Genomic DNA, 72089 nt, shown 5'->3' with positions numbered 1-72089 from the left:
GGCACGGTGATCTAGGCATAGCCTTTGATGAAATTTCTTTAATATCCTATATGTGCTAGGGTAGTGCGCAACTGTTTCACAGTCCTCGGTGCTTCCAAGTTTAGTATCATTGCGATCTTCGCGAGATCTACCATCAGTCACTGTCTGCAAACCACATGACCCAGCAGGGTCCCAAAAGGAGCACAAAGCAGGCACTTCTTCTGATTGAGTGCGATTTGGTATCTTCGACAAGTATCTAGCATCAGACATAAACTGGTGACATGGTGTTTCACCAGCCCAAAAGCAGTCCAGTCATCAAATTATACTTCCAGGAACTTATGAATAAACTCCTTGAGTGTCGCAACGACTACGTGCGAGAAAATCGCAGGCGCATTCTTTAATCCGAATGGAATTATAGTGTACTGAAAACACCCCCACTCAGTCGTGATGGTCGTCTTGCTCCTATCCTCCGGTGTGATTTTGATCTGATGGTACCCAGAGAACCCATCAGTGAAGGAATATGCTTCCTGGCCACCTACATTGTCCAACACTTCATCGGTGAACTACGTCAGGAAGGGATCATGTATGCAAGCGTCATTCAAATTTCTGAGATCCACACATATCCTTATTTCATCTTTCTGCTTCTTTTCCTGTATGACTATTTGGCTTACCCAATCAGATTCTTCCACAGGCTCAATGATTCCTGCCACGAGAATCTTGTCTAGCTCTAAGCGGACCTTCTCCTTATACTTCGGATTGAGACAGTAAGGTCTTTGCTTAATTGGCTTCGCGTCGGGCTTCAACGTGATCTTCATAACACCTAGGTCCTCGATTATCCATTTTAGAACCGTAAACTTGGTAGGGAATAAATCCTCGTATTCGCAAAGCAATTCAACGACCTTATCCATCATCGCGTCGTCCCAGTGATCTCCAATATTTGCGAATTTGGGCTTTGCCTTCGTACCAATGTTTACTTGTTTTGTTTTTAGTGGCATATTATATCCGGATTCTCAATTTGTAGTCCCTCAACCTCGCGGTGACCTTCTGTTTCAGGGATGTTAATCTTTCGCGGTTACGTTATAACATTCCAGTGCATGACTCAGCTGAGTAGCCCAATCAAGTTGAATCAGATCCAAAGGATCATGCGGTATCCTAAATATTATTGCTTTTACTTCTTGTAGTGCCTCGTCGATATAGTCAAACCCATATTCGAAGCTGAATGTCATTATGAATCCTTCGCGCAGAATATCCCATTCACCTGTACCATGGAGGAGCTATGTTTCTACGTACCAGTTCATCGGGACGACATCTAGGGTGTGACAGAACAAGTGCACCCATTCAGGTTGGGGCTTCTCTCCATAAGCCTAAGCCCATTTGGCCAAGTGCACGCGCTGATCATCCTACCCATCAAATTTGTCTGTTATTCATACATTCAGCTTCCTAAAGCGTGTTCTAATCATCCTCCTACATTCGCGCCAATCATCAAAGCTTCCCTTGTGTGTACCCCACCATCTTGCCGGTGTAGCGCGCAATGCCCAGTCCAACGCTTAGAAGCACTGCTTTTCTGGTACCTCCCTCTCAAATTCATACAAAATGATATCTACATCATTCGGGCCATCATAAGTGGGAATATTTCTTACCTCCGATGACACACAGTGCAACGTCTGGGTCATCATGTTACAGTTCAGTGTAGTTACTTCATGTAACCGATTCTGCCAATGCTCTAATTCTTCATCAGAGTCCGAGGTGTAGGAACTCTCGCGATCCCATGTAATTTGTCCATCCGCTGTTGGATTCACCCAATCTTGGTCTCGCGCTGTTATCTTATAGATACAGTCCAGATCGTCATCACTCTCATAATCGCGGACTGGTTCAGTATAGCACAATCCTTCAGCAGGATCTAGGGGTACTATTACGCGAAGCGATTTCTTCTCAAATATAATCTTTCGCTTCTTTAGATTGATTACCCCATTCATATCAGTAGCCCAATCAATGCCAAGGAGCGTAGGGTAGGGATTGCTATCATCCACAATTTCTATTACTTCAAAGTCAGCTAGTGCGCTTGTGCCTTCAAAATCTACAGTCACCCCTTACAGCTACCCCATGAGGATGATCTTTTGCTGATTCGCCATCCTTAGCTGAATTAGAGACCACTGCAAGGCATGTCTCTCCATCCACTCCCAAGCCTGCTTCGGTAGGACGTTCGTGTCTGACCCCAAGTCCAAAATAACCTGATCCATTTCATACTCTCCTATCTGCGCAGTTAGTCTCATCTCTTGTCATGTCCTTGTTTTATGCTTACCAATCTTTCGTACCATGTGCAACTCACCTGGAGTGTTTCCGACGCATCTATTTATGAGTTCTTGTGACCCCTTCACAACCTTACTATCGTGCAGTAACTTCATACATGTCTCCAAGAAAGCTGTAAGCATAGAAGGGTCCATCTCCTGCTCAGGTTTATCCTTGCTCCTTGAGGTGGAGGCCTCAGTAAAGCTCTTCTTCGCCTCCATGAATGTTTCACGTGCATGCTCCAAATCGAATTCACCCTTCTTCGCCGAAGCTTTGCGAACCCATGTATTGTCTTCGGGCTATTTCCCCTTGTCATATCCTGTTGTGACTCCACTTCAGAGCACTATATTCACGTTCGGATCCTCTTTGCATGGCTCAGACCTCATCATTTGCAGGTTCTGAGTAGGGTGAGGTGGTAGCGCCCCTTTCTCGCGTGTCCTTGCTATCAGCGCATGACAGTCCTCTGTTTCATGATCAAACAAGGTGCAATATTTTCACGATGGTCGTGTTGGGTTAATGCAATCATGGGCATAGTGTCCTAGTCCTCCGCAATTATAGCAGATTAGCTCTCCTCGACCTCTGCGAGGTCCTCCTCCACCTCGGCCTCATCTGCGCCGCTGAAAGCCTGTTCACGCCACCCCCATGGTCTGGTCAGGGGGTCGCATTTCTACCTGAACCCTATAGGCAAGAGTTATATCCATCATCAACTCATAGTTTTTGCAGTTGCGCTCATCATGCCCTACCGACCTATAGAAGTTGCAGAATATTTGTTGCGGTGTCTGTACAAACTTCTGTAGCAAATGACAATTATTCGTGGCATGTTTTCCTGCTACTTGACATATAGCACACCACAATGTAGGCCCCGTGCTTGGTCTTGGCTGAGCTTCCGGTCTTAAAGGCTTTGGTCCTCATCCAGGCAATGGTATTTGTCATGCCCCTGACCCTTGCATTTCAGGCACCATACCTCTTCGCACACCTCTCGTCGAACTATTATATCCTGCTTCAAACTTTGCATCTCCAGGAAAAGATTTTTCAACTATGCAGGGATCTGTTAAACCCCCCGATTTGGATCTTGCATCGATGTTTCATACAGTCTCATTGCAATCTCTAAGGCCTCTGCCTAAGTCGTTATCTTCTGTTGCGAAAACGCAACCCTTAGGTGTGGCAGGAGCGAAGCAATGGACCACTCGCAATGCTGGCCATCTGTTAGGTTCGTATTAGCTTCACGGATTTTGCACTTCAATCTCTGATCTAATTCCCAAGGTGTCTCGCTTGGCTGCATCACAATTTCCTTGAACCCCACAATTGGCTGTGCTTCAGATTTAGGCCTAATGAATTCTTTAGTCAATGTGGTATGGATGTCTTCCACTCCAACATTTGGGTTATCATTAGAGTACTTGTTGTACCAGGTTAGCACGCGATCCTGCAAAGCACTAACCAATGTTTCCTTCTTCATGTGATCATCTGTAACACCCTGAGCTTCCCATACAGCTTTCACGATGAACCAAAATTGGTCTAGGTCCTCATTTCCCAAGCCTTTGAACAAAGGCATCTTCACTGAATTTGCCATACTGAATTGCAGTGGAGGTGGTACGAGTGAAGTCCTAGGTGATGGTGGTGAAGTTGGGGGTGGTGTGGGTGGAGGTAGTAGTTGCAAGAATCCTTGTCTCATTAACTGAATAACACTTCGTGGAGAAATTTTTATTATTCCCTCTTCGTCACCTCGTGGAGATGAAATCAATGGACTATATTCAAGACCCTTCTTTCCTTCGTTCCTGTAAGTTTTTCCGCTTCGTGTAGCTCCGAACATCAAGGTAGCTGCATAACTCGCTTTTCGCACAATAACATTTTAATCCAAGTATTCAAAGATTTCAAGTACTCACCTCATGGTCCTTTGAAAAAGCGTCGTTCCCCTCATTGTAGCAGACTAAGGTATCAACCACGAATTCAGTTACAAATCCTCCTATGATGCGATCAAGCCAATGGTTGACAACTCGGGCGATCTTATCCTCAGATGCTTCCAACCTTTGTATTAGCTCCAGGGTCCAAATAATAGGACCGTCAAGTCTCCACCTTCTGTTTCTATCTGCTAGCTTCACGATCCACTCATATAGCTCAACCAGAAAGGAGCAGAAGAAGATCTCATGGATCTCTGTATATAGGTACCTGTCCAACCACTGTTCCTTTGTCAGTCGCAGGTTTCTATTCTCTTGCGCCGCGAATTCGCGGATCTTCCTATCCAACTAGTCTCTGATATCTTTCTTAGTTGGATTCCAGTGATACGACATCACACATCTATTATGCATATTTTGGTCCCAGCAACTGAACCATTTGTTGGCTTGTTGGGGCCTGACTTAGGTTCAACATTAGTTAGCCAAACAAATCCCTACACTATTTTTCCTTTCAACATCAGCCCATGGAGCGCAGATTGAAGTCTCACCCGAAGCAGTATGGTGGGATACTGGAATGAAGTTTCTTCACCCTGAGATGGTTGTGATGTCTATTTATTCATTCTATTCTTGCTTTCATGCAGGTCATTCAATTTTAGGGCTTTCCAGACTAGCCCTTTATTCTGGCCTTCAATACCTCCGTGAAAAGGTACGATTGACCTTCACGTAACCCTAACCTGTGGCTTAGGTACTTTCGTGCTACTAAGGAAACATACCGTACAGATTCCCAACCCAGTTTAAGTATCTTACTTATCTCATTAAACAATCATAGTTAGCATCGCGTAAACAGATTTTCTTACTTGCGTTCACTTAACCAACGTAATTACATACATTCAAACATCATATAAGCATTATAAATGAAATTCATACAGAACATGTCAAGATGCAGTGACAAGAAACAAAGACACAGGATTGGTAGAATGCTTCTCTTTATTGATATCTTCAGATGATTACATACTTTATCCGCCCTGTGCACACAGCTGCAGGGGTCCACGCACTTAGCTGCGGACTTCCAACCCAAGCCTCTGCTCACTCAACTATAGAGCCTCTACCTATGCTATGACCCGAAACTTAGAATTCTTACTTTAGAGCTATGATTATCTGACTCCAAATCATGACTCTAAAAACTACTTAAAGCTTACTTACTTAGCTCTTTTTATACAATCCCGTGGTCTGCGGACCATGGGTAGATCTTTACAACCGACTTTGCTTTATGAAAATAAGGGCGAACAACTCTTTATGGCTTATGACACCTTCATGCTCTGCGACCATAAAATGCGGAGACTTTATAAGTTTATTACAAAATACGACCCAAAACTTGGGCTTTTAGCCCCAAAACTGTCCTTGGGGGATCCTGTTCCCAACAAATTGTCTGCACCTTTCGAACATTATTCTTAATAGGTTGATGTGTTTTTTCAATAGACTATCTACCATCTAGTAATCCATGTAAACTTCTAGAAACTTGTGAATATAATCTCGGAATGCAGCTATGACGATCCTTGAGAAGACTATTGGTGCATTCTTTAGTCCGAATGACATCACATTGTATGCATATGATCCCCACTCTGTAGTGAATGTTTTTTTCCTTTTATCTTCTTCAACTATTTTGACTTGGTGGTATCCTGAAAACCCATCCGTGAACAAATATGCTTCGTTCCTCACAACATTGTCTAGGACCTCATCACTAAAGGGCATGGGAAACAGGTCATGCGCGCAAGCGTTGTTTAGGCTTCTGTAGTCGACACATACTCTGATTTTGGTTACATCCTTCTTGTTTTGAATAACTATCAGGCTTATCCATTCAGCTTCATCCACTGGAAAAATGATTCCTGCCTCCAACATTTTGTCAATTTCCTTCTTAACTTTCTCTTTCACCTTTGGGTTCAGTGTGTATGGCCTATGCTTTACCGGTCGGGCATCCATTTTCAAAACAATTTTCATTTCCCTAATATTTCCTTTTATTCCCTTTAGTTTTGCCACTGAAGCTGGGAATAGGTCCTGATATTCGTGAAATATGTCAAAAAGTTCTTTGGTGGCTTGCTCGTCCCAATAGTCTCCCACCGATGCTATCTTGGGCTTATCTTCTGACCCAACATTTTGCTTTCTCAGCTTCATCGGTAGAAGGTGGGCACCTTCTGTTAGGGGGCTCTCCCGGATGTCCCTCTGCCCTTCTATTTCCCCAAAGGTTAGGTGTCTTAGTCCCATCAACCCGTCGTCATCTGATCCTGCATCTACCCTTTCTTAGGCTGCATATCTTTGCAACTCTATTTCATACAGATACTGCAGTAAATTTTTGTCGGGCTCTCCCTCAACCAATGGCTCTGGTGTAAAAAAAAATCCTTTTGTTGCTTAGAGTTCATCTGTCATTTGTGCCTCGTCGCCTCTGAATGAGAAGTTGCTAGCAAACTGTACCTCCACGGTATTCCAATCTGCTGTCTGCTGACGGAGCTCCTCTTGGACATACTAAGCTTGAGGGACAGTTCCGAGCGTTTATATAAATTCATGTACCAATGGATCCTTCGACATTCCTTTACTTTTCCAATTCATTATGCAATCCTTGATGTTCTTCTCGGGACTCAAATGCCCCCTGTATCTTTCCTTATCCTGTGGCTGATCTTCATCCCGGGAAAATATTTCCTTCATGGCTTGTTTGACACTCACCCAGTCTCTTAGTGTATTGCAATGCGTTTTCCACCATCTTTTCGGAGTTGCCATGAGGCCGATACTTAGAAAGGAGATCCTTTGATCCTGTGTCATTTCCTGATCTACTCTGTCTAAGAAGGTGCCCACTAGTTCAAGGCCATGATACCTTGGATAGTCATTTATCTCCATTTCTCCCCGTTTACTCGGCTTATCATCATACACCATCTAGTGCTCAGTTCGTATCCCCCTTACTGCCATGCATCCCATGCAACTTCTAAACCGGTCTCTGAGCTTTGGATACTTCACCAACTTACTGATCCTCCGGCCGTGGGGTTGATGTAGTCCTCCCTCTTTCCTACTGTGAGCGTGTATAGTTGGTCTAACCCTCCTGGCTCATCCCTATCATCTGCTGGTTCTGTAACGGTTGGATCACCCTTAGCCTATCTGCTTCGAAAATCATCATTTCCTTCTTTAGGTCTATGACCGCATAGTTCTCATATGCCGAATCAATCCCCAAGAGTGCCAGGTATGGTTCCTTATCCCCCATGATGTCAATCACCTTGAATTCAGTGTGCATCTTCACCCCTGCCACATCAACCTCTACATTCTCCAATCTCCCAATTGGTAGTATGCAATACTGATTTTCCATTCTTAGTTGAATTGGCGAGTATTTTAGTTGAGGCTTCCCCATTGCCTCCCAAGTTTTCCTAGGTAGGATGTTTACATCTGACCCTAATTCTAGCATGGTGTCCCTTATCTGGAATCTTGCCACTTGCGCCTTGATTTAGAACTCCTTGCCGCTTCTTCTCTTGTTCTGTTTCACTCTTCTGGAAGCCTTCTTTGGCGACCCTATGCATGGTCATTCCACTTCCTATTCTTCCATGGATACCGCAACCTTTAGATTTTTTCTCAACTCCTTCAGCATGCCTTCATCCTCAACAATTTTCAAGAACAATTTAAACCATTCTCGAATCGGCTGGGTGTGATTAGGCATACAATCTCATGGTCTTTTATTATCTTTCTCCGTGGTCCCAAGGTTCAGCATTCACCAAGTTGACCCCTCTCTGTCTGGTCCTTTCTTCCCACTTTCCAATGAGTTCTGGATAGTCCTCCATTGCGTGGGTATTAATTTTTCATTGTGAGCACCATGGTCTCCTCGGAAGCGGACATTCTCTGGAAACATTCCCTTCCTGGTCACAGTTGTAACATCTCACGGGCCCTCTTCCTCCTGTTCTTCCTCCTCACCCTGATTCATTAATTCTGAACGTGGATCTGTCTAACCTTTCTGCTAGAGTGTCCAGCGCTCGGCACTGATCGGTGTGATGCTCAAAAATCACAGCAGTTTTTATTGGGGACGTTAGAGCACTTTTGCAAAATAGGGCACATCCGTGGCAGGTGTCCATATTCCCTATAGATCTCACAAAAGTCTTCATTATTCCTCCCTGGGAAGGCCCCTTGCACTCTGACCGCCACAAATCCTATGGTTGGTGGGGCTCTTGATGACCCCGCAACCCCACCTGGATGTTTAATCCCCTGCAACCTCGGGCATTTTGTCGCAACGTGCCCCTCCACCATGCAGTGGGTGCACCAAACATTGTGTCTGGCTAGACACACTGGCTGAAGATCTTTCAGTTTCTCCGTTAAAGTCGCGATCTGGTTATGGAGGCCTAAAATCAACGGGTCTTGCAGGCTCATCCCTCCCCTGTACTTATGCAGGTAGTCCGCCATAGCTTCTATGTGTGATGCTTGTTCCAACAGATCCTGGAAGGTTCCTATCTTCTGTTGTGTTAGTGGCATTTTGGTCAAAGGAAAGAGTGCCTTAATGAACCAGTCCCGCTGGTGGTTTGGGTCAAGAGTGTAACTCAACTTGGCAATGGCATCCTTAAATATTTTCATGAGATCCCAAGCTGTCTCTCCCTCCTTTTGCTTAATTTCCCACAGTTCTGATAGCCCTTGCTGATCCGTTTGTGGTACCTTGAATTCCTGCACAAACCCTCTCTTAGTATCATCTATTGTGGGGTTCTGATTCTGCTCTGCCCACTATATAAACCAGCACAAAGCCCTTTCCCTTAGTGTGGTTTGGAATTCTAATGCCCTAACATTATCTAGAGTCTAACGGGCCCTCCAAATAGCTTTATAGAGATACCAATGCTGCTCTACATCCTCATTTCCTCTCCCCACAAATTTAGGATATCTGGTAAAAGATCCTACCATATTGATCTGGGTAGGAGCTATCAGCACGAACCCTTTGCTCCCCGGTTGCTGGTGTCATGCGAAAAGAGTCGTTAGTGCGGACACAACCGACCTTCCTAGAAAGCCTAAGACTCTCTAATGACAAACAAGACAAATAAGAGCAATCCTTCCCTAAATATGCTTTTACAATATGAGAAATCAAGTGTTTAGATCCTACCTGTAATCCAACGCTGTTGTAGTAGTCCAGCTTCGTTGATCCGGATGAGCTCCTCCTTCCCTTCGAAACCTGCATTCACCAACAATCAAACGATTAAATAGCACCTGAATATCACATAAAATAAAACATATTTAACATGTAGACCAAGGAGTACATGAAACAACTCATTAATAACAAATTGTTGAGAAGAATGGACTAATTTGTATTAAAAGGTAACAAAAGGAACCATTACAACCTGAGCCTTGGTGTTGTGCAAGCTCCTCCCAGGGTCCACAAGAGTTCTCCCTTACTCTGATCAGCTCACCCACCTCCCAATGGAAACAAGTAAAGATGGTAATCTCTCCTCACAAGATTCTACAAGGAAGTCCTAATTCCAGCAGCATCTACCCTTAGGAATGTTCAGCTTTCAACCTCCCCTCCCTTTGGCCCAATGCCTGTATTTATAGTGCTCTAGAGGAAGTTATTCAGGTCCACCATCAATGGGATAAGTCCCTCTTTGGATGGGATAGCTCCCCTATTGATGGGATAAGTTCCTATTTGGTAGGGATATATGAACCATCTGGAGGCACTTCATACACGTCAAACATACTTCTAGAAGACTCTAGAAATGACCACAAGTAACTTTTTTGGAGTGAAACTTGCGCCTTTTGACCTTTACAGGAGTACGCACCCATCCCTTTACATACAGAGCGTACAAGTACGCAGGTTTTGTGAACTTGGGTTGCGTACCCGCAGGTAAGGCTAAGAGAAACTGCGTACCAGAGATAATTGACTTTAAATGACTTTTCTCTCTTTCTTGAAGTTTGACATGGAGAGCAGAGGCATGAGACTTGCCAAGGAGGATAGTATGACAGTGGATGGAGCCATACTAACTGCAAATAGTCATGGTGACATTTTTTTGTGTAACAGATTTCCCCCTAAAGTGCGAAGCCTGTAGTAGATTAGGGTTTTTATGATCTAGGAAGGGTGAAGTACTTTATCATTTCAAGGAGTATCTTGTGGAGGACCCGGTCAGAACCTGCAAATATTCAACACAAAATACATATATAAGATGATATCATTGCTGAGGTAGGCATTCCCATACTCAGATTGAAAACTTTAACTAATGATCTAACTACTGCTCTGATACAAGAATGATTTTGCAGTACATCACAATCATAGACTTTTGTAGACACAGTATGGACGCAGCCATCTGTTTATGATTAGTCTACTGTATAATGAATACAAAACTCCTCGCAGCCTGGATGGTGGGTGAGATGATCAGAGTAAGGGAGAACTCTTGTGGACCCTGGGAGGAGCTTGCACAACACCAAGGCTCAGGTAAAGATGGTAATCTCTCCTCACAAGCTTCTACAAGGAAGTCCTAATTCCAGCAACATCTACCCTTAGGAATGTTCAGCTTTTAACCTCCCCTCCCTTTGGCCCAATGCCTGTATTTATAGTGCTCTAGAGGAAGTTATTCAGGTCCACCATCAATGGGATAAGTCCCTCTTTGGATGGGATAGCTCCCCTATTGATGGGATAAGTTCCTCTTTGGTAGGGATACATGAACCATCTGGAGGCGCTTCATACACGTCAAACATACTTCTAGAAGACTCTAGAAATGACCACAAGTAACTTTTTTGGAGTGAAACTTGTGCCTTTTTACCTTTACAGGAGTACACACCCATCCCTTTACATACAGAGCGTACAAGTACGCAGGTTTTGTGAACTTGGGTTGCGTACCCGCAGGTAAGGCTAAGAGAAACTGCGTACCAGAGATAATTGACTTTAAATGACTTTTCTCTCTTTCTTGAAGTTTGACATGGAGAGCAGAGGCATGAGACTTGCCAAGGAGGATAGTATGACAGTGGATGGAGCCATACTAACTGCAAATAGTCATGGTGACATTTTTTTGTGTAACAACTGGGATCCCTGTAATCCTAAATTACTAATACTACTAGTTCTTGTGCTGCTCCTGATATTGAACTTGATTCGGTATTTCTCCCGCGCACTATATACCCGCACTGCCTTGGCTAAGCTAATAATAAATTCCTCCGGATTGCAATAAGTACCAGGGGAAGATTAAGGGAAATGCTACCTATGTCTGGGGGTTATTGCTTCCGACTCTTAATGGATGCTTCTTCTTAGTTGAATAATCTCCTCATCAATTCGCCCATATCCTCTTTGCTTCCTTCTTCATGCCCATGCAACTTCTTCTCTTGCGATTCCCCTATCGGAACATGTACTTGCGATTCGTCTTCCCCAACCTACAGGGAAGGTCTGTCCTCATTTCCTCGGCTCCTCCATCTTCCTTCACCGCTCTTGCTTTGCCCAACACCTTCTTCTCCTTCCTCTTTGACTCAGGGTTTTCCCTTCACCACTCCTACTTGGTGGGGCCCCATCCTTTTCTTCCCCAGAGTCTGAATCACTCTCGCCTGCCACTTATTTGCTAGCAGTGCCCTTATTTGCGCCCTGCCATCTCTTGCTTTCTTCAGTTCTTCGACATCCATCCCTTCAGCAACATCTCTATCCCTTAATTGGCAACATTCCCCTCTCTACGTTCTTCCCCCTGTATTGGGGTTTTACTCTGCCATCCCCACGGTGGGTGAAGGAAACAGTCCTTCTTCCACCATAAACATCTTAATCCACATCGGTACTTCCCTCATCAACCCACCTCTCAGTCCCTAGATAAACACAACTTCTGGCTTTGATAAAGATTGATAACTCTTCGTGGAAAACTCAACTATGTATCCTTCCACCGTAGTCTTTACCCAAAAGTTGACTTCTCTAGTCAGATCATTATCCAGTCGTTGCAGCAGGGCAATATCCAATGGAGTCCAGCTGCGGTGAGTTGTTACCAATCCACCTGGCTGAGTCTATCCCTTCAGCCTTCTTAACCAATTGTATATGTCCTCTAGGAACTTACACCAGAAAATTTCATACATATCATTAGTACCGTCAACATATAAAATTTCCTCACTTACCTTGTTGATTGGTTGACTTCTATAGGTAGCCTACTCCGCTACAAAATAATCCATTTTATGATTCCACCAATCCCTGATCTCTCTCTTAAAAATCATTGACACCATAGTCTGAACCAGTTCTCGTATCTTCAGGTCCGACAACAGAACCATTTTTTGGCTCGAAAGAGTCATTAGGGGGAAGACCCTGGGTTCGGGCACAGGAGGCCAACAATAGTACACTGTAGTCTAGGATAGTGCTGACATTTTCACCTTACCCCAAAGGGCAAGGAGTCTCACCCGAGGCGCGCTGCAACCAAAAGGAAGAAGGGTTCAACATGGAGTTGAGAAAGTATTAACTGGGTTGCATTCGATCACATATATGGACACATTATATATAACACAAGGATAACAACATACTTGTGATAATTTAAGGACTACTGATTACATGCAATTGATAAGGCATTAAAAAATTTAAAGATTCATCATACACAAGGCCCAGATACATCATAAGCCACAACCAATCTTAGCAGGTCTTTATATTAACCTTAACAACTAACATTACAATATAACTCGGTTTCCACCGCAAACAACTACATGAAATAATCAGCTCAGTTCCATGGGTTCAGTTCAGCTTCAAGGAGCATGTCTTCCAGGGTCCTGCAACCTTCCCTCCATCTGTCGCAACTGGGGATCCTTTCAGCTTCTCTTACAGCTCTACTGCTCCTCTCCTTAACCTCTCTAAATCTAACCTTGCTCCTTTCCTCATCTTCTCCTTTTGTATCCTTCTCTGTTACCTAGACTGCTAGTTCTTACTCGACTGTTCTTCCCCTCGGCTGCTTCTGTACCTTCCCGCCCCCTTGGCTTCCTTTGCCTTCCACTGCCACCTTGCTGCAACTGTTTGTTCCACCAACCATCCGTTGCTGCCACCCGTTTCCTTGTCCCTTGGTCAACCAAAATTGGTCAAAACCTTTTCAAAATTTAAACGAAGGCCCCAACATAGAGATTACAATAATATCGTGAAAAACTAACTCTATTAATAATTGAAATAACATAATATTGTAGAACACAAATTGGCTAGAATAGTGGTAACTACCTTTGAATAGAGAGAAATGGTGGTTACGTACATTAGCAAAATCTATTACAAGAGGTGGAAAGAATGACCTTTTAACATAAATAAAGAACCATACAGGTCCAAAAACCTAACCGTAGAAGATGAAACATCAAAAGGTTTGTGGGCTCCTTAGGTGGTTAGTTGGTACATCAACTTCTTGGGGGTGAAAACTTTGATACAATATCTAGTTGGGGTGTGAGATAGCTCGTTGGAAAGAACTATTCAAGGACTGCAAATTTTTATTAGGGAAAGAATGACATGGCAAACCCTAGCTCCCCAAATTTCCAAAAGACATTTTTTAATGCCTAAAAAAAACCTCAAAATTTTGGGACCCAAAAACATTAGAAAAGCTACCAAGCAAATAGAGAACTGTTGAGATAATGGAAGAGGTGGATGGCCACCAATATCCACGTGGATCTAGTGTTGCCCACAATTGTTGCCAAAATGGGAAGAAAGTAAGGGCCAATTAAATATGGTAATTTCAAATCCATGTGAAGGTTAAAATTTAAAGGAGTTCACACATGTAAATTGTAACCCGAGGTGGTATAATTGTTGGGCCTCATAATTGTTATAATTTCTTTATCCCATTTCTTAGTTTTCATATTAATTTCATGAGTTTTTGTTTTATTTAGGATATGGTAGTTAATGTAATATGGATTCTAGAAGTATTCAATGTATTTACATTATTTTATTTCTTTGATGAACTATTTTGATCACAAAAGCATTATTTTTCTCACGATTGTATCCTTATTTTGAACATGGGTTTAGCGGTAAGCTAGCACTTGATGTTGTTTCTTGGACTGATCGTGAAAGATCAGATATCGTGATGTTGTTTTAACCAATTATGTTTAAGTAAGCAAAGCCGATTCCTATTTAAAGCAAATTGGTTAAGTACAAGGCCTCAAAATTGTTATTTGGACAATATTAAGACCTTTTGTAACTTCAAATGAGCATACTGAGAATATTCAGATTCTCAAGATTGCTCATTATCAAAAAATGGATTAACTATTTTTATCTTCCAAAGCCATGGTATAAGTATTAGGAATTGAGCCTCGAAAGGGGATGTCAAGTTGTAATATTTTTGACATAAGTGGCGGACTTGCAAGGACATTGATTGTAATCAATCTTTTGTAATTCAATGAAAGATTTTGTTACCCAGAGTTAATTTTTGGTTCTGATTTCTTTCACGAGACAGTTCGATTCCAGTGGTTTGGCCTAATCCTAGATGAAACATTGTCTTAATTTGTACCTTTAAATTTGCATTCTGTTCCTCACTTTAGTTACTTATTTATTTGATTGTTTTAAATTTACAATTGTTTGTTAGTTAAATTAATTGTAATTCGTGTGCTTCGTTTTAAATAGAAATCATAGTTGGTTGTTGAAGCATTGGATTTACTTTAGACAAATTATTTGGGATTGTTGTTACATCATTGTTTCTTGTCGATTATCATAGGATCATTGATACTTTTAACTTTGTATTTCTTTATGTAGATAATTCCTTTCATTAATATAGTTCCTTATTGTTGTTTCTTTCATTTTGTAGTTGTTGTTCCCTAGGTAACAACTCAGTACTCGATAAGTTTCTCTTAGTTGTTTTGTGAAAAAAAAATATCTAGAGTTTGATGCTTTGAATGATTTAGTTTATTTATAAGTAGATTTTTTAGTCATGTTATGAATTAATTCTTTTATCATTGCAGTTTCGATTACTATTAGAATAATAGTGATTAGTGATATTGACATTGTCTCTTGCATATACCTTGCGGACAACCTTGAAATAACCAGGTGAGACCTCAGGTTTATAGTCTAATGTGTGGTAGTTAGTTGATTCTTTAGGAATAATTAATTGTCTCAAAATTTTGGAGTTGTTATCGGGGAGGTTGTCAAAGAGAGTGCTAACTATATCCCTTAGGATTGGATATTAAAGATGGAAGGTAAGAATCTGGGCACACACCCTGGTAAAAAGAGACTTGTGGTGGTGTCTTCCCTCGGCTGGTATATTTAGGTTACTTAGTGTGCAAGGCTAGAAAGAAACCTAGAACTAGGAATCAGGTAGAGATAGATCAAAAATCCATCCCGAAAAATACTAAAAGCCAAGGTGAAGTTGGCCTTGGAAGAACGACCTTCATAGACGAAATCATTCAAAGGTAAGAATATCAAGCGTTGGTAGGTCCCAAAATAGTATCTGGGAAGGTATCAATTGTTATTGCCCCTCGAGTAGTAGAGTCATCTGCTACAACTAACACTGAGATTCATGAAAAAACTTTAGGATCTAAGCAGAGCTTTCAAGACACACTCAATGGGCATCTCAGTCCTTTTAGCAAAGGGTGAGGGGCACTCTTGCAACCTAAGGGAAGGAGGAGGTGAGACAAGTGAACCATATCCTCAAAATTCTTAACAAGAATCTCTTGCGACACCCATTGTGAGGGAAGAAACCAAAATTTCTGACTTGAGTAGTGTTGTAAGACCCAGTCAAGGCCTGAAACCCCATCATCATACCAACCTTCTCCAGTTAGTACCTCCTAATTACGAGATTCCTAAAATTTACAGCGTATCTTTGATCAAATGGCAACCCAGGTATCAGGGATGCAAACCTTGACCATAAAATATCCCATTATCGATCCACTGGTCAATGCACATATGAAGGCTATCCCACTTCAAAATCTCCCAAATTTTCATGGGATGGCCTCTGAAGATCCCAATGAATTTTTGTTTGAATTTGATGTTTTATGTCGAGGATATGATTATACTAATGACCCCAAGAAATTAAAGTTGTTTCCCTCTACTTTAAAGGGAGAAACATTATGATGGTTTATGGGATTAGGGGGTGGTACTATTAATTCATGGGACCAAATGAAACAAAATTTCCTTACCAAATACTAGGACTATTGTCGATCCAGAGATCGAAGGGAAGAAAATTTCAAAATGACATCGAAAGAAGATGAAACCTTAAAGAATATATTGAAATATTTCAATAGAACTTATAAAGATCACCATATACCACTCTACCTAAGGAAGTGTTAGGAATTGCTTTAATTAGAGGTAGGAAAGATGAATGGACATAAACGCTTAATTTAATGGGCTACGGTAATATTTCTAAAGAATAATATGATGATATTGTAAAACTATATATAATGTGTTCACGTGGTAGTACATAGACTGAGCTTGGAACTCATGATCCTATTAACAAAACTAACATAATTGTAGGTGGAGGAGTTTCGTGAGCAGAGATTGGTAATCTTTTGGAATTTTTAAAAATCAATATCATGAGTACATTGACTACACAGTTGGATGTTTTATAGGAAAAACAAAAGCATGTTGAAGGATAATATACATTAACCATTTCTTCCCTCGTTGTTGGAAGAGACATAGCCATAAAGAATGTCTGATGGACACAGTCAAGATATGTGTTATCTGTACCAAAGATCACTCGAATGATTGTTATCACTCTCTCCCTGGACTAAACAATGTATTCAAGGAAGTTGAGGAAGAAAAAAAACTAACATATTTTATGGCACAACGACGATAATGGCAGAACCACCATACATGTATGATGCAAGATCCTTCTATGTTTTTTCCTAGACAATATGGTCAAAAACAGTTTCTAGGACTGGCTTAGTAGGGTCAACAGCATCCCAACACTGCCTGAAATCCTCATACATATCCTTCATCACCTTGGTCAAACCAATCATTTTCCGACTGTTCTATCCAAACCAATAATATTCCACACCTTTATGGCATAATTCGTCAAATAACCCATACCCTCAGTAATGGTTAAATCAACCTACCTAGGGGCCAATATGGTCTCAGAATTGGAAACACCCCATCGGACCAATCAACCAATCAATGAGAAAATTTCCTCAGTCACAACCATCACTATAACCATTACAATCCCCACTTCAGTTGACCCCAAATTCCCCACCTCCATTATGCGCTCAGCTACCTACACAGCCAAATCCAGACCCGAATAATAGGCCTATGCAATTTTTAGAAATTCTTGAAACTTCTAATTAGTGTCCTCCATATTTATAATGTAATGAATTACACTTAATATATAGGTAGACCATGTTTATAGACGTTCATCCAAAGAATCTAGAGAAACTATAAAACAAAAATCTTGCTAAATAGCAACACATGTGAGAAGACCCTCCTTCTATTGTAATTATTACTGAAACAGGATCACCTAATAAACCAACTAAACATCAAGAACCCAATAAAATTACGGACGCTGCTCCCCTGTTTCCCAAGAGATTATCCATAATAAAACCATCTGCATATCCCGACTTTGATCTCATAATGGAACTACAAAATTTGTGTATTAAAATCGCTCTCCTACAAGCTATCAAAGATATACCTATCTACGCTAAAATAGTTAAATATCTATATGTTAAGAAGCTTGGAAGGAAACTGAAAGATTCTCCTATAGTCCATGTTCTTGTGAAACTCTTTGATCTTATTCTATGAAAATGGATCCCTATCAAATATGACAATCCTGGAAATCTTGTAGTCACTGTTCAGATTCAGGGGAATAGTTTTCCAAACACCTTAGTGGATTTAGGAGCTACTAAAATATTATAACACTCGAAACTTGTGGCCTCCTTAGGACAACCACGTTAAAACGAACTTTGACCGTGCTGGAACTAGTCGAAAGATTTGTAGTGAAACTAGAAGGAGCTTTAGATGATATCATTGTTTTTATATATTCTTGGGAGTACCCAATGTATTTTATGGTCCTTAATTTTAAAAATAAGTTGGAGGGAAAACCTCTTATATTATGTATACCATGGCTTGCCATCGCACATGTGTACATTAGGTGTCAAATTGGAAGTATGACCATCTCTAAAGGAAATGCTATCAAGAATCTCATTCTATACCCACTTGCTAGACCCAACATGCCACCTGGAAATCTCAGGTGGTTCCCTCTTGAATACCAGGAAGGTAGGTTACATTCTCCTCTTACTATAGATAGAGCTCTTATCCTTAAAAGAGAATCATAGGACATTATAATCAATGGTTTTATTAACTAGCCTTCTACTGTAGGAAACCCAACATGTCAATGCTAAAAGTTGTACTTGATATTGAAGCTCAAGGAGATCGAATGGATGATTTGAATAATGATCATATAATTATGACAACAATTCATAATATCATCCCTGTTGAAGTTGAACCTCATAAGACTTTGAATATTAATCCCAGTCTTGATGATCTTCAACGTGAAAAGTTGGTCCAATTTCTTCAAAAATATAAATAAACCTTCACTTGGGGATATTCCGATATGAACGACATTGAACCACAACTATGCACACATCATATTTACATTGAGAAATATGTTCAAGTTATTTGTCAACCCCAAAGGTGGTTAAATCCACATCTTAGGGACATAGTGAACAAGAACTTTAGAAACTCCTCGATGTTAACTTTATATATCCCATTTCTGACAGTCAGTGGGTTTCAACATTGGTGGTATTCCCTAAAAAGAATGGAAAACAGAGAATTTTTAGATTATAAAGAACTAAATAAATCCACGTAGAATGATAATTTTCCTCTACCATTTGTAGACCAAGTCCTTGATATACTCGCCAAGAAGAAACACTTTTCCTTCCTAGATGAATTTAGTGGATATAATCAAATCCATATTTCTCCTGAAGACCAAGATAAAGCTATGTTCACTTATTGTTTAGTCAATTTAGTGTGTCCTAAATTGCTACATTAATTATCAATCCGGGAGTCGTAGACTGATGAAGTGTGGCACACTATATGTGTAAGACAACCTATTTCTTACCTTTTTGTCGTTTCAGTTTTTATTTTGTTTTGGGGGTTTTTATCTTCGTTTATCTCCTAATATGAATGGAAATACTATTGCTGAGTTTTAAGAATACTCTAAAAGGAAAGTATGGATATAGATTTTAAGGAAATTATGTCCTCTATAATGATTTCCAGAACTTAACACTTCAGAGGGTCTTATAATATACTAGTGATGAAATTAATACTTGAACAAGAATAAAAATGTGCTGCTATTCAAATCAAGAAAATCATGAACTACTGATCATGAAACCATTATCTCTTCTGCCTTCTAAATACAGAAAAATGAATTAAGCTACTGCACTCAAATAAATAAAAAAATTGCAATCTAGTAAAAGTAAAATCAATTCACATCATTCATAGTCCAATACCTCGCCAGGTAGTCTAAGCTATGGCTTTCGGAGATAACGTCAATGATATGAGCAAGTTGATGTCTAATTGCAGAAAAGTAAAACTAAAATCAAATCACATCATTCATAGTCCGATACCTCGCCATGTAGTCTAAGCTATGGATTTCGGAGATAACGTCAATGATATGAGAAAGTTGATGTCTAATTGCAGAAAAGTAAAACTAAAATCAAATCACATCATTCATAGTCCGATACCTCGCCAGGTAGTCTAAGCTATGGCTTTCAGAGATAACGTCAATGATATGAGCAAGTTGATGTCTAATTGTAGAAAAGTAAAACTAAAATCAAATCACATCATTCATAGTCTGATACCTTGCCAGGTAGTCTAAGCTATGGTTTTCGGAGATAATGTCAATGATATGAGCAAGTTCATATCTAAACTAACTAACAAAGCAAGTGAATAAGACTGAAATCAACAAAATAGAACTGGAATAAAAAAAAAAAAAAAAAAAAAAAAAAAAAAAAAAGCAAAGTCAGCAAAGAGGCTAATCCCATGTCACTAGTTATTGCAAAAATTATATGAAAATTCCTGGGCCTACTCTATCCTAAAACATACACACACTGATCAACATTAACAACAATATACAAAGCTTGTAAAATCATAAACATGAATGAAATGTTAATACCATAACAGATGAAATATATACACAGGTGGATAACTATGAAACATGTGCAATGGAAATAAGGAAACAATACATAAAAATTGTACAGCAATAAGGAAACAAAACCTCAGTGTGCAGGGGCCCTCTGCACGGCCTTGGTCAACAGGCTATCAATCCAAAATTGTGCTCACGCAGTCATATAAAAACAGAGTGTTCTTTATAATTCAAAACAGAGGAATAATCCTCTCGTTACCACAGTGGGAGTAGTGTCATGGCACAGTAAAATTTAACAACGAAATTACATCAACAAAGACTAACTCTATGCGTTATTTATAACAAAATCTTTATAACTGTTTTCCTGTGAAACTACGTCAACAGAGGACATGTAAAAGACAACGTCCATGAATTTAGCATAATGGTTCCCGAGATTATTCAATCTATCAAAAGTGGCTGTTGGATTCGCATCGTGGGGCAGTCTACAACTGTCAACATGACCCCAGGGATCTAGGAACGGCCACGAATCCTTCAGGTGCTTGAAAACGGAGTCCGGTTGCTGTAGGACTCCTCTGTTTGACCACCGCTTGACCATCGTTGACCACGACTTTCCTTAATGAATTCGGTTGAACCAATAGGACCTGATCCATGTCCAAGTCATTCCTGATCTGCCCATGTGTCCCGTTTTGCCTGATGTCACTTGCAACCTGGAGTTTAACAAAAACAGCTGCGGAAAGTTAAATCGGCTGCAGAAAGTGGTTGCATTCCGCAGCTAATGAGAAAAATCGAAGTCAAACAACAAACACAAAAACATAGTTAGAAAACCACTTAAATGCTCTTTTAGAATCAATATGTAATGATCTTTGATAGCTTATGGAGTACTGGTGAGGGGAAAAAGTCTGGGAAAATGTGTAGGAGAGGTGTAATTTCAAAGCTCAACATACCCCCACTGTGAAGGTGTTGCATGTCCCCATGCAACCAAAACTTTGATCATCCTCCTTTCAGTTCATGTGTTCTGAGACCTCTGCCAATACATCCAGCCTTCTTTTCTTCTTTCTTGGGACCACTGTCATCCTCGACTTCCTCATTAGGCACTTGAATTTGAGGTTGATGAGAGCCCTGCTCAACCTCCTGTTCTTTTTCTTTAATTTTCTATTTTTCTTCTGCCATAGCCCAAGATGCAACATGGTGTTGTCGTGAATAATCTTATCTAACCTGCCCTGTTCTTTCAATGTTTCATTTTCTCTTTTGATGTGTCTATTTAAGACCTCCAGCTCAAAAACTTCCTGTTTTAGTGATTGGATTTGAGCTTCTTGAGCTGTATTAGGCTGGGCAGATGAAGTGCCTTGGTCTGTGGCTGTTTTCTCCAACGTCTCAATATAATCATACATTTATTGCTGGATTGGATCTATCTCTGGTGTAGTCTGCCTTGGGTTGTCCCCAAAATCTGGTTGAGAAGGACTGATCTCAAATTATGGTCGAGAAGGACTATTTTCAAAATCTGGCTGAGGAATAGGAGTATGGTGTGGGCCATGGCCAGGAGGGATTGCTGAAGGTTGTTCAAGTGTTTCCCCTCCTAAATCAATAAAGTGGGGCCCTTTCGTTTGTACTTTCCTCAATTTTCCTTTAAGTCTAGAGCTCCTCCTTAAATTTTGTGAACTAGTGTCTTCTTTCTCCACACTATGTTTTTCTTTCCCTTTTCTCTTTGCTGCAGCTAACTGTTCCTGAAGGTAAACTAGTCTTTCAGACAGTATTTGGTGGTCCTCTTCTGAGGAAGGTTCTGGGGTTTGATAGACAACCTCAATATTTCTTTTCCATTTTGATTTTCTTGGCTTCTTACCCTCAGTTCTTTCCTTCCTACTTTCAGACAGTTTTTCTTCCCTACTAGTTTCTTTAACTATGTTAGTAGGAGTGACCTGAATTATAACACTTTTTTTCTTTCTTCTGCTTTTCCTTGATGAGCTACTTTCAGGGGTTTCATGTGGATATTGAAAGAAATTTCTAACCAAAAACTGCTCCCAGGTGTCCTTCTTTTCCTTTAATTGTCTTTCAATCAAAATTTTCACAAGGCCGTGATGATACAAGTGGGGTTCTACATCCCCCAGATTCTTTTGGACTGTGATGAACATTTTCTTTAGGCTATTTAACAAGAAGTAGGGCAAATTAATAGTTTGGTTTTCTAGAAAATTCATCAACAACCAGGTGTGGTACATATACATTGACCCGAATCGTCCCTCACAGGTAATGAATTTCTGGATTATCAATAATAGACTAGCCCACTTTTCTTCTAAAGCAGAGACAGGGATTCCACGTTTGAAAATGGTTATATCCATACCTGGATTTCGTAGGATAACCCTCCATGCTCTCTCATCAAAGCTTTTATTTTTGAACCACCGTTCTCCCTCCTACGGGAGTTCCGTTGCGGCTGCTATGGATGCCTCTGTAGTTGAGAATTTAAGGTCTCCAACCTCAGCTTCCACGCCATCAAAAGACCTCGCAAAAGTCTTCGTAACTTCCTTGTTATAGCCTCTGAATTTCTAAATAAATTGTAGCCATCGTGCCTTCCTTAGCATGCTTTTCAATTGCGGATACCCTTCCATAAATTTGGGCCCTTCCGGTTCTGCTCTCAATAGAGTACTGATTCCTTCCCCTGCTTTAAAATACGTTTGCGTGAATGATAGATTGACAGAGGTGAGACTGTTGTGCTTGCGGGGGATGTAGAAGGACCGTGGAGAAAAACCAGTAGTCATAAATGAAGGGACAAAGAATAGGTAGCGAGAATGAGTTCACAGAACGAAGGCTAGAATGAGTTCACAGAATGAAGGCTTATGTGAGCAGACTAGAAATATAAATGCAACTTCGATGGGGCAGTATGGAAATAGAGTGAACCCATCAAAGTTTTGAACTAGACGGCTGCGGAATAGACGTTAGCATGCTCACAAAATGGCTGTGGAATTTATGTGGTAGGAAAGAGCCGTAACCAAATCGATCATGTCGTCCTAATTACCTGGTTTAACAAATGGAGTGTCAAAGTACGATTGAACACGAGTTAAGTTCGGAGATGGATCATAAAGCCGTTAGAAGTTAATGCAAGGTTAGTGGTGGAATTATGTAAAGGCTATGGATTGGTTATGGAAGATATCAAGGTGAATAATTACATATAATGGAGCCGGTGGTTTCATAACTATGTAAAATGTGTTTTAAAACGCTATTTGAAATGAACTTTGCTCGTACCTTGGAACTTACCACTTCCGTCCACTAACCTTTGATTGGCTGCTTCCTGATGATGCTTCTAGGTGCTTTATATATTTAGAATATCTTCCTTTTTCCATACCTGCATTTGATTTGCATGATCATTTAACTAACATTTGACTGTCAGTGTTGAAAAACAGAGTGGTGGCTGCGGAATCAACTTCTAGCTACAACAACTAGGTCCAACTGTGGAAACTGACACAATGATCATATGACTGAATGGAGATGGATAAATGATGACTGAGTGAATGAAAATGGTCATAAAAGGAATTTTATTTGCGGAATGAGATGATGAAATGAAGTGAAGGGAAATGAAGTGAAGTGAGATGTCATGAAACTATGAATACAATGAGAGAAGATTTTTTTTTGGAAAATATAGGGCGTCAGGAGTTCCTGATTTTCGCTGTATTTTCTGTATAAGAATGCCAATTAGTGATTGGTTTTCAGGCTTATACACATTTTTTTTTTAAATAGAAAAGAACAAAGGCTAGGCTAGTGGAGAAGAAGGATTCTTCTTCACCAAACTTATTGCAGAAATATCTTGAAAGATTTTTACAAATTCCTCTTTTGAGAGTGGCTTATGAGAGATCTTTAATCTGTGGCCATTCACAATAAGAGGAGTTTGATGTTCATCAATGGTTTTGATTCTTACCGCTCCATTGCTAAAGATTTTGTCAATCTCATATGGCCCAAGCCAATGAGTTTGAATTTTTCCTTTAAAATCTTTAAAATTGGAATCAAATAGCAATGCCTAATCTCCTTCTTGAAACTTTTTCTCCTTGATGTATTTGTCATGCCACTTAGCTCTTTGATATTGAACTAGATCAATTCTTAGGATTTCCTCTTGTCTGATCTCATCTAGCTCATTCAACTGCTCCATTCTATGCTTTTGGGATTCTGATAGATCCATTCCCAACTGAACTGCCATCTTGAAAGTTTTGACTTGGAACTCAATGGGGAGCAGGACTTCTTTCCCATAAACAAGTTCATAGGGAGAATGTCCTGTTGTATTTCTCCATGTAGTTCTGTAGGCCCACAAGGCTTCAGGAAGCCTTTCTTCCCAATCTCTTCTGTGTAGATGAACAGTCTTGGTGATGATGCCTTCAATAACTTTGTTTGTAGACTCCACTTGACCATTTGCTTGCGGATGGTAAGGAGTAGATTTTCTGTGCTTGAATTTGTATTATTCCATTAGCTTCTCCACCAGGTTGGATGTGAATTGACTTCCCTGATCTGTCACAATTTTTCTTGGAACACCAAAGTGAGTAAAAATATCCTCATAAAGAAAACTAACAATTGAATGCTCAGTAACAGAAAATAATGCTTTGGCTTCTACCCATTTAGTAACATAATCAATACATACCAATATATACTTTCTTTGTTTAGATGGTGAGTTAATAGGTCCAATGAAATCTAAAGCCCATTTTTCAAAGGGTTCGATGAGTACCTGTGGTTGCAATGGCATTTCATTTGAAAGGGTAGGTTTCCCTACTCTTTGGCAGCTGCCACACCTTTTGACATATTGTTTTACATATTTGAAGAGGGATGGCCAATAATATCCTAAAGAGAGGATTTTATAGGCTGTCCTTTTGTCAGCAAAGTGTCTGCTGCATGGTTCATCATGACATGCTTTGAGGATATCAGACATTTCATCTTCCCTAACACATCTTCTGATCACAAGATCTGGCCCTGTTTTAAACAATTCGTTAGAAATCCATGAATATTTTGAACTCTCCTGAATAATCTTTCTTCTTTCACTAGGAAATAAATGTGGAGGTAGTTTCCCTGTAACCAAATAGTTAGCTATATCTGCATACCAAGGGGTCTTAGTAGTTACTGCAAATAAATATTCATCAGGAAACTTATCCTCTACAGGAGAATCTTCTTTGGTATTTTGAATCCTAGACAAGAAATCAACTACTATATTTTGTTTCCCTGGTCTATCCAACACAGTAATATTGAATTCCTGTAAAAGTAGGAGCCACCTTGTAACTCTGCCATTAGTAATAGGTTTGTTCATTAGATATCTAATTGCATAATGATCAGTATGAATAAAAGTTTCATAGCCTGTTATATAATTTCTGAACTTATTGATTGCATGAACAACATCTAAGAACTCTTTTTCAGTCACAGTATAGTTCAACTCAGTGGGAGTTAAATTTTTACTGGTATAGTAAATGGCATAAGGAACTAAATATTTTTGACCCAAAACAACTCCTAAAGCTGTATCCGAAGCATCTGTAGAAATATGGAAAGGAAGTTTCCAATTTGGTCCTCTCAAGATAGGCGCTTCAGATATTCTTGTTTTCAAAGTTTCAAACGTTGATTGACAATTAGGATCCCATTTGAATTCACAGTGTTTTGTAAGCAGTTTGAAGAGTGGAGATGCTATTTTAGTGAAGTTTTCTATAAATCTTCTATAATATCCAGTAAATCCTAGAAAACTTCTAACATATTTTAAACAATTTGGAATAGGCAATTTGGAGATGACTCCAACTTTTGATCTATCAACTTTAATCCCATCCCCTGAAATATGATGTCCTAAAACAATACCTTCAGTAGACATCATAAAGCATTTTTCATGGTTAATGAAAGGTTTGTCTCTTTACATCTTATAAGGACTTTTTCCAAATTTTCTAATGCCTCTTCAAATGAATCACCATAAACTGTAAAATCATCCATATAAACCTCTACACAATCATGGATTAGATCAGAAAAAATAATCCTAGTACTGCTCTTTGGAATGTTGCGGGTGCATTACATAATCCAAAAGGAAGCACTCGATAAGCAAAAGTTCCCCATGGACAGGTAAATGTGGTCTTATCCTGATCCTCAGGTGCTACCTAAATTTGATTATAACCACTAAAACCATCCAGAAATGAAAAGTACCTTTTGCTTGCTAATGTATCTAATACTTGATTGATAAAGGGCAAAGGAAAATGATCCTTCAAAGTTGCTTTGTTTAATTCCCTGTAATCAATGCATACCCTCCATTTACCATTCTTTTTGGGTACTATAAGCAAAGGAGAAACCCATCGGCTATCTGAAATTGGATAAATGAAGTTTACATTGAGTAGTTTTTGGAGCTCTTCTTTCACTATCTCCCTAAGATTTGGATTCATCCTTCTCTGAGGTTGTCTAATTGGTCTACTGTTTTCCTCGATATAGATATAATGGATACAAGTCTTAGGGTCAATACCTTTCATATCAGTATACTCCCATGCAAATGCAGTAGAATTTTTTTGCAAGATTTTGGTTAGCTCTTCCTGTTGTGACTTTTCCAAATTTTTGTTGATATTCAATGTCTTACCTGGAAAAATCTCAATGGTAGAACTACCAAACTCTTCCATAGAGTAAAGAGACATTTGTCTTGATGATAAGTACTCAATATCAGAATCTAACTGAAATTGTGTGTGGTCATATTCTGAAGATGTTTTAAAATTTTCTAATGTGTTCAGAATTTGACTATCTTCATTGATTTCAGAAATGGTAAAGATAGGTTGTATACTGTCCTCATCATCGACCCATTCATTGTCTCCTACTTCCTTTATTGTTTTTGCTAGAATAGGAATCTCTCTAATGGATTGTAGCAAGGGAATATTGATACAGACATTCTTTAATTCATCTAGAAAACTGTAGGTAGGAAAAAAGATTTGTTTTTCCACCCCTTTGTCAATTTGTAATCTTTCAGGGAAAGGAGGTGTGGATGAAGATGTAGGTTGCTCAACTATAGGAGTTGTGGGGGTTGAATCTTTTTCTTTTTCTTCTTGAATGTTTGGGTTTTGAAGAGATGCTTCCTCAGAACCTTTATTGGTTTTAAGAGAATCCTCCTCAGAGGTATCTTGCTCTTGAAAATCTATAGAAGTTTTTTCTAAAACTCTACCAGACCTGAGTTGTACATCATTAAGAGGAACAATCATATAGGTAGGAAATTGTTGTCCTTCTACCATGTAAGCATTCTGAGGATTTTTTTTATTGAGATTTGGCAATGGCTGGGTTGGTAGTTGATTTGTCTTTTGTTGAAATGGAAGCAAGAGCTGAGAATTTGGATTTGTTGAGAAGGTTGTTGTTGTGGAAATGGTAATGAAAGTTATGGGTTTTGATTTGGAATTTGTGGATTTTGTTGATTTTGAAAAGATGGAGGATATTGATAAAATTGAGCAAATCTCCCATAAGGATTTTTCATCCCTTGTGCCCATGATTGGTATGGATTTTGAGATTGGGGCCAAGGTTGTTGCCAAGAATTCCAATTTGGTGGGAGCTAAAAGTTCATAGGATTGTTAAATCCTTGATTTTGTGGCCCCTGCCATGGTCTTCTTGAAACAAAACAAAGGGACTCTATTGAATTTGGATCTTCTTGAAAGATAGCTTTGAGCCCAGGAATTGAAGGACAATCCTTGGTCTCATGGCTTTCTGAGAAAATCACACATGTTTCTACAACTTTTGCATCCAAGGGACATTCCCTTAAAGCATGTTTCTTTCTACATTTTGGACAAAAGATGGCTAAGGCTTCGGCTTCGGCTTTCTGTTTGTTTTGTATTTTAAGGGTGTCTAGTTGTTCACTAAGGCTCCCTAGAATATCAGTTTTGAACTCATCAAGCATATTGCCAATCTCTGCCCTACTTACTGATCCAGTTGCAGATTTGTTTGCTCTAATAAGAGAAGGATCTCTAGGCCCTTTTCTAGTTTTAGATTTTCCCCTTGAGAGATGGACACATAGTTCTATTATGTCATGGAGTGGAAGTTGAGAAATATCTCCCTTCTCCATCATGTTTAAAATATCTATCCATTCATCTCTAATGGCTTTCAATAGAAGGATTTTCAGGTTTCCTCATCTAAATTACTCATTTTTTCTCTCTTTAAGTTGTATTGAAATATTTCAAGTAAATCCTCCAAGTTTTCACCTTCTTTTTGCATCATATTGAATACCTCATCCTTATGATTGGTGGGCATGCAATAGTCTAGGTATCTATCCAAAAATGTTTGTTTCATATCATTCCAAGTCCTAATAGATTGAGTGACTAATCCCATGAACCATTTCAAAGCAGCTCCTTTCAATGTTGAAGGAAACAGTTTGAGTTTTTGAGAGTCTTCCATATAATCATAGGTTCGGCACAAGACTTCAAACTCAAATAGAAATGTTTCAGGATCCTCACTTCGCAACCCATAAAAGTTTGGGAGGACAGATGGTGAATTTTTTTTCATTGTCGTATGGGTTTCCTCATCGGCTATAGGGAATCCAAATGAGTTATCTCCATCCCTATTTCCCCCATTATTACCTTTATCTCCTCCTCTACCTCTACCTCTACCCCCTCCTCCAAATACATTCACTACTTCCTCTGTCATGATAGTTTCCTCAGAGTTCTCAGAGTCCTCTGGTTCTTCTATTAATGGCGAACGAGGAAGAATTTCTCCCTCCTCTTCTTCAGGTGATTCTACTTCTTTGATTACAATATGTTCCCCTGTAGAAGTGAAGAAAGGTTCTTCTCCTAGGTCAGATTTAATGGATAGTGTGGGAGAGTCTCCTAATTCGGTCGTTGCCCCTTGAATTCCAAGAATCCTAAGGCTGGGAGTGTGAGTCGGAGATGATGGAGGTTTATCTTGTCTATGCCTTGAAGTAGCTGGAGTTGTGAAAATCGAACTTTTGGCCCTAGCTATAAACCTTCCCCTAGAATCTCTTGCTCTATGCATGTAATTTTTTGTTTTTTCAAGTCGGGCTAATAATTCTCTTTCTCATCTTCCAGGTCACACTAGGTGCAAGAAGCGAGCATAATCAAGAAATTATTGAACTAACAACTCTCTTTTCTGATCCTCCAAATCACACTAGGTGCAAGAGGAGAGCATACTTCAAGAAGTTATCAATTATTCCCTTTTTTTTAAAGAGATTGGCTACCTATTTACACTTCCCCGGCAATGGCGCCAAAATGTTTAGTCAATTTAATGTGTCCTAAATTGCTACATTAATTATCAATCCGGGAGTCGTAGACTGATGAAGTGTAGTGCACTATATGTGCAAGACAACCTCTTTCTTACCTTTTTGTCGTTTTCTGTTTTTATTTTGTTTTGGGGGTTTTTATCTTCGTTTATCTCCTAATATGAATGGAAATCCTATTCTTGAGTTTTAAGAATACTCTAGAAGGCAAGTATGGATATAAATTTTAAGGCAATTATGTCCTCTATAATGATTTCCAAAACTTAACACTTTAGAGGGTCTTAGAACATACTAGTGATGAAATTAATACTTGAACAAGAATAAAAATGCGTTGCTATTCAAATCAAGCAAATCATGAACTACTGATCATGAAACCATTATCTCTGCTACCTTCTAAATACAAAAAAATAAATTAAGCTACTGCACTCAAATTAAAAAAAATTTTGCAATCTAGTAAAAGTAAAATCAATTCACATCATTCATAGTCCAATACCTTGCCAGGTAGTCTAAGCTATGGCTTTCGGAGATAACGTCAATGATATGAGCAAGTTGATGTCTAATTACAGAAAAGTAAAACTAAAATCAAATCACATCATTCATAGTCCGATACCTCGCCATGTAGTCTAAGCTATGGCTTTCGGAGATAACGTTAATGATATGAGCAAGTTGATGTCTAACTGCAGAAAAGTAAAACTAAAATCAAATCACATCATTCATAGTCCGATACCTCGCCAGGTAGTCTAAGTTATGGCTTTTGGAGATAACGTCAATGATATGAGCAATTCGATGTCTAATTGCAGAAAAGTAAAACTAAAATCAAATCACATCATTCATAGTCCAATACCTCGCCAGGTAGTCTAAGCTATGGCTTTCGGAGATAACGTCAATGATATGAGTAAGTTGATATCTAAACTAACTAACAAAGCAAGTGAATAAGACTGAAACCAACAAAACAAAACTGGAATTAAAAAAAAAAAAAAAAAAACTAAGAAAAGCAAAGTCAGTAGAGAGGCTAATCCCATGTCACTAGTTATTGTGAAAATTATATGAAAATGCCCAGGCCTACTCTATCCTGAAACATACACACACTGATCAACGTTAACAACAATATACAAAGCTTGTAAAATCATAAACATGAATGAAATGTTAATACCATAACATATGAAATATATACACAGGTGGATAACTATGAAACATGTGCAATGGAAATAAGGAAACAATACATAAAAATTGTACAACAATAAGGAAACAAAACCTCAGCGTGTAGGGGATCTCTGCACAGCCTTGGTCAACAGGCTATCAGTCCAAAATTGTGCTCACGCAGTCATATAAAAACAGAGTCTTCTTTATAATTCAAAACAGAGGAATAATCCTCTCGTTACCACAGTGGGACTAGTGTCACGACACAGTAAAATTTAACAGCAAAATTATATCAACGAAGACTAACTCTATGCATTTGGAAACACGTTATTTATAACAAAAGCTTTATAACTATTTTCCTGTGAAACTACGTCAACAGAGGACACGTAAAAGACAACGTCCATGAATTTAGCATAATGGTTGCCGAGATTATTCAATCTATCAAAAGTGGCCATTGGATTCACATCATGGGGAAGTCTACAGCTGTCAACATGACCCCAAGGATCTAGGAACAACTACGAATCCTTCACGTGCTTGAAAATGGAGTCCGGTTGCTGTAGGACTCCTCTATTTGACCACTGCTTGACCATTGTTGGCCACGACTTTCCTTAATGAATTCGGTTGAACCAATAGGACCTGATCCATGTCCAGGTCATTCCTGATCTGCCCATGTGTCCCGTTTTGCCTGATGTCACCTGCAACCTGGAGTTTAACAAAAACAGCTGCGGAAAGTTGAATCAGCTGCAGAAAGTGGCTGCATTCCGTAGCTAATGAGAAAAATCTATGTCAAACAACAAACACAAAAACATAGTTAGAAAACCACTTAAATGCTCTTTTAGAATCAATATGCAATGATCTTTGATAGCTTATGGAGTACTGGTGAGGGGAAAAAGTATGGGAAAATGTGTAGGAGAGGTGTAAATTCAAAGCTCAACACCTATCCATGGGGAACATTCACATATAGTGTCTTACCATTTGGGCTATGTAATGCACCAACCACTTTTCAAAGGGAAACTCTAATTTTTTATTTTTATTTTATTTTATTTAATTAATGATGGACTTGCACTATATAAGGATGATTTCACCCCCTATGGTAAGAATTTTGATCAAGATTTACATAATTTGGAAAAGGTTCTTTCACGATGTATAGATACCAGGCTATGCCTCAACAATGAAAAATGTCAAGTGATGATGACGTAAGGTGTAGGCCTAGGACATTTTATTTCTACTACAGGTATCTAGGTAGATCTAGGTAAGATCGAGGTAATCCTTAAACTTCCTATGTCTCGTACACCAACAGAGGTACGTATTTTTCTTGGTTATGTTGGTTTCTATCGTTATTTCATATCACATTTTTAAAAAATCACAACACCATTGTACGCATTAGCTAGACCTGGAATTTGAGTGGAATAATAAATGTGATATTGCTTTTGCAGATCTAAAAAAATTGGTTCAACAACCCCTATCTTGCAGAGACCAAACTGGAGTCTACCATTCCATATCTCATAAGATGCATAAGATACAATGATAGGAGCGATTCTCACACAAGAAGAAGATTAGAAAACCTACGCAATTTATCATATTAGAAAAAACCTCAACAATGAAAAATGTCAAGTGATGATGACATAAGGTGTAGGCCTAGGACATTTTATTTCTACTACAGGTATCTAGGTAGATCTAGGTAAGATCGAGGTAATCCTTAAACTTCCTATGTCTCGTACACCAACAGAGGTACGTATTTTTCTTGGTTATGTTGGTTTCTATCGTTATTTCATATCACATTTTTAAAAAATCACAACACCATTGTACGCATTAGCTAGACATGGAATTTGAGTGGAATAATAAATGTTATATTGCTTTTGCAGATCTAAAAAAATTGGTTCAACAACCCCTATCTTGCAGAGACCAAACTGGAGTCTACCATTCCATATCTCATAAGATGCATAAGATACAATGATAGGAGCGATTCTCACACAAGAAGAGGATTAGAAAACCTACACAATTTATCATATTAGAAAAAACCTCACACCTGCAGAGTTAAACTCTACTGTGATTGAAAGAGTTTTTGACCATTGTTTATGCTATAAATAAATTACGTCACTATACAACAAGATATCTATTTTTCTTCTACATTGATCATTATGTTTTTCAGGGTTTAACTAACAAATCTATTACCAATGGCAGAGTAACTCGTTAGCTGTTGTTATTGTAGGAATTCGACATTACTATAAAGGAACGACCATGAAAAGAGAACCTTTTTGTGAATTTCTTATCAAGAATTCCACCTGTGGCTGACCCTCTACCAATGGAAGATCGATTCCCGGATGAACACTTGTTTGCTGTGAATGTCAAAATGACGTGTTATGTTGATGTTGCAAACTACTTGGCAGCTGGGAAACTGCCATCACATGTGTCATCCTAAGAAAATAAGCTTATTATTAACCACAATGCACGATTTTCATGGATAGATGGCTATCTCTTCCACATAGAGGCAGATCTTCAAATTCACAAATGTATGAGAGAAGACAAAATCTATGATATCCTCAGGGCTTGTCATGATGAACCCTGTGGAGGTCATTTTTCTGATTGAAGGACTGGACACAAAGTATTACATATGTTCTATTTCTGCCCCACAATATTTAAATATTCCAAAGAATATGTCTAGCGCTTCTACAATTGTCAAAGGATGGGTCATCCCATTCATGCCTATGAAAAGCCCCTTCAACCACAACCTGTATTGGAACCGTTCGAAAGATGGGCGATGGACTTTGTAGGTCCCATTAATGCACCTTCAAATCAAAAGACATATATTTTAGTATGTACGGACTATGTAACCAAATGGGTGGAGGTAGTAGCACACTCGAGGGCCACAAAAGAAGTCATTATCAAATTTCTATTTGAACTATTTGTCCGATATGGTTTACCTTGAGAACTTGTAACTAATGGGGAACCAAAATTTAACGCTCATAAAATTTCTACCACTTTGCAAAAATATCGTATCAAACATAAAATTACCTCTCCTTACCGTCCACAAGAAAATGGGCAAGTGGAAAGCACAAAAAAAGCCTTCGAGGCGATTTTAACTAAGACAATATCTAAAAAATGTCAGGATTGAGCCTCCAAGCTTCTTGATGCCTTATGGGCCTATCAGATGACTTGGCACAACACTACTATCTTTTCACCTTATTAGTTCGTCTTTGGTAAGGAACCTATCTTTTCGATTGAATTTGAAGTCAAGATTATCAGAACGACTAAGGAAGTCAGACTAGATCTCTCAGAGGCACAAAAATGATGCCTACAACAACTCAATGAAATGGATGAAATGCGCCTTCTTTCATTATAACACATAGCCATAGTTCAACAATAGAGAGCTAAATTACACGATCGGTTGATTGAAAATAAAACTTTTCAGAAAGGGGATTAGGCGTTGTTATACGACTCCATATTCCAAGACTTTCCAGGTAAAATCCAAATGAGATGGTTGGGTCCTTATGAAGTCATCAAAGTTTATGACAAGGAGACAATATGCCTCACTACGATTGATGATTCTAGAATTTCTTTCCTTGTCAATGGGAACCGAATTCGTCTGTACCACTAGCCACTTACATGAGAATATTTTCTTCATGAAATCAATAATGATGCAAATTTGCAGGTTGTAGTTGATCGGGGAAATGCCCCCCTAGTCACAACTAGGTAAAATTTTTCGAAATCCATTTTATTTTGTACATAATGTGACCAATTTTTATCTTTTTATGGCATGTATATTTCTTTCACTTTGGGAAAACATCACGAACATTTTTTAATAAAAATGTCGTTGTTATGGTCTCAATGCAATTGCTTTGTTTAAGTCCTTATGTGGTTTTTACCATTTTCTTAGCCACAACACCGTAATCACAATTGTTGTTTCCTTAGTCACAGTTGTTTCCTTAATCACAATTGTTTTTTACTTAGTTACAGTTGTTTCCTTAATCACAGTTGTCGTTTCTTTAGTCACAACATCATAACCACAGTTGTTATTTCCTTAGTCACTGTCGTTGTTTCCTTACTCACAACTGTTTTCTTGATCACAATTGTTGTTTCCTGAGCCACAACACTGGTTATCATACTTGTTGTTTCTTTAACCACATTTGTTGTTTCCTTAAACGCGATTACTATTTTCCTAGCTTGTTAATATCTCTGTTTCTTTAGGATAAGGAATACTTTAAGCTCTCTTTCGATATGATGGTTGAACAACTAATTTGATTAATGATTATCATATGAGCATGTTCTATAAGAATTTATTACAAGGATTTTGAACTTCCTAAAATTCTAAACTCCTCTAATCTTGTAACAAATCTATAAAGTACTCATTATGCACTCCTTCTATCACCACTTAAGCAACTTTATTTCACTCCAATTTTTAAACTGATTCTATGATATTTAAAAATAAATAAATCTTTGGAGACAAAATTAGTTAGCTAAAGAGTAATTATTATAAAACTTTTCACACCATCCCTCACTCTTAAGGAGTTGATATGCCACCCCATTTACTAAGTAATCTTTTACAATTAACAAAAAATATAACGAGGAAAATGGAAACCTAATAGAGGATAGGGGGTCTCATCACTAGTTGACCTACCATGATCATAGGATCTAGTGGAGTGACATTATCACTTATTGTCACCAATCTAAGGTAATGGCTTTTGATATTTGGGTTGAAGGACAAGAGGTCTCATCACGATTCGACTTGTTCACCTCATTAGCTTTGGTGAATTACATTGTTATTACCTGGTTACCACACTAAGATAATGGCCTTTTGTAGATGCTTGATAAAAAATAGAAGTTATGAATAGTTTTCTAGTAAATGGGACACTGACATCTCAATGGGTCAAAAAGGAAACCTTGTCGAGGCTATGGATGTCTGCTAGCAAGAATGTACATGCATGTGGTATTAAAGTAAATTTAAATAGTACAATTTAATTTAGTTATTTTGTCTCCTCGAAATTAATAAAGTAAGATCGTTAGATTTATTATGGAATTTTATTAAATAGCTCTTTAAAAGTGGTGATGTTGGTTTTTAATGAGAAAATAATCATATTTTTTCACTTCAGGGATAAAAGCCTTTGGGGCATTCAACAATCTAATTAATTCCTTTCGGTTTTCTTCTCTAAAGATACTCCTTAGGCATACATCGTTTCCAACCATCTATTGTTCCTAAAAAATCTCTCCATGTCATTATTTCGTTTTAATACTTCAGGTATTGTAATAATACGCCTCATTATTACACTTCATGATTAATAATTGGCCTAATTATTATCTCACGTTTCATAGATGTCCCTTGTCCTCCATTTCTATTTCTAACGATTATCCTCCTAGGCTTAATTAGTATCACCTTATCTCTTAATCATGCCAAAGTTGTCAACCTATTAAAAGACTGATTGATGGTCATGGTCAACCTTCAACTCTATTTGGAGGGGGGGCAAGGCAGTATTGGTACATGATATGTTACCCAAAATTCTGAAAATAATGTTGCATGTTATGGTTGCTGAGTTCCCATATTCTGCGTAGTGTTACTATCATTGTATATTTTGATTTTGTTGTTTCCAGTTGCAAATTGATTCTTGTTGAACAAATGATAATGGGTGGCCATTCGGTACATCATGAACCAGCTCAATTATAGGCCACAAAGGAGGCACACAACATTTTGGACCAAGCATGATGGTTAGAATAGTTTAGACGATTATAGGGAACTGCACAAACTTCAATGTCTCAAAAAATTAGTAAAGCAAAGAAACGAGTGGCACATTTTCTAGCCTCATTACCAAAGAAAAGGAGAAGGTCATCCAGGTTAATCAAGTTACAACAAGGACAAATTTTTTTAGACCCCCTTGAGAAGTCATCAAAAGAAAATTTGATTCAAGATTTCTCTAACGAAGAGGGGACACAACAAGAAACCCTTGGAGAAAATTTGGCTCAAGACTCACTGGCCCCTGAATAGACAAAACAAGAAGTGGAAGTAGCCCAAGCATTAGAAGGGTTGGAGAACTTATTGGAAATGTGAATTTAGGGGAATCAATGAACATTCTAATAGAGGAACATGTAACTCATTCATGAAGTCCTTCTTACCAGAAGGCTTCACCTAATTCTTGAGTCACAACTCCTCTTGTTGATTCTTTAATTACTGCCATTCTGGAATCATATGGTGATTTCAAAGTTGTTTCCTTCCAAGAGCATTATGGGGACTCTGTCACTATTGTATTAGAGTCCTCCTTTCCAGAAGAGATGGATCCACAATTTCCCCATGAAGACTTGATTGGTGAAGGTTGAGAGGTGTAACACCCTCCTCCCACATTTACCCAAGCTAACCGATCCACAGGGGTAAACATGTGATGAAGAGTTACTATGATAGATTCAACTCCCCTTGTGCAATTAAGGAAATTGAACTGACAAGATAAGACCAATTTGAACTTCCTCAGAAGCTACAAAACCTTCAGGAGCCAACCCACCCCTTTAGGTGTCCAACCCTAGGAGAACTTGATGTTTTGCTGAACTAGACCCCCAATTTCTCCCATGGAAAGTCATGCATGCGAATGAGACCCTCCAATCACTCCCACAACAAGGCATCCGTGCGACTGTGGCATGTTTTAGGTAGTTCTGTGCCAACGACCTTATATTTTGAGCCACTTTTTTAGGCCTAGGAACCAAGCCTCTGCCCAAAACTTCATGAAACTTCCAGAAATGATAAATAATAATAAAATAAGTCTACTAATGCAAACACTTGAACAAGGACTTGAACTGAGCCCCACTAGCCATGAATAGCATTCCGTCAAACACATCATGAACATGTAATCTACAGGTCATAACAACAAATCTCAATATATGGATCTCATACTTATCTAAGAATCATCAAACCCTCTCACAATAGCTGCATTATCATCTATTAGGTCATACATTCATTAACATTTCATGTACTAATCAAAACATGATGAGAGCCATAACTAAAGTCTGTCATAAACCATGGTTATAACTAGCATAAAAACAAAGATAAGAAAACCATAAAAAACACATATTAACACGTATATTTACATGTGGAACACAAGAGGAAAATAACTCTTATTGACATATGCAAAATCCAACCAAGTCAGGGACTTCCACGTACTACCCGCACATAGATTGGGCTGAACCAAATCTTTCTTTCAGCCAACCACCCTAGTGCCATATTCCAAGAATGAATGTGGGACTCACAACAAAACCAACCAGTGATACCTCAAGGTTTACCTTATATCCCACTAAGTGATTCCTAGGCCCAAAACCCTCATCTATACAACTAGGATTTACTGCAATCCCGCTGAGGGATTCCTAGGCCCAAACAAGAAACATACACTACCAAGATTTATCGTAATCCTACCATATACTGGTCCAGGGATCACTAGGCCTATACAAGCATGGATGCCTCCAGATCTCTCCATCTAAACCGTGAGGAATTTTCCATGTCTACCCTATAGGATTTACCATATATCCCCCCCATTTACTAGTTGAAGATTCCTATGCCCAATGAGGATACACACAACGAGGCTTTACCACAATCCCATCCTCACCGATCCAGGGATTCCTAGGCCTCATGTTTTCTCCTGAAACCACCCGTTGTAGCTGCAACAACCCCCCATTTAGTGGTTTTCTTTTCTCATGATAAATGGAGACCCTTTGCTTATTTTATCTTCATCTCATTTCAAGTTTTCTTTTGGTCTTATTTTCGTTTGCATTAAGTGACTTCTTCTGTCTTTGACCCTTTTATTGCATGATGACACTTGTGACACTTCACGTGATTATTCATCTCCTCAGAGCAATGATTGAATCATTAGTCTCATTTTTCCATATCGCCTCACATTTTGCATTTTTTTTGCTTCGCCTCTATCGTCGTCGTTTGGTCACCTAATTCTTGACGGTAAATCATCTCGGTGTTTTATTTGACGCATAAAATCTAGGTGCATCCCTTTGAAAATTTGATTATTTTTATTACACCTTGTTGTAATGAATCCATCTTTTGATTTTCTCGATGGGTTTTAGTCCAACAACCATTTCACATAGCTTTTGATTAATGTAAAAACATGTAAATATTAATATCAAATGTATATTATTATCAATTTATAAACAAAATGATTTAGTTAATTTTATATTTTAATACATGTTATACAATATTATATCTATATATATATATATCTATATATATATATATATATATACTTGAAATGCATATATATATAATATATGCAAGATAACACTATATAATGTTATTTTTCCCACATTGTATTATTTTCACTGATATATGACTCATAGAACATAGTATTATATTGTATTTTGATGCGTATGACTTTGTTACATTATAAAATGTTTTAAAATGTTTATTGTGGTATATTATATATAATACTTTTATATATGATATATACATATTATAAAAATTTATCAACATATTATATATAGAGAAATGGTTTGCTCATGCTTCTTTTATGCCTAATGTTTTTTTTATTGGCCACTATATATATATATAATACAATAATTGAAAATATATAAGTTTGGACTTGTGAAGTATTTTTTTTAATGAAATTTTAACCTATTTAAAATCTCATTCATTGATTTTGTAGGTTTAAATTACTATTGGATTCATGGAGTTAGTTTATAAGAGTGGAATAGTTATTCATTTTTCTCATTATAAATTAAGCTTGTGCTGCCCTATATTGAACTTAGGAATTATTGCTTTAGTTTGATGTAGATCTTAAAATGAGTTCATGTTATAAGATTGAATTAGGGGTATGTGATTGAAATTATTTTAATATTCTTTTATTAAGATCATTTCACTGAATAAGCGTGTAAACCATTTGAAATCTCTAAATCATTTTGAGGATTTATGAATGAATCTTGATCCTAGGTTTAATCACGATTCTCTCCTCTGGTTTCGTCTTTAGTCCCTTGATTTAAAGTAAGGTTATCCTTCTCTTGATCAACAAACAATCCCATTTTGTTTTCTTCTATTTTCAGATTAATCTGTATTTGCATTCAATTTACGTTATTTTATTCTTTTTCAAGTCTCCTTGCGTAGGAGAAAACTTCATAGTGGATTGACTGAGCCCTTATTTCAGTCACACCATAAAGGATCATCTCACCTAAATGATCATCATATAGATGACCCCTTTTTCCCTTCAGTTTGATAATCTTAATAACCATCACTCATAAACAATTGAAGGTTGTCCTTGTGCATATTGTACATACTAGTTTAGGTAGCTTAGACTAGGTTAACTTAGGCTAGTCTTAGGACATGAGTAACTGGAAACCCATTTGAACTATTTAGGATTGCCATCACAACGGAAAAGAGTTTAATTGGGATTCTAATCGGGCAATTTCTCATGTGTTGAGTCAAGACATTTCCAAGCATCAATATTTTTGGCGCTAGAAGGAGGGCCACATATTTCTATCTTTGTGTAGTTTTACCTTTTTAATCATGGCTCATCCTTTGGGTCATGCATTTAGTACACCTGAACCTTTGAGAGGATTTCTCAAGAAACTTGTCATGTCTATGTTAGACCAACATGTGATGGTGAGAGTGGTGTGACACATGTAGAACACGTTTCATAGTTTTTGGTGAAATGCAATTCCTTTAATATCACTTGTGATAACAAGATCTGCAGGTTATTCACTCTCACATTTAATGGTCAGATTAGAGGATGGTATACTTCACTCCCAGACAAATCTATTCATTCTTGGGAACACTTTTTTGAAACATTCCTTTCATCACATCAGTTTTATGATTATGACAAGTTATGTTTTGATATAGGAACTCTTACGATGTAAGGAAATGAATCGATTGATGAATTTTATAATAGATATAAATCTCTATGTTTTAGATTCCCCCTCAAATATCTTCCTTCTGAGGATGATTTATAATGATGTTTTCAATTTCTTGTTTCTTCTAGTAAATATAATAGAACTAAAATAGAAGAACAAGACGCTCTTGATGTATTTCTTAATCCTGTTGAACATTCTGATCAATCTCAGACAGTTTCAGTAGGAATTATTACACCTCAAGAACTGAATAATCAACATTGTAATAATCCTCCTTTGAAGGCAGACTCAATTTTAACAGAAGATCCATCTTCACTCCACACTTTTCATCACATCCATGATGAGGAAAATCATATGGATGTGCATAACATGATATACTCTGGAGTTCATTATTTTTTGTACCCAGACCTTTTCACAGATCATAGTACAAACCATAGTGATATTATAGATCTTTCTGATGAAAACCTACCTTCAATAGGTTCAATCTTTTTTTAGGACCATATTTCTTGTGAGAAGGACTCTTTACCCATCCTTGATAATTTTCAATCACCTTTATTTCCTTTTGTTGATTCTTCTGACTCAAACCAATTACATCAATTTCAGGAAAGGGAGGCCATATATGATACATATTTCGATGATGAGATTGTTGAAATACCTTCGTCACAAAGAGACCTTGATTTAAATCTGTCAACAGATTCATCTTCTACTATTTCACATTTTCCTATAGATAAGTACAATTTTCTATATTCTTATCTACATGACTATCAAGTTTCCTATTATTTTCATATTAATTATCCTATAGAAGCTTGTCGTGATAAAAATTCTGTGTCTTGTCTTCCTAGTGTTAGCTCTTCCAGTTCTCCTTCGAATTTCAATAACATTAGAATAAATAATCATGTATATACTACTAACATCTGTCAACAAGCTTTGACATCTAAAGGTATATCATCTCAACTAAGTTTGTCGAATTCTTCTCCTTGGAATGATCTTCAAGAGGTATTAAGTATTCACCCTTACTTTTATGATCCTTTTGAAATTTTCTTAGAGGAGTTCCTTCAAGGGAAGATTGTTGTTCATATAACGTTTTTTATACTTTCTTGAGATTAGATGTACATAATTATATTTTTATTCCTTATAGTTTTGTTCTACTGCGTTTACTAATGCATGTCATATCTCTGATTGCAGGGACAAAATTGATGCGATGGCTACATTGGAAATATACATACACTTGATCAATTTTACTCATGAAAATTTGTATATAGTGTATATAATAAGAATAAAATTAGTTTAGATTATTTTAGATTAATTTTCTTTTTTCAAAGCAGTTATATTTTCTTATTAACCGATCATAATGAAACCCGTTTCTTGTTTATGATGGTTATCAATACACATTTGTAAGCCTTTATCATTACTTGTTTATAAACTTGTAAGCTTATGAATAATTTACAATATCAATCCATTAAGCAAGGAAACTCATTTTGATCAAAACTCATGAACATAATTGCCCTAGGGTTTTTCAATAAGAAGCCTAATTTATTAATATCCCACAAGACAGAGATAATTTGATCATGACAAACATTATTTTACATAAACTTTTTTATGTTAAACTCTTATTTCATCTTGTCTTATGAGAATTCTAAATGTGTTTGGCTCATAATTTTGCTTTATCATTTTTGGTTGAATTTTTTTACTTTTGTCACACATTTTGATTCCTTTTTCTTCCTAGTCTGATGTGGTTTGGTTTCATATGCACATTTTCCTCTAAGGGGAATATTTCTATTTTTTCCAAGTGATAAAGTCCAAAAAAGAGATAGCTCGAGTCTAACTCGATGAATCCCACCCATCCCACCACTTCAAATTGCACAAGTTAGGTCCATCTATTGGTGTCTTGGTTGTTTCAGTTACAATATAGGTGACATGTTGATCTTTTATATCTCATTTATATTGATAGTTGAGAATATTTAAAACTTGTAGATAGGTTGAAGGTTGTAAATCATTTTTATCATGTCCATCTAATTTTGATTCATTCATCAATAACCATTAAACACTTCTTCAAGATTATTTGTCAGTCTTTCTTTTTCCGGAACAATCATGTTAAAGTATAGAAAGATATATAAATAAGGAAAATCATAAGATGAAAAGCAAATTAAAAGCCATGATATGTAGTGCTTTTACATAACTTTCTACATCACCCTTCTCTCTTCACTCAATTGCAAAATTATATACTAAAAGCAATTTTCTACGTTGATAATCAAAAGGGTGGTAAAAGAGAGTTGTGGGAAGTGTATGTAAACCCGTCGGGGCTATGGACGCTTGCTGACGGTGAGTAAATGCATACATGATGCTAAGACAACTTCATCGGGACTATGGACACTCGCTCGCAGTAAAGCGATTCCAGGTTAAGGAAGTCAAATATGAACAAAGCATGCATTTGATTGGTTTTATGATGTTGCTAAGTAGTAAATTCTTAAGCCTTTTCTTCACATAGCTTTGATTTTGTTTTTTTCAAATGAATGTAGATTGTAAAGTATTTTTGAAGATTTCTTTTCCTATCATTTAATGATCATTATTTATTTTGACATGAAAATTTTTAAGTTACACATTTGTCTTATTTACAGGCTAATCATTACTCTCTTCTTGTTGATGTGAGCAGAGATAACTTGTTCTCCTAGTTTGTCGCTAGTTTTTGTGGCTGCAACAACCCCCCATTTAGTTGTTTTCTTTTCTTATAAGAAATGGGGACCCTTCACTTATTTTATCTTCATCTCATTTCAAGATTGCTTTTGGCCTTATTTTCGTTTGCATTAAGTGACTTCTTCCGCCTTTGACCCTTTTTTCACCTGATGACACTTGTGATAATTCACGTGATTATTCATCTCCTCAGAGTGACACTTGCATCATTGGTATCATTTTGCCATATCACCTCACATTTTGCATTTGGTTGATCAATAACATTTCCTCCACATCACCTCAATTGGATTCTCTTCTATCGTCGCCCTTTGGTCACTTAATTCTTGACGGTGAATAGTCTCAATGTTTTATTTGATGATAAAATCTAGGTGCATCCCTTTGAAAATTTGATTATTTTTACTACGCCTCGTTCTAATGAATCCCTCTTTTGATTTTCTCGATAAGTTTTGGTCCAACAATTATTTCACATGACTTTTTATTAACTTAAAAATATGTAAAATATTAATATCAAAGGTATATTAATATTAATTTATAAACAAAATAATTTACTTAATTTTATAGTTTAATACATGTTATGCAATTATCATTTAAATTATACTTTTATATATATATATATATATATATATATATATATATATATATATATCACAAAATTGTATATATTAAAAAAAAACTTGAAATGTATATACAATATATGCAAAATAACATTATGTTAATTATTACCATATCCACTTTATATAAATAATGTCATCCCAAATATATTTTTGTAAATACCAATTATGTACCACAAACTTCATGTATATAAATCAATTTTTGATACATCGACGTAACTGATTTGTTAATACTCATTAATGCCTCTACATGTTTTAATTACGACTTTTGGATGTTTGCAGGAGTGCGAGAGTATTGCTGAGAATTGACGGAGGAAGTTGGATTGGGGCGTGCAGAGGCTCGAATCTATAGAAGAAAGGCACCATGAAGAGCGTGATCAAAGGCATCTCGGAACATAATGGTAAACTGAACATACAGAAATTGGAACTGCGTAAAAGGGAAGGACCCCATGATAGGTTTATTATGGTATATTATTTATAATACTTTTATATATAATATACACATATTATAAAATTTATCAATATAGAGAGAAATGTATTTGCTCTGGCTTCTTTTATGTGTATCTTTTATGAATAATGTTCTTTTTGCTGGCCTATATATATATAATACAATAATTGAAAAAAATATAAGTTTGGATTTGTGAATTATTTTTTTAATGAAATTTTAACCTATTTAAAATCTCACTTATTGATTTTGTAGGTTTAAATTACTATGGGATTCATGGAGTTAGGTTATAAGAGTAGAATAATTATTTATTTTTCTCATTATAAATTAAGATTGTGTTATTTTAGATTGAATTTAGGAATTATTTCTTTAGTTTGATGTAGATCTTAAAATGAGGCTATGTTACAAGATTGAATTAGGGGTATGTGATTGAAAATATTTTATAATATTTTTTTTATTAAGATCATTTCATTGCATAAGCGTGTAAACCATTTGAAATCTCCAAATCATTTTGAGGATTTACAAATGGATCATGATCCCAGGTTTAATCATGATTCTCTCCTCTTGTTTCGTCTTTAGTCCTTTGATTGAAAGTAACGTTGTCCTTCTTTTGAACAACAAAGAATCCCACCTCGTTTTCTTCTATTTTTAGATTAATCTTTGTTTGCATTTTGTTTACGTTCCTTTATTCTTTCAAGTCTCCTTGCATAGGAGCAAACTTCATAGTGGCTGGACTGAGCCCTAATTTCGGTCACATCATAAAGGACTATCTCACCTAAACAATCATCATATAGATGACCCCTTTTTCCCTTCAGTATGATAATCTTAATAACCATCACTCATAAAAACATTGAAGGTTGTCCTTGTGCATATTGTACATACGTTTAGGTAGCTTAGACTAGCTTAACTTAGGCTAGTCTTAGGACACAAGTAACTGGAAACCCATTTGAACTAGTCAGGATTTCCATCACAACACAAAATAATTTAATAGGGACTCTGATCGGGCAATTTCTCATGTGTTGAGCCAGGATATTTCTAGGCATCAACACCACCCCACTAAGATTTGAAACCATCTAACAATCCAGCTCAACCAAGCAAGAGAAACTCCATCACAACATTGGCTATCCGGAAATGGCAAGGCAAGGTTGAAAACCATCATCACACCTTGTGAAACCCATGCCAATGATAGCAAGAGAACCAAGAACACACATGCATGTACCATGCATGCCAAAACTAGCAAGGAAATCATCCATGCAACTCGATACTTGCAATTAATCTTGTTGTAGCTGCTTAATTCCCGCTCCTCCTTACTTAAGATTTGCTTCCCCTTGCTTTCTTGTCCTTCCTTTGCCTTCCTTCCTCTAATGCTAGAGTACTCCAAGAATGCTCTAGGTGTGCAAGAGTATGAAAGAGTACAGAGAATAGAGAGAGAGCTCCAAAACTGAATTAATAAAAGGTTGTGAACTGGTCCTCAAAAGCCTTTTTATCATTGAGGCTTCTATTTCCTTCAAATTTTCATTCATTTTCCTCCTCACATGCAACCTGTGACCTTTCACCTTCCTTTTCTCCTAATTTCCATTATTTTCATAAATAAAATGTCAAATAATGCCACTTTGCCTTTCGAAAGCCTTTGTCATTGCCTTTGACAATTTCCTTAGCCATAATAAACCAAAATGAACACCTACTAGGATGTTTTGTGTTATTAAACCAGCTCACAAAAAGATAGAAAAGATAGATAAACGCCTTCAAAATAAACATCTTTGAGGGGGCAACCTCCTTTACATTACATAAATGAACAATTCTTGGATGATACAAATGACAAGACCTCCTTTCTATATATAGGAGTCTAAGGGGTCATAATATAATCAGAGCCGACATAACAATAATAATGTAAGGGCACAATAATAACAATAGTGGGCTTCTATGGGGCACAATAATAACAATATGGGGACTACATGGGCACAACAATATAATAAGGGGGTTGTACTAATAGCAATAAGGGGTTACACTAGTAGTATAGGGACCTAACATGCCCCTCTCCTTCAGAAAGTGTTGTCCTCAACGCTTGAGTAGTTCTTGATGCCTCTGTATAAAATTCTTGTCCTCCCATGTGGAATCTTCAGTGGGTAAGTTCTTCCACTTGATGAGATACTCTAAAATTAATCGATTTTGTAGTTGTCGGGTTCTTGTTTTTGTGACTACTCCAGTTTCCAATATGAGTTTTCCTTCCTTGTCAAGTTCTGGCAATATTGCTTGAACTGGGATCTTCTGCAACTTTTGAATGAGTGGCCACACTTCTTCATCCTTCTTCCATTCATCCCTTTCTTCGTTTATCCAATCTGGTTGGATAATAGAAATATCACAAAACAATGCTTCCACATCCTCATCCTTTCTTGAGAGTGCATCTGCAACAACATTTTTCTTCCCTTTTTTGTAGATGATTTCAATGTCGTCACCCAACATATTTGTGACCCATTTTTTTTTCTATTCTTCTAAAGATAATCTTTGTTCTAAAAAGTATTTAAGACTATCATGGTCTATTTTTACTTTGAAGTGTCTTCCCATTAGCTAAGGTCGCCATTTCTTAAGTGCATGTAGTATTGCCAACATTTCCTTCTCATAAATAGCTTGCATGAGATGTAGCCGTAAAAATACCCAATCGCCTACATCAAAACTTCTTTCACTGCACTGTTGATCTGCCTATTGTTTCATTCGATTCTGCACCAAAGTGGCATTATCCTTTAAAAGTTGGAGAACTTGTTGTTGATGCTCGATGTGATCTTTCACTTCTTGAATATTTTTCCTCTTGATATGTCCTTCTATCTTGAGAGTTTGAGGAGTGGTAATTTCTTCCAATGCATTATAATATATGGTCAAATTCATTTCTTGATGCTTCATGTGATCTTTCACTTCTTGAACATTTTTCTTCTGATATGTCCTTCTCTCTTGATAGTTTGAGGAGTGGTAATTCTGGCCAATGCATTACAAGATATGGTCGGATTCATTTCTTCTTTCTCAATGTAATCTTTCACTTCTTGAACCTTTTTCTTCTTGATATGTCCTTCTATCTTGAGAGTTTGAGGAGTGGTAATTCTTGCCAATGCTTTACAAGATATGGTCAGATTCATTTCTTTTTTATCTGGGGTTGGTTCTTGGTGTATATCCTCTTCTTTTGACGTTTCTTTATCCTTTTCTTCCTCCTCTTCACAATCTGTGTAAAATAATTTCTTCTCAGCACACTTATAACATTTAGTGCATTTGCACAATATAACATTTTCACCGAATTGCCATCGAGCTCTGCAACCCTCGGCCCTGTAAATCGAGATCCGCATCCCTCGCGAGTTGCAGATAGCGTGCCCCCGCCCTCTGCTGGCCCGGCTCTTGCGATCTCGCCCGCTGGTGAGCCTCCTGCTTGCTGCGGTCTGCCTGCATGGATCGTTCAGCAGACTGACAGAGCCACTCTCAGAGATTGTGACCATGGAGGGGCTGGGCACCCCTCATGCACCTCTTCCGCCTCCTCCACCGTCCTCACCTTCTAAGGCTTTTAACAGGCTTTTGCCAGGACTGCCAAAGAAGAAAAACACTGAAGCTGCGAAGTTTGTCAAGAGATTGGATGATATACCGGTGATATCCCTCCCTCCAGAAACCCCGATCCAAGTTGCCTTGTCACTGGCTGAAAGGGCTCTCATCGGCCAGTTCACCGGGCTATGGTCGTCTCCAAAAACCATAGAAAGCTGGGTTAACAGAAATTGGGCACCTCTGATCAAAGAAAGCGTCACCTCTTACTTTCTGGGGAGAGGTTATTTCCTCTTCAAATTCACATCAAAAGAAGATAAAGACCTGATCTTCCAAAATGGCCCCTACTTCATGGGTCCTCAGGGTCTATATCTGAACAAATGGACTCCGGACTTCGACCCGGCAGTAGATGTGCCCAAAGCAGTCCCGGTGTGGGTCAGGCTCCCAAATCTCCCAGTGCACTGCTGGAACTGGGATTCGCTGAAACACATTGGAAACGCCCTGGGAAAATTCATAGATTGTGTGAACAACAAGGATTAATACGATTGTGCCAGGATATGTGTAGAAGTAGATCTGGAGGTGGGACTACCAGAGGCCATCACAATAAAGGTCGAAAGCTGGACGCACATGCAGAAACTGGACTATGAGCAACTGCCCTTCAAATGTCGAAAATGTCATGTTTACGGACATTTCGCCAGAGGTTGCCCATCTAACAAAGAGGCTGAGCAGGGAAAAGAGGATGGATGGAATCAAGTCAAGCGATCCAAAAATTACCCCAAGAATCAGAAGCAAGGAGGCCCTAATGGCAAAGGAACCCAACAAACCACTGCTCAGCAGATCCTCTCCAAATCCAATTCTGAAAACAAGTTTGATCCCCTGAGTTCGCATCCAGAGAGCACACAAGAGGGCGAAGCACAAAAGGAGGCAGAAGCAACACAGGAGACCGAAGCTCAACCCTCAAGCAAAGGTACTCCCTCAGCCTCTCTTAAAGGAACAAGTGCTAAAGACCCGAAAGACATGATCATAGAAGATGAAGAAGAAGAGCAGGAAACGAAAGAATAAGAAGAGGAAGGAGAAATAGGAGAGTCCCACACCCCGGTAAGAAGATCAACAAGAGGTCAGAAAACCGATAGGGAAAAAAGGGAGCAGGAGACTTACAAAGAGAAACTTCAGGGAAGTCAACCAACCTTGGAGAAAATGTTAGCCTCAAAGCCAAAGATATTGAAAAATCCGCCCCAAGGCTCCAAGGGAGCCCATCAGAAGCATAAATAATGAAGGTCATCTCCTGGAATTGCAGAGGGATGGGGAGCAGCTAAAGAAGAAGCCATCAGAAGTCTAATCAGGATAGAAACCCCAGATCTACTTCTCGTCCAGGAGACAAAGCTGGAAGCCATAGTATTCCTTAAAACAAGCAAGAAACTTTGGAATAAAAGCGAAGCAAGAGCAATCTCCACCCGGGGTGCCTCAGGAGGGATAGGCACTCTGTGGAATGCTAATAAATTTACAGTCTTATACGAGGCCATGAATATCCATTGGTTGCTGCTGAAAATGCAGAACCTGAATACTAAGGAAACGTTATGCCTTTTCAATGTTTACCCTCCAGTCAACTTTGGGGAAAAAAAGACTGTTGGGACTCTTTAAGACATCAAGCATATTTGACAAACCTGGAAAACATAATAATTGCTGGTGACCTCAACCTTACCCTGCACCCATCAGAAAAAAGGGGAGGCAACATAGTTAGAGATCCAGCTAGAGAATGGGTGGAGGACATAGTGCAAGACTAGGATTTACTGGACATCAAACCCTCTTGAGGTAAGTACTCTTGGTCTAATAAAAGAGTGGGTCCTGGACACATTGCTGCCAGGTTAGATAGGTTTATCATTCAAAGTTCCTATCTGTTGCTAGGATTAGAGCCCATAATGCATATTCTTGCCAACAACATCTCAGATCATAAGCCCATAAAGCTAGATCTCTTAGCTCATCATGATCTGGGCCCCATCCCATTTAGATTCAACCCTCTTTGGGTAAAGGAGCCCGATTTCATGCAAACTGTCAAGGAATGTTGGAACCAACCAGTTAAAGGATCGCCATTCTATATTTGGGAGGAAAAGCTCAGAAGGGTGAAAGGAGCTCTAAAAAGATGGGCCAAAACGCTGTCCAATCCAACCACAATAAGGAAAACCATTAAAGCTGCTCTTGTTTCTCATCAAAATGGTATGGAAAACGCAATGCACACAAAGGATTTATTAGAACAAGAAACCCAACTACAACAGCAATACCACAAAGCCTGCTTAGCTGAAGAAGAGTATTGGAGATTGAAATCCCGGAACCTCTGGCTTAAAGCAGGGGATAGGAACACTGCTTATTTTCACAAACAACCCCAGGCAAGGAAATGTTTCAACACCATCTCAAAGATTAAAGAAGAGGGAGATATCCATAAGGATTTTGATCACATAAAGAGAGCTGTGTTTACCCATTTCCAGAACTTATATAGTGAAGACAAGGATCCAAGCCACTATCCTGAGCTGTTAGAAAATATACCCTCTGTAATTTCTCAGTGAAGTAATGAATCTCTTGAGGCCAAAGTCACTAAAGATGAGGTGAAAAAGGCTCTCTTCGACATGGACCTGGATAAGGCCCCTGGGCCGGATGGCTTCTCTGCTAGATTCCTCCAAGCTTGCTGGCTGATTATTGAAAAAGATATGCTCAAAATGGTACAAAAATCCCAAAATATTCAGAAAATCAGAGGCAGTACTAATTCTGCGTTTTTCGCACTCATTCCCAAGGAAAAAGGTGCCAATAACTTCAACAGATTTCAGCCGATCTCTCTATGTAATACATGGTATAAATTAATCACCAAAGTAATTGCAAACAGATTGAAGTTTATCCTCCCCAAAATAATTCCAGAGAATCAAGGAGGCTTCATCCATGGTAGGCAGATCGTGGACAACTTTCTATTGGTACAGGAGGCAATTCACTCAAGTCTACTTCGAAAAGAGCAAGGTATGGTGATCAAACATGATTTAGCAAATACTTTTGATCAAGTAAATCATAGCTTCCTTTTAAATGTTATGTGTAAGTTTGGCTTTGGAGCAAATTTCATTAATTGGATCCGGGCATGCATCTCGGAGCCATGGATAGATCCTCTTGTTAATGGAAGAGCCACAGACTTCTTTAAAACCTCGAGAGGACTCAGGCAGGGGTTCCCTCTATCCCCCCTGCTCTTTTTCATCCAGGCCTCAGCCCTCAGCTTCCTGCTAGATAAAAAGTTGCATGAACAAGAAATCAATGGACTGTGTATTGCAAGAGGAACCAAAAATATTAACCATGCTTTGTTTGCGGATGACACTTTGTTGTTGGGTCCTGCCTCTATTCCCTCTGCCACAAAGTTCAAAGAGGTCCTGGATGAGTTTAGTGAAGCTTCAGGTAGTGTTGTTAACAAGAGAAAATGTCATATTTTCAGTTGGAATACTTCGCCTAGACTGCTATCTGCCATCTCCAGATGTTTGGGCTTTGAAGCTTCCACCTCCTGGTCTTCTTTTAAATACCTAGACCTCCAAATATCTCACAAGAGACCAACTAGCAAAGAATGGCTCCCACAGTTAGAAAAATTCAAGGCAAAGATTCGAGCCTGGGGATATTCCTGGCTGAATAATGCAGGCAAAACAGTCTTAATAAAATCTATCCTCAACAGCTTGCCTCTATTTCAATTCGCAGGGCTTCTCGCTCCGGCATCCATTCTAAACAAAGTGGAGGAATAGATAAGGAGGTTCTTATGGAAGGGAGGGACACAAAATGAAAAAAATATCCCTCTTATCAGCTGGGATATCATCTCCAAGCCGCTGTGGGAAGGTGGCCTAAATTTCAAAAATATTCGTCCTCAGAACGTGGCAATGGCTGCAAAAATCATTTGGAGGATCATTGCACCCAATCTTGGCTGGGCCCAAAAGGTGCTCTGGAAAAAATATTTCAGAGGTCCAAGATCCAGATGCTTAGAAGATGTGATTCATTTTCTAAACTCGACATTCCTCCAAATTTATGACAGAGCTTCATCTCTCATCATCGCCCACTCTTACTGGATACCAGGCAACGGGAAAAAAACAATATCTGGTCGGACAGAATCATGAACAAGGAGCCAATAGAAGTCATAGCCTCTATTAATTCGCTACGCTGTTGGATGGAAAGAGAAGGAATGCAAACTTTGTGGGATATCTCATGCTAGAACGATGCGATATGGGCAGGCTGGAAGCGATTAAAGGTGCCGGATAACCTGAACACCGAGTGGATCATGCTGCTCAACTCCCTCCACGGATTTGCACCCACGCATTCGAGGAAGAGAGATGAGATGGGCTGGGGGCCAAAAGCCAGAGGATACACAGTCTCACTAGGGTATGCGAAATTAATCGAGAGACCATACGTTCCTCCGGATCCAGCTCCTTAGCAAGGCGTCTGGCGCCTGCCCTCATGGCCCAAGGTTGATTTCTTTGCCTGGGTTTACTGTCATGACAAAATCTTAACTTATGATAACTTGCAGAAGAAAGGATTCCATGGTCCATCCATCTGTTCACTGTGCAATGAAAACGTTGAGACACCAATCCACCTTATTCTAGAATGCAACTTCTCCAGGCAAATCTGGTACTTATTTACTCATGATCTTGATCCTAACTTTACTATCCCTTGCTCCACTTCTGAAATTTCTCTAAATGGACAAATAGATTTCCAGGTCCTCCTCCTAAAAATATGATTATCAAAGCAGCATGGGCTTTCCTCCAAAAGATCATCTGTTGGCAGTTATGGACAGAGTGTAACAGAAGAATTTTTAGAAATACAAAACAGAGCCACAAAGTCCTAGAAACCAAGATTAAATGTCACATAAAGGAGTGCTTGACTGATATAAAAGACGATTCCAACCTCAGTCAACAAGACATAGCATGGGGATCAACACTAGAACTTCAATTTCATCCAGCAGTAAAAAAAGCCCCCACTATCAAAGAATGGCAAATAAGGAAACCCGAGAATGACTTTCAAGATTGGCTTAAACCACAAGCAAGGCACTTCCTTTTCTTTGATGGAGCAGCAAAGGGAAACCCGGGCAAAGCTGGTGCAGGAGGTGTTGTTCTAAATCAATTTGGGAAAAAATTCACTCGTACGCTTGGGGACCAGGTTACATTACCAGCATTCAAGTTGAGGCCTTGGCCCTCTTCCAAGGACTCAAGACCCTTAAAGAACTGGACATAAATGAAGCAATTGTTATAGGCGACTCTCAAGTCATTATAAACGCAATGGTTTCCAATATTCCAGTATTGGACCTCAATCTCGCAAGGCTGATTACTAGGATCAAAGGTATGGAAAACAACTTTCAGGACTTGAAGTACTATCACGTGTTGAGAACTCATAATAAAAAGGCGGACATCGAAGCCAATAAAGCTACCCTTCTCTCTGCCGGGGTCAAGCTGAAAGAGGAAGAAGAATCATGAGAACCCATTCCATAAATAGACTGTTGCCATGTTCTACTGTCTGTTATTAAACCAATTTGTTTGTATTTTCAAGTGGGGGAAAATCTTTGAAATTAACTCTGTGGGGGTCTATCCAAGGAAGAAACTTGTAAGCTTCAGCTGCATCCTTAGCAAAGGAATGCATCAGGACAAAGAAGCTCATAACGTAATCAGATTTTGGCATTCAACCCAAGATTAATATAAAAATCCATAACCGTTTCTGTAAAAAAAAAACATTTAGTGCATTTGCTATCACAAATGTAACAAAGCCCTTTTTCTATTTTTTCTTCCAATTGTTTTGGTGTAAACCTTGTAGGTTGTGGAATGCTAGGAGAAAAAACACTTCCATATTTATAGTTGTGAGTGGTGGGATTCCTTGTTTCCATAATTCCGCTTTCAAATTTTCTTGCCAACCTGAATGCTTTTTCCAATGAATCGAGTTCCCAAAGACGAACCTCATGTTGAATGTTATCCTTTAAAGTCCCTATGAAGACATTAATCCTTTGCTTCTCTGGAATATCATTTACCCTTATATTCAATTTTTGAAAGTCCTCAATGTGCTCTACCATTGGACCCTTTTGTTTGGGATTTATCAATAGGCTAAAGAAGGTGTTTCCCTTTGTATCCTCATAATGTGCTATCATTTCCTCCGTGAAAATTGACCACGTGACAAGTGGTTTACGAGCACAAAGCCCTTCATACCATAAAAATTGATTTGGTTCTAAATATAAAGATGCAATATGTACCTTTTGTAATAGTTGCACCTCATGTGTATCTAAATATATTGCTCCATATGTAGTATCCAATTTACCAGATCCGTGCCATCAAACTTCCTCATATCGTTTTTTTCTTGTTTTTAGGAGCTCAATCTTGAAGTGACTGTAACTATGTAATTTTAGATCTCCAAGTTCTGAAATTGCGTCTTACAGTAGCCCTCTGAGTCCTCTTTCTAACCCCACAATTCTAATCAATATTGGATTCTGCAAGGAAGAGTTATGTCAAATCTCCCACAATGACCTGATTATAGACTAGTTTAGTAGAGCGAACTTGTACGAAGTTCCACGTATCACTGTTTCAACCTTAGGACCTGAAACTGATACACAGAAAACTATAGTCCGTTCTCTTTCTATAACTTCTTACAAAATTTCAATATGATGCTCAAAGATAAAGTTATGACAATTTTCCCAAGGTCACCTATTTGGGATGTAATTAGGGAGCCTGCAGAAACCCTAAATTTCTTGGATTGTATCTCCGAAAATATAACAAAACAAGATTTGAAATTCGAGCGCGAGCTTCACCAAGATTTTGGCTCAAATGGGTTTTAATTTCAAAATCTAAAAGTTTGTAGAAACAAAATTAGAGCAAAAATTCCACGATGACCTGTTTGAGATGAAATTCTGGATCTTCTAAAAACCCTAACTTCCTCAGATCATATATCCGAAAATATAGCGCAACAAGCTCTAAAATTCAGACACGAGTTTCAGTGAGATTTCAGCTCAAACGAGTCTTTTTTTTAGATTCTAAAAATTCCAAGATGGCCTATTTGGAGCAATGAAACCCTAGAATCCAAAGCTCTGATAACAAATGTTATGAAACCAGCTCACAAAAAGATAGAAAATATAGATAAACGCCCTCAAAATAAGACTCTTAAAGGGGGCAAACCTCCTTTACATTACACAAATGAACAATTCTTCGATGATACAAATGACAAGACCTCCTTTCTATATATAGGAGTCTAAGGGGTCATAATATAATTAGAGCCGACATAACAATAATAATGCAAGGGCACAATAATAACAATGGTGGGCTTCTATGGGGCACAATAATAACAATATGGGGACTACATGGGCACAACAATATAATAAGGGGGTTGTACTAATAACAATAAGGGGTTACACTAGTAGTATAGGGACCTAACATTTTTCCCAACATTCAACTTGGAATACATGTCCAATGACCATGGTTATTATTTTGTCTTTATTAACTTTATTACATGGATTTTTTACTAAGGCTATTGCAGAACCCTCCCCCTTGGGGGAACATCGTCCTCGGTGTTCAATGACACCTACAACCAATAAGACCACTGCAAAGAAAAACATACTGCCCATGGATCTTTATAGCTTAGCTCGATGTAGTATTTACAATGATCAACTTGATGAGAGGAAAACGAACATGACAAACATAACAACCTGACAACCATAATGACAAGACACCCATAAGGCTTATTGGAGATTTATAACAAAACTCATGGTCATACTTACATCCATATAAGTATATACATATACCAAAGCACCACACCAAAGCATATACCAAAAGACATCAGCTCAACAAACGAATAAAGAAGGATACATAACCTGCATCTGATCAACCATCTCCCATGTATCTTCATCGGACCCAAAGTGCTTCTACTACTCTTTAATATGCTCAATTGCTTGGTTTCGGAGCATGAACATATTTCTCTACAAAATACACTGAGGTCCAGCTAGAATTCTCATTCTGGCTCCACTTGCAGTACAGACCAGTCAATCACATGATCAACATATTTAACAAAATGGTTAAGCAAAGACACATGGAAAACATTATGGACTTTCACTGTCGAAGGTAGTGCAAGTTGATAGAGTACTGGTCATATCCTCTCAAGAATCTTGAAAGGTCTACAATACTGGCTTGATGCGCAAGTACAAATGTTCCCAACCTGAAACTCCTTAAACAATCTGTGCTGATCTGCATAAATTTTATGCCTTTAGATTCTTCTTGATAACCTACATTTCTTATTCCATCTCTGCCAACATGCCCAGTCCTATCAACACCCTGTTCACTAGATCACTGCAACTAATGGATAATATTACAACTCCACCCATAGAGTGCCTCAAACAAACTCATCCTCAAAGATTCCTGGTACCCATTGTTGTAAGAACAATCAACCAGTGGAAGATACTCTTCCCACTTCTGTTGCTGATGCACCACATACATCCTGAACATGTCCTCTAGTATCTTGTTGACCCTCTCTGTCTGTCCATATGTCTGTGGATGATAAGTTGTGTTGAAGGCTAACTTTGTACCCAAACTTGCAACAAGTCTTTCCACAATCGAGAAGTGAACTTAGAATCCATGTCTGACACAATATTCTTCAGAACACCATGCAATTTCACCATATATCTGATGAAGACCTGTGCTACATCATTAGCTGAATAGGTAGACTTCACGGGAATGAAGTGCGCTACCTTTGTGAAACTTTCCACCACGACAATAATAAATCATGTTGTTTGGATGTTCTCGACAAACCTGTAATGAAATCCATGGAAATGACCTCCCATTTCCATTCTGGAATCATAATCGTCTGTATTAATTGTTGGGTCCTTTTTTTTTTGAAGGAATAACAGTTGTGGAGGGCATTTTGGAAAAAGCTGTCGGAAATAGAGCACCCAAAAATTAAAGCAACAGTGGAATATTTGTTTTAGAACTTGTACAACGGAAAATAAGGGAGTGTACCAAAAAACCAGGAGCTGATTTTGATACAGTCAACAGAGAACCAAAGTAATGGCTCTAGGTATTGGAAAACCATGGGTCAAGCGAGCGAGGGACCAAATACTAGATCAAGCGAGAGTGGCTATAAAATAAGGCAGAAGGCAGTGAGAAACAAGTTTAGACAACCTTGCAAATTTTAGACGATGCAACAAAGTTCAGATCGTATTGCAAGAATAGACAATGATGTATATTTTGGGACTGTGTTGTAGAGTTTTATGTTAATTTCATGTTTGAGACGTGGGCATGCAATATTCTATTTTGATATTTGCTCTAAGTTGCATTATCTGTGTGTAAGTCTGTAATGTGCAACAAGTTGTAATGGATATATGCTATTTTAATTGGGCTTTGATGTTCTAATAATATAAGGAGAATGGGAGTTCTATTATTTGGTTGTGTATTTTGTGCCCCTTTTTAAATTTGTTGTGTATGACCATTTTTTGTTAAATGCATGAGTTAGATGGTTGTGAATGAATGAATCAATGGTTGCAGAAGTTGCTTAGATAACTAAATCTAGATCCCCTACACCTTTCTATGGTTATGGTTCACCTTGGGTGAGACTCTCCTTTGGTTCAAGGGAGTGAAAATGTCGGCGAAGTGCTAGACTATGCAGAAACCTTCGTTCGCATTGTTGTCACTCCTAGAGACAACCTTTGGGTTGATGGGAACTAGTGCGTAGGACATCTTAATTAATGTCATCAGGTTTATCTTAAAGAGTTACAACACCATAGTTTGTCAAAAGAAATTCAAATTGGAGTGACTCAGAACCATTCATAATGATACAATATATGAAGCAACTTATACATAGGAATACACAAGAAATAATCCTCGGTTAGTATTGGCCAAATCATATTGAGAGCTTCCAGAAAATTAGTTGTTAAGATAGATGTAATGGTAGAAGACAGTAGAGGATAAATCCATCATATAAAGCTTAAATTATAAGAATTCTATATATCTGGTTTTAGAGAGAAACGAGAGAAAATGAATGTTTAGGGAATGCTATGATACATGGAGCGTTTTTCAAAGACTTAATTTCCACATCAAGGCAGGCATTATCCACCAATAACTTGATCGAAATGAATCTTATACAAATATTTTCCATCAATAACTTGATCGAAACGAATATGCATCTACTGAGAAATATGTCTAGAAACTACGTGACATGAAATCTGAGAAGAATATTTAACGTATATGAAAACATAGGGGGAGAAGAACATACTGCAATCCAATAAGTTGGAATCACCACAAATATTGTATTAATCTTCAAGAAAAGTGCATACATCAAGATTCATCAAACTGCCTCCATGAAAACAGGAAAAAGGTCCTTTCCAAGAGTTTCTTTCCAAAAATTCTGAACCTTATTTAAGTGTTTCTTCCATCCTTTTATAATGAGAGGGAGAGCTTGCAAATAGTTACAAAAATATCTCAACCTAAGCTCTAGCTGCCTGATCGACCATCTATTTCTGTGTGCTAAGGCTTTGTCTCCCAAATCATTGCAACATAATGATTCCTTTCTTTAAAATACAACAATGACAGAATCATAAAACAATTGAATAAAAAAGCATGGGAAAAAAATGAATGATGATTATAGCAAAATATCTCCATGCCACCTCCTGTGATGGCCTTTGATCAAGCCATGTCTATGCCACAATGTGCCTCTTCTGTTACTCAAATGACTTCTCTGTCGCTTTCCGCCTTAACAACTTGAATTCCCCACTATAGAAACGGGAGAGATCACCGATGATAGTCTTAATGGTGCTCTGTAACACCACTGGCAACTCATCCTTCTCTTACCTTCCCTATATCACACTATTGAAGACCAATACACCTTGTAATACTACCATAGTGCTATATCAGAGAAGTTCCATATCGAGATTTTATAGTGGTGCAGTAATGTAGATTACCGACCTCCGATATGAAAAGCATCACTACCTGGGCTCAAATGCAACAATCCTTCAACTTTAAGTACAAGGACTATTGTAGGCCCAAAGAGACCAAAGAGGAAATATTTAGAATGACCTTGGGACCCGATGAATCCCTGGAAGACTATGAGGAAAAGTTTCAACTTAGTTGTAAAAGGGCCAGATGCACCCTTGATCCTAAATCACTCAAGTTAGTCATTCTTAGAGGAATCAAGGAGGACATACTGGAAACCCTAAACATGTTGTTTGGAGGAGATGTCTATAAGCTACCCCATGACAACATCAAGGCAGTGTTCAAAAAACATTCTACGGCTGCTAGAAAGAGGGGTAGGGCTAGTCAAGCTTTGACCAGTTCCTCTTCCTCCACCACATCTATCAAGAATGAAAGTGGAAACATGTTGGACGACTTAAAAAGTAAAATTCTTCACACCTTTTCTCTGTAAATGGATACGATACAGACCAAGAGGAAACAAGAGGATGCAAATAGAGCCTTAGCTATCTTTTGCACTAAATGCATTAGAAGGCGCCCTAGAAATGAATGTCCATTAAATTTTATAGAGGTATACTTGGTCTGTGAGGAGAACCATTCCACAGATTAGTGTCCTTCTTTACTTGGATTGAAATCTGTATACTAAGGGGCAGAAGGTGAGGCTGAACAACTCTGTTACATTAATCAAAGGAGGCCTCAAGGACCTAGGCCATACCAACAAGGCATGCAAGGGCATCCTATTCCTATTATCATCCCAATCATAATGCAACCTTGCTCCCTTGGTATTCTCCTACCCATCCTTCATGGTACACACCTTCTCCTTGGTCTTATGCACCTCAGTATCCTCCCTAGCCTGCCAATCAACCATTTCCACCATATGCGTCTGCACATCCTTAGTGGAATACCCCATCACAATGTTGGAGGCCTCAATTCAAACAACCTCTTGCTTTACTGCCTCCACCTTCATCTCAACTACAACTCCTCCATCCTGTGCCACCTAAGCAACCTCAGATGCCTGCTCAACCAAATCCGAACCTGAACAACAAATAAGCACAACAGGTCTATAGTGGAGAGACATCCTACCCTGCCTATGCTATGGAAATTCAAGAAATCAACCTCAGGTCTGGAAGAGTGCTTCCATATAACCAACCTCCATCTCCACCTGAGGAACTTGAAGAGGAAAAGGAAGAGAGCATTCCTAAAGCAAATCCACCTCCTTTTCTTGAAATATTGATCCATCCTAGCCAACACACCCCAGAAGAGACTGAACTTCTGGGAGAAGTGAAAACTTGTGTGTTAAATTCCCACTCCTCCAAACCATCAAGGATGTTCCCATCTACAACAAGCTAATAAAGGAGAAATTATTCAAACATCCTACGAGGAGAAAGAAAGACACCCATATCCTCAATGTCATTAGTCAGCTATTTGACCTAATGCCAGGGAGAGTTATTTTCCCAAAGTATCTCGACTCTAGAAGTCCAGTGGTAGATGTGCACATTGATGGCATCATTGTCCCTCACAACTTGATTGATCTTAGGGCTGCCATCAATGTGATGACTAAGGAAACCATGCTCAAAATAAACTTTCAAGGATCTTTGAGAAAGACCACAATAGTGTTGCAACTTGCAGACAGGTCCACAATGGCTCCTGAGGGAGTTGTTGAGGATGTAATGGTCTCTATTGATTCCTGGGAGTATCCTGCTGACTTCCTAGTTCTCCAGCCCAAGACCAAATTCAATGGCTACCCTCTCATCCTTGGAAGACCATGGCTAGCCAATATTGACGCTTACTGGGAACATGACCATTAAGAATGGGTATTTTTCCAAAACATTTGTATTGTACCCTCCTTCTCAACCATCCGTTGAGCATGACTTGCCCCTATGGTTGGAAGAGGAGGAGGAAGATGAAGTGTATCATACTAAATCCCATCTAATATGTACCCTAGATGTTGTTATAGGAGAGGGAAACCCGCTGAAGATGACCTCACTAACCAAATCCTCTAGAACCAGCCCCCCAACATCATGCCCCTTGATGAGGTTGTGAAGGAATATGAGGGTAATCCTTGGACTGAGTTATTTCTAGTGGACCCAAGTCCAGCACATGTCAAAATGGTAGAATTTTCTCCATCTAAAACTTTGAATATTAACCCCTCTCTCTCGACCAACCAAGAGGAGAAGTTGTGTAACATGCTGAGAGAACACTTAGATGCATTTGCTTGGAGCTATAAAGAAATGAAGGGAGTGCACCATTTAGTATGTACTCACCACACCTACACCAAGGAAGGATGCAAATCAGTGCACCAAACTCAGAGGATAATGAAAGTCATAGTAAAGGAAGAGTTGTAGAAATTGTTGGATGCAAGGTTCATTTACCCCATCTCAAATAGTGAGTGGGTGTCCCCTCTAGTTTTGGTCCCAAAGAAGAATGGAAAGTGGAGAATCTGTGTGGATTAGAGAGATATGAACAAAGCCATTGAAAAAGACCATTTCCCTTTACCTTTTATTAATCAATTCTTGGATGGTCTTGTAGGGAAGAAATTATTCTCTTTTTTGGATGGATTCAATGGTTATAATTAGATCTAGATTAGCCCAAACGACCAAGATAAAACTACATTCACCTGCCCTTGGGGTATCTTTGCTTAGAGGGGCCTTCCTTTTGGATTATGTAATGCCCTTGCCACTTTTTAAAGGGAAGTTCTGAGCATCTTTGTTGAGCTAGTTCATGAATATGTAGAGATCTACATGGATGATTTCACTACCTATAGCTGTGACTTCCTGGAAGCTCTCTCTAACTTGGGGAAGGTCCTAAGGAAGTGCATTGAAATGAACCTCTTGCTTCCTCCTGATAAGTGTGAATTCTTGATGAATGCAGGGACTGTCCTAGGCCATTCAATATCTCATGAGGGAATACAAGTGGATCCAAACAAAATTTCCATCATAAAAAAGGTCCCTACTCCTCAAAAGAACAGGGATGTTAGGAGCTTCCTGGGCTTATTTGGATACTATAGGAGGTTTATCAAAGACTTCAGCAAGGCAGCCTCACCATTGTTTGGATTGTTGGCCAAGGACTCTGAATTTTGCTGGCCAGCTAGTTGCTAAGAGGTTCTAGAAATATTGAAGGACAAATTGAGTTATGCACCAATACTTAGAGGCCCAAATTGGGCTCTTCCTTTCCACATCCATTCTAATGCATCTGAAAAAGCTATAGGACAATCTCTAGGCCAGATAGATGACAAATTGCCTTATGCCATTTACTACATTAACAAAAACCTGTCTAAGGCTGAATTGAATTACACTATAACTGAGAAGGAACTCCTAGCTGTTGTCCACTCTTTGAACAAGTTTAGACGCTACATCATTGGATATAAAACATTTTTTCATAATGACCATGCAACTAATAAATACTTAATAAACAAGCCTGATGTGAATGATAGAATTATTAGATGGTTTCTTCTATTGCAGCAGTTTGATCTAACTATCATTGACAAGCCAGGTAAAGAAATTGTAGTTGCAGACTTTCTATCTAGACTTCCTTTGATTGCAGGTGAAGAAGGGATGGTTTATGACCAACTACCAGATGAACAACTATTTTCTATTTCAATTCTCTCTCCATGGTTTGCTGACATAGCCAACTACCTAGTTACTGCAAAATTCCCTCCAAATCTGTCATCTAGGGAGAAGAGCAGAATTGTGAGGAAGAGTGCCCCTTTCATTTGGATTGGGGGAAATTTCTTCAAATGGGGACCAGATCAAATTTTGAGGAGATGTGTCAGGGAAGAGGAAGTATTTGACATCCTCTCAGCTTGCCATGATGGGCCTCATGGAGGTCACTTTGCTTCCAAGAGGATAACTTTCAAGGTTCGACAAGCTGGCTACTACTGGCCCACTCTTCACCAAGATGATAGAAGATACACCAGTTGATGTGATCAGTGTCAAAAGATGGGGAAACCTACTCCCAAGGATGAAATTCCCTTGCAACCTCAGGTGGCTTTAGAGTCATTTGACAAGTGGGGCATGGATTTCATTGGGCCATGATCTACCATCAGGGCAGAAAAAGTACATAATTTTATGCACTAATTATTTGACAAAGTGGGCTGAGACAAAGGCTATTAAAATAGAAAAAAAGGAGAAAGTGGTTGAGTTCTTGAGGGAAAACGCTTTTTTTCAAATTGGGGTACCCTAGAGAGCTAGTCACCAATCAAGGAGCTCAATTCACATCACATCTAATCGAGAATTTGTTAAGGCAACACCACATCAAGCATAGATAGTTTACTGCCTATCATCCTCAGGTCAATGGACAAGTAGAGGTCACCAATAGGGTATTATAAGGCATCCTCACTGAGGTTGTGAGAAAAAACAGAAAGGATTGGGAAGACATATTAGTGGAGGCCACTTGGGTCCATAATACAACTTGGAAGACAACTATTGGTTTCACCCCTTATGACTTGGTCTATGGAAATAAGGCTCCGTTCTCCACTGAGTTTGAGTACAAAACCTTGAGAATGGCAACACAATTGGATTTGGATGTTACAAAGGCACAACAGGAGAGGTTGCTCCAGCTGAATGATATGGATGAATTCATAATGTAGGCCCTCTTTCTCACTGAAGTTATCCAAGTACAGAGGAAGGTTTTGCATGACAGGAACATCAAGGACAATAGTTTACAAGAAGGGGATTGGGCTCTGCTATATGAATCCAAGTTCAAGGACTTCAAAGGAAAATTGATGACAAGGTGGTTAGGCCCATACTTGATAGAGAGGTGTAATGAAAATGGAGTTGTTCAAATCAAGACCATTGACAAGGAAGGTATTCCCTTGCTTGTCAATGAATATAAATTGAAGGCTTACATAAAACCTCTATCCAGGGAAGAGTTCGTTAGCACCATTAACAAGGAGGTGAATGTGATTGGAAGTGTCCTAGCTTCCAAGTCACAAAATTCTTAAATCTTGTTTTTATTTGTGAAAATAAAATAAAAATAAAAGAAAAAGCAATAAGAGTCCTGGATGAAACCTCCATGAGGCATCCGAGGGCATATCTTGGGTTGAAAACCTCCTTGAGGCATCCCAAGAGTGAAAAAAAAGAAAAAAAGAAAAAGATCCCTGGGTGAAAACCTCTCTTGAGGTGCCCAAGGCAGATAAGCAGGTTGAAAACCTCTTTTGAGGCAGTCTGTGTGTCCCTAAAAAAAATAGAAAGAATACCATGATAGGGAACTACAACCTGTCCATTAATAAATTCCGTGATTCTGCAGGTTTTGAAGACAGTGGTAAATGCAGAGCTACATGGACAACATGCTTAAGTTCCATTACATTTCTTCTTTCATTCATTCCATACTAGCCATGAAAACCATGTCGCTACCACTCTCATCCATCGTCGAGTCTCAAAAATAAATTTTTAGGCACTCTCTGGTTTGCTACAGGATGTCCTGTAGCTACTACAGGAAGATACTGTAGCACGACAGGATGTCCTAAAATTCTACAGGAAAAGGTATCTAATAGAAAAAACATCATGCATGGCATGTCCTAGGTTGGTTAGGGTCTCGTCACATGATCCAACCACTCACCCATCATCCATGCATCCCTGATTAAAAAAAATCACCATCTCCGCATACCAACGCTAAGCTCTGTCTCATTCAAAAAAAGAGAAAAATTTCAAAAATAAAAAAACACAGAGGAAATGTCCTCCATTTCCACATCCCTTGACTACTCCATCAGGGCTTTGCCATCATCCTCCAACCCCTACACTACTTCCCAGCATTTCATTGTAAAAATCCTTGAAAAGGAAGAAAAAGGGGCTGCTACAAGATCTCCCGTAGCAGCCTGTGCCACTATTTCCATAAACCTGAAACCTAGTTTTTTTTCCCATAAAGAGTGAGGATATGATACCATCATCCATGGGCACCTTTCTCTTCCAAGAAAGACTCCACTGTAGCAGAAACAACACCTGAGATATCAGTTAAGCACTTGCACCCATTAGCAGCAACAAATAATCAACTACACAAGAGCAAAAATAATGTACATAGAAAAAGGACAAGGAAGTACTTCCATGAGTAGCAACACAAAAGTTCAACACTCCAGCATCCCCTAATCAAACACAAGGTAGGGATAGGTATGGTAACTTTTAAGCTCCTCCCTAGGTATGAAATAATGAAAAATGTGTAAATTTCGAGGAAAGGAATTTTTTATAAGCTGGAGATGGCTAATTAAGTTGGCCACCCTCAGCTCGTGAATGGAAAGTAATCTATCGCTCAACATGCCACGTAAAAGTGTCACATCAGTTCAAATCAGTTAAGAGGGAGGTCGAAATCAATTAAGAGAGAGTGGGTGATGATTATGAGGAACAAGAGAATGATCACCCAAGGTGGGATTTGTTACAAATGAGGAAAACTCGTAATATTGATAGCCAACATAACGCTCTAAGCCCTGACCCAAAATAACATAAAACCAAAACTTTCCTGCATTTTTCACTCATTTCGAAATCAAGAAGGTAGGGACAAGCTTGGGAAGCTATCAAGAGAGTCAAACCGTACTCTATCAATCCTACAGGAAATAACTACAGGGAGTGCAAGAGGCTACAGGAAGTTACGAGAAGCACAAGAATTGCTACAGGAATCCTGCAAGGGTGCAAGAACGGGGCCTAGGGTCGATTTGATCCTTAATTGTAATTATACCATGCATTATCGTGAGAAGTAAGTGGTCTCTCTTTCTTCTGTCCATAATTCAAATATTGGTGCACCTTGAACTCTTTTAAGTAATTATAGTCAGCTTGGGAATTAAAAGAGCTTTTTTGCTATGAAATAGAAGGGGAATCCATATTTGTCATCAACTAGAGGTTCCACCCCGATGATCCCTTTGAATTCACAATGGAGCTAACATAGGAAGACACCTCCTACACCTAGTTGAAAACATAGAAGAAAATGGGAAGAGGGTTCAATAGGAGAGAATCTACAAATACCGGAAGATTCACCTTTATCCCCTGGTAGTAGACATTTTCAAGAGACATCATTGGTTAGGTTTCTTTGAGATGCTAAAAGGATATGATGATGATATCACTTATGAGTTTTCCATGGCCCTAAACCCTCAGGCAAGAGCAAGTGCTACCAATATAGTGAGGGGATTATCCATTACCATCACTCCTAAGCTGATTAGCAGGGTGACGACCCTTCCCTTTGGGGTCTAGTGGAGAAAAGAAGACAAGTCTATCAATGCCCTTCTGTTGATGCCTCGAAAATCGCTGCATCAACATCGGGGATAACCACCCGGTCCGAACCTTTAAGGCAGCTCCTTTTCTGTTTGGTGTGGTGGCTCCGACTGGACATAATGCGACCAGTTACCTAATGATTGGTAAATAGGATGGATAAATGATTGATTCTCTAATATCTAATGATAATGGATGAATGATTTAATCTAAAAATAAAATTATAAACAACTATCCTATCCTGGGAAATTGTTGCTTTTAGCGTAAATTTTGATGGTCTTCATCCACAAACAGGCATATAGATGACTCTTGTTGGTACACAAAGATATTTATTCATATGATAATTACTAAGCCCAAATAGTTGAACAAAGCAATCAAGCAAACATTATTACACTATTCCTCATATATATCATAGACATAGATATGATTAAAAGAATAACAGTCCTTAGACATTCAATAAAGAAAAGTACAAGGATTGCTGTTAAAACACATATGTATATTCAATGATAGCAAAATTTAAATGAATGCCGATTCACATAAAAGAATGACACAAGAGCATAGATAATAGTACCATATGTTATTTGAATCACTCCCGATATCAACCGCATTCAAATTCCTTCTTTTAACTTAGAAACACTTCCACAAAAGGCAATAGTGCACATGTCATCAAAGCTTTCTTCGTCAAAATTCAGAATACTGGCCCAGTCTTCATAAAAAAAATAGATCAGAAGCACAATAGTGTGACTTACTGATTTGAGTTTATACAAAAACTGAGGACCCTTTCCAAATGCATGAAAGGGCCTATAAATACTAATTAAGCTAACTAATTACAAAATAAAAATGCTATTTAATTGGTACAACTATATTATGAATATCTCCTCAAAATCGACTTGTCTTCAGTCGGCAGCATGATTCATTGTTTCGGATGATCTCCCTTTAGCTTGAGTTGGCAGATATCTAGCATCGGTTGCAACTCTGGAGGGCGACTTAGGCGAGAATTAAGTTGAGCTGAATATATGGCATCTTGGATCTCAAGAATCATACAACTGATGGCATCAGTTAAACATTTGAGTGCGGCCCTCTGACTGTATGGCTTGATTAAGAAAAACCAAAAGGCATCCCAAGTTAAACTTTGGATGCCAGCGATTAGTCTTCCATTCTTTTCCAATTCCCGCTTGCATGTTTGTTCCAAGGCTTTAACTAATGTCAATTTACCTGGATTACACTGTGAAATCATATTAGACAGATAAAGAGTGTCATTGACAAATTCAATTAAATTGCTAGTAGATAATCGACATCTTGACGTTTCTCTTTCTGCCTTCATTAGTTGCAACTTCCATTCTAGGAACAGGATGTCTTTGTGTGACTCTAGAATTTTGGGCAGATCCAAAGCCTGTCCTTCAAGAGAGTCTTGCCAAGCAAGAAAGCTGGTTAAGGTCTCAACGACCTGTTCTAAATCCTGCCTAGCTTAAACTGATTTATCAACTATTGATGCAGTAATCTCACACAGAGGTTCGGCCAGAGAAATGTTTCGACATAGCAGTTTTAGCTGTGTAATCAATGCCTTATTGATTTGTAGATCTTCTGTTCTGAACTCTGCTACTTGAGGAAGGCTCCTGAACTTTTCTACTTCTTGTGACAGTTGAGCGATTCGCTCATCCTTAGTCTTGCTCATTTGTTCATTCATTGCCTTTAATCTGACCAATGCTTCAGACAATTCCTTTTGTTTCTGCACTGCACTAGAATCTATCCTCTGTTTCTCTTTGAGCAATTGCTCATTTAATTGGCTATTTGTCTGCCGCTGTTGATGAGCCCCAAAAATGGACAATTATTTGCGCTCATTCAACCTCCTAAGTTGACTTAATCCACCATTCTCATTAGTTTATTGCGTGTTTTTGATTATATTTATGTTAATAGAGTGAATTTGGTTAGTCATTATGCCAACAAGTCTAATGGGTGCTTTGTGTAGCCTTTTTGGTCAATTTGGAGACAAAATTGAAGGACTTAATGAGCACTTGGCAGCCAAATTCGTGGGAGAACAAGGGAGAGGATTTGTAGGAAGGTGTCCCCTTCATTTATGGGCCCTTACCTCGAATTCTCCACCATCAGCTCGGAGTTCAAGGGCCACCGAATCAATCAGCACAAGGGCAGCCAAGAAAGTCAAGTAGGACTGCTGTTAACTCCAAGTTTTGGGCAGCCAAGTCCCTAAAGTTTAGGAGGACTGTTGGGTCCTCAATTTGTATAAATAAGAAGGCTTAGGGCCTAATTTTGGTTAGCCAGTGTAGCCAGTGGATGTTAGCTAGTTAGCCAGTAGATAGTAGCTAGTAGTTAGTCATTCCATAGCCTTGTTGTAGTCATTTTGTAATTCGATTCGTATGCAATAGATTAGCTTTGCTTTCAGCTCATTCTCAAGCTCTCCTTGTGGACAATTTTGATGTAACTCTTCATTCTTGATTAATAAAGATGAATTCAGCTTTGCACCAGCTCTAAATCTCTCTTGGGAGGTTGTAGCTCTTGGGGTTGGGCCCATCTCAAGCGCCCAGTACCTCCCCTGTTTATCTTTATGTGTGTTTGATGCGTTCTTAAAATAAAATCTGCTCTTTAGATCTTGCTTTGTTATTTTGGTTGTTTTTGTTGGTTAAAGTAGCTTTTTATGTTTGGGAATCGATTGGTAGGAGTTTGTCATGCATTTAGATCTTTCAGAATGTTCTTGCTCACGTGATGTACATGGTTCTCTTTCCAAACGAGGCTGCTGTTTATTCATTTCATTGACAGTTAGATTAAGTTAGTTGGGACTTAGTTTGTTTGCAAGAATTCATTGATTCGGTTGAATGTGCATTGTGCAGGACATCTCTATCACTCACTCACATGGTCAAGCTTCATCAGAGCCATCTGATTCATCCCATATCTAGGCTTCTCGCTTCACACCCATCCTCTTGCCCACGTAACCCTACCTTCTTCTCCATTGTTGTCTCCACTACCTTAAAGCCAAATCAGCCTTCCACATATCATCTCACCACTCCATCCATCAGTTCCTGGGTCACTTCAGACCCCCATCCTACCTCCATAACCATCCATGCATCTTCCATCAATCACCCATCCTCAAAAATCCCATTTCGAAACATCCTGTAGAAGAATTACAGAACATCCTGTAGAAACCCCTGCAGACTTCCTGTAGAAGTTCATAAACACGGTTGCATGGCATCCAGACTTTGTGAAACTCTCAGAAAGAATGTTAGGGATCCCTTAGAACCTCTCTGTACCATCCCCACCTTTCCCAAAGCATTTCATCCCTTGATCCATCCCTGCACAGTGGAAAACTAGTTAGAAGCACATGCATGATAATTTCAACAACTTAAGCAAAAATACAAAAAGATGTTTTCTTCAGATAGTGATCACTTAGACACATGCATTTTACCTTCCTAGAAGTAATGGCATCTCTTTTCGTAGTTTGCATTCTTTCCTTTGCATCAGTAGGACTAGTTGGTAGAATCAGGGTTTTCTAGGGTTTGCGTTTCTTTTTGGCTTTCAGTTTCTTTCCGCAAGTAGATTAGCTTCCTTTGAGTTAGCTTTCGTCCATCAGTTAAAAAGCTTCTTCTAAGAGCTCATAGAAGTTGGCTTGAGCCCCTAGCGGACTTGTGCCAGCTGACCAAGTGACAGTTGCGGCAAGAGCTAGTACTTGTGCATATAGCACCGTCGCTTCCAAGTTTGTTACGAACTACCGGGTTGATAAAATTAAAGAAGGGAGTTCCAGGAGTTGTAGCATTATTGCTACAATACTGGGGCCCACCATATTTTTGGCGCCGTTGCCGGGGAAGCGTCAGAGTATTGGTGATTGCCGCTCTTCTTCTATTTTCCACTACAATCTTCTGCTAAGTAGTTTGTTTCATTTCCATTATGCAATTTCGTTTATGCAAAAGTAGATTAGTATTTCCCGCTTTCATAGATTAGAATTTCAATTCCGCAATTTCATTTCTGCAAGCGTAGATTAGCATTTCAATTCCGCAAGCGTAGACTAGCATTTCATTCCTGCAATTTCATTTGAGCAAAATAGATTAGTCCTTTCCTGCTTTCATTTCAATTCCGCATGTTCATTTTAGCAAGATAGTTAGTTGCAGTTCAATCTATTTCAGTTTTGCATGTAGAAGTAGAAAAAAGAAAAATCAACCAAAAAGATTTCATTTTATGTCTTGTAGGAGTAGAGATAAGTTAGAAAAATGATTGCACAACACCCCCACTGCTTCACACAGCCAACATTCTCTCTTCTTCGATGGCTGTGATTAAAGAACCCCTGGGTGGACATCAAGGCATATTTAAAGAACCTCTAGGGAAGAAGAAGAAGAAACCATTCCTCTGGAGCAAATGGATACAAGCAGAAATGTTGGGAGCAGTACCTTGTCCAAAGACGAGTTTGCAAATCAGCTGGAAGATTTCAAGAGTGATATGAGGCAGTTTCTTGCCATGCAACTGGATACCTTGCGGATCCAAAAGAAGCAAGAAGAAGCCAAGAGGGCTTTGGCCATTTTTTGTCCTAGGTGCACTAGAAAGCATCCTAGGAACGAATGTCCATTGTACTCCATAGAAGTGTGTTTTGTATGTGAAGAATACCATCCCACAGATCAGTGCCCTTCCTTACCCAGAATCAAAGCTGCGTATCAGAGAGCCAAAGGAACCACTGAATCACTCTATTATATGAACCAAAGTTGGCTGCATGGACCTAGATCTTACCAGCAGGAACTGCAAGGGACATCCGAGACCTATTATGACCCCTATCAAGTCACTTTCATGCCTTCTTGGGGTCCCCCTGCTCATCCTTCCTGGTCTACACCTCCTCCTTGGTCATATTCTCCTTGTTCCTTCACAGATCCATATTATGCCCAACCAGTTGCTCATTCATTTCACTCTTATGCTCAGCCACAGCCTCAGTGGAATGCACCTTATCAGGAGTGGAGGCCCCAGTACAACTCTCATCCCGCTCATTTTCCTCCACCACCTGCTCATCCACAACCATCGCCTCCTCCTCCACCAAGGCAACCCCAAATGCCTACCCAACCACAATGCCATCCATCTCCATCTCAATTTCACACCTCCACTCAACTACCCGTACCATTTCCAAACCTACCCATTGGAGCAGCTCAACACAATTGCAAATCTGAGGCACAACATGTCCAAACAACTCCTCTTGAGCTCAATGATCTTCACCATAGCTCAGGAAGAGCCTTGCAAAAAAGAGATTATCTTGAAAGAATTGAAGGACCACATCCAGCAAAAGAAGATTCAAAAGAGGAGATCAAAGAACCATGGGCTGCACTTGATGAAGAGAAGAGATCAGAATCAGAGATCGAGAGAGTTCCTTCATGGTTACCATCAAATCCTCCATGTACTCAAGAGAAAGATCAGCAAAAAGAGGAAGATGAGAAAGTCATGTTAGAAGGTGACATGAAGAATGATCCAGATCAGCAAAAGAACCAAGGATATCAAAGCTATATTGAGACATGGTTCCAGACAGTCACTAAGTTGCAGCAGTACTCTCCTCCTCAGCTATGTTTTGTACTTTCAAAGTCAGATCATTTTGTCTCTGAGATCTGGATACCTATCAAAGCATGCATTTCGAGTCTTCACATCATTTTTTCTCTAATCTCGATGTGCACATGGCTCCATTGGAAGTATTCTTATACTTGAAAATGATTTTGTTTTTCAAGTAGGGTAGGGTAGAAGAAAAGAAAAAAAAAAGAAAAAAGAAAAAGAAAAAAAAATGAAAAAAGAAAAAGAAAAAAAATGAAAAAAGAGGAAAATAGAAATCTAAGGTGAAAACCTCCTCGGAGGCGCCTTAGATTGGCTCATTGATTGAAAAACTCCATGAGGCGGTCAATGGGTTGAAAAAAAAAAGAGAAAAGAGAATAAGATCTTTGGGTGAAAACCTCCCTTGGAGGCGCCCAAGGCAGGCAATTAGGGTGAAAACCTCCATGAGGCGCCCTAGTTGTTTTTTTTCCAAAAAAAAAAAAAAAGAGAGAAAAAGGAAAAGAAAAATAAAGCTAATCTCCATTGAATAATTTCATGTTGCAGCAATGACATTGCAGGTTGCAAGAAGGACGTTTCATGACAGGAGGAGCACTCAAATCAAGGTTAAAGGAATTTTTCTTGTGCCTTCTACAGGAAGCTCTGTATTTCTACAGGAAACATCCTGTAGAACCTTTGGACGAGCCAAATCCAATTTCAAAAGTGAATCTAATGGTGGGAATCTGTTGATTAGGCCTACAAGCACTTGTGTGTCCATCCCTTGCCTTTCTCCATCATTTTTTTTCCCCACCTCATTGTGCTTCTACAGGAACTTCCTGTAGAAATTGTGGGAAACTAGACATGGATTTCAAAAAGTGGTTTGGTGAACATAGTAGCTTCCTCAAGGGTTCAGAAGCCCTCATGCAATCTTC

The sequence above is a fragment of the Pinus tabuliformis genome, chromosome 4_2 (genome assembly GCF_031772625.1).
Source record: "Pinus tabuliformis cultivar Carrire ecotype Pingquan chromosome 4_2, CPIR1, whole genome shotgun sequence".
In the NCBI taxonomy this organism is placed as follows: domain Eukaryota; kingdom Viridiplantae; phylum Streptophyta; class Pinopsida; order Pinales; family Pinaceae; genus Pinus; species Pinus tabuliformis.
This window is presented reverse-complemented; position numbering follows the sequence as displayed.